The sequence below is a fragment of the Enoplosus armatus genome, chromosome 15 (genome assembly GCF_043641665.1).
Source record: "Enoplosus armatus isolate fEnoArm2 chromosome 15, fEnoArm2.hap1, whole genome shotgun sequence".
Lineage (NCBI taxonomy): Eukaryota > Metazoa > Chordata > Actinopteri > Centrarchiformes > Enoplosidae > Enoplosus > Enoplosus armatus.
The window spans coordinates 9896043-9956990 of NC_092194.1; the positions used below are offsets into that span (position 1 = coordinate 9896043).

The following is a 60948-nucleotide window of genomic DNA, read 5'->3' on the forward strand; positions in this document are numbered from 1 at the left end:
CATCCGTCCTTCAGTCAGCAGGCTGCTGTTTTGTTACCTTGTCCGCCAGCAGGGGTCCAGCTCTCCCCAGGCACCTTACAAATGAAGCCTGAGTTTTAAGCACACACACAGAGGATTGCTTATTTTCCCCTGAGCCCCGGGAGGTTAACGACCTGCCAACGACATGCCAGTGGAGTACAAGACCTCCGCCTCACTCCCCTCCTCCCTTGGCCAAGCCCCTTACCAGCACACATGCACTGGAGTTTTGTGGTTGTTCTGCACCAGCACAAACCCATCTAAAACCTTCAAGCCCTGGAAATTCCATCTCAAACAGAGCTCATTTCTTGGTAGTGTCTGGTAGCAGCAGCACCCCCCACCACCACCACCATCACCACCACTACCTCCTCTATTTTTACCAAGCTCCATGAAGCTCTCACCTTTTACTCCCAGGCAATCCGATCCTATTTGGAGTGTGTGACGAGGGCCATTCTCCATCACCTCACTGATCAAGAGCCCCCCTGTAAAGTGGGCCCAGGGATGAGCAGGTAGAGATTTGGGGAGAAGAGGGAGTGGGGCATGTAGTGAAAGAATCTGCAGTGAGCCAAGGAGAAGATTAAACGGCAGCTAACCGTCAGTACTGCTCTAGCCACCCCCCCCCCCCTTCCTTCAACACTCCCTTCTACTTCACTGGTGTCCTGAGGGGGAGTACCAGGGGGAGGGAGGGGAGGAAGAAAGCAAGGGGAGGCCAGTGGCACAGTGGTGGCTGAGCCATCTTGTCATCATAGCAGGACAAGCACATTCAACCGTGTCCTCTGTACCCTCCCATCTTATTCCAGACACTGTATTGCCCTCTGCTGAAATCCATCAAAACCCCTCTCTCGGCCCCTGCCCCTGCCACCCCCCCTCTTGTTGGAAGAGTGCTCTCCACTGGTGTCTTTTCTTTTTTAAAGGGCAGAGATGAGTCCTGGGCTCTGCAGTCTTTCCAGGCGTCCAAATTAATTTGCGTCTGGGCAGCAACATAAGCAGCACGGGGCTATTTGATGAGAGTGTAGGGCAATGACATGCACTGGCAGTCACGCCTTGATCTCTTGCTTTCTTTCCTTGTCACTTTCAACCTCACCTTAGTGCCAGACTCATGCCAGCCTCGTCCACATGGGTGGCACATAGACCAAACCTTGTGTTTCTAAGAGGGGTAATAACTGGAGCGGCCGAGAACATACTTCAAATCTCTGCTCAAGTGTTTGTGGTTTTCTGTGCAAGTATCAAATATCCTTCTTAATGCAATCTTAAATTACCAAACCACTAAAACCACCAGCGCCCCCCCCCCCCCAATAAAAACCCACACCAATCATAAACTGTATTGTCCTAACAGCGAATAAAATGAGGATGTACTGCAGTGAGCAATTTCTGAAAATCCCCCTGCTAATTTTCTGATCAATACCTCAAGAACAGATCAGTTTCATAATAATAAACACACTAAGGACATCTACAAAACAGCATTCCTTTAGTTTGATAAATGGATGTCAAAGTGAACTTAATGCAATTTGACATGCATTTGAAGTTGTGATCCAAAAAGGGGACCACAGTTAATGCCTAATTAGCGTCCCTAAATAATAAAGCAACTTAGACTAATAATTATTGCATGTACCCATTCTACCAGTTGCACTGACAATTAACCTTTCTCAACTGGTGATTCACAATTTGAGTAAATCCTGTTATCAGCAAATATAACACATGGCATACACACACATCCGCGTTTCAAACACCACTCAAGGAAATCTAGGCAGTGTTTACGGTCGGAAAGCAGAACAACAAAACAAACAGCAGATATCCACTTTCAGTAAACACCACCCAACCACTTATACAGTATCTTCCCAGTGGCTTAGAGTGGGTGGGGAATCAACTTTAGGTGGCTGCTGTGGATGTCATTGAACTACTTGTGTTTACGCAGGCTTAATATTGCCACGACAAGGTCTCTTTAAACACACAACGAATGCTTCAGAATGTATCAGGTCAATTCTGTTTTAGAAATGCCTGGCGTTGCTGTCAAGAAATTGACAATTCAAATTTTAGAGCCTAAAGAGAGGTGGAGGAATTGACGCAATATGGAGCAGTGGTGGAGAACCTCACAAAAGAAAGTGTGGTGGTCTCTGCTGCTGACCACTGTTCCAATAACAAATGCAGTCCAAGTCTCTGATATTAGATCACTGGAGCCAAAAACACGATTACCCACAGACAAAATAAAGGTGAAGAGACTCAGGATTGAGCATTCTCCCAAAATGTCTCTCCCTCATCCCAATTTGGCAGCACTTGGCTTGTTGCCCACTCACATTGTGTGGACGGCCCTGCCACTGTTGCCATGGGGATGTGTGGACCTGCGCAGGCCCTGAAGGCAGAATGGCCTGGTGGTGAGGTGGGGGTTATCATCAGCAGCAGACTCCGCTGGGCCCCCATCCAGAGGCCTGGGTGCAGGAGTAGCTGTGAGGCAGCATAGGCACCCCCCCCCACCACCCACCCACCCCCCGCCCCCCCTTCCCTCCCTCCATCTCTGCAGGGCTGGTGGATGCTGCCGCTGTTTCAAACCCAGCAGAGGCTCCGAGATGGGACTCAGTAGTGTAGGGCTCCGGCCTGTCCACTGGGGGTCGGCTGCCTGACTCCCGTAAGCCTGGGCCAGACGGGGTGGGCTGGGGTGGGAAGGGGCCAGGCGAGGCGAGCTGGACTGTGGCCCAGTGCGGTGACTGCCTGTCTGCCCAGGCGCTGGGCCACGCTGCCACTCCTCCCTGGGCTCGTGCCCCTGCACTTGGATTTCAAAGGGATGTGACAGGGGGACTGGCTCTCCCTCTCCATTGCAGGATCCCTGCCCCACCAACTTCTCCAAGCCCCCCCTCAAACAGCTTTCAGGCCCCCACTCTCTCCCAGCCCCCAAATGCCCCTCCAACAGCTTTTCTGTTTCAGCCATGAACCCAGGCTCCCTCTCACACTGTGCCATTCCCACCACTGCTGCCTCACATTTGGGAGGAGAAGGGGGAGGTTGTGCTGCTACACTGCACCCATCTGCCCCATGTCTTTCCATGCTGTGGACCATGATGCTGCAGCATGGCTCTCTGGGCGCCGTAAAGACTTTGGCAAGTACACTGGGCCTTCAAGCACCCCTCCCTTTGTACTCTCCCTGTCCGCCACATGCACACAGTGATGCACACCATCTGATTTAAAATGTACTTACACAAAAACTAGTGCATGTGATCATGCTCATGTGTTGGAGAGACAGATGGTGGTTAATACAGATGGATGATTTACACCGAAACTGTAAAACAATAGTGTGTTTAAAGTCTTTACTTCAAGCTACCTCAGTTACGCCCACTGAACGCCAAGCCATCTGAGAAAGATCTGAGTCAGATGCGGTGCCACTGTGTCTGTGTGGCAACCGGCTCATTCAGCAACTGGCCCATCATCAGTAAGCATCCTACAAAACCAAAATGACACTGACAGGCTGCGTTTCAATTGGCTGAGATCTCCTTTTCTCCCTCTCCCTCTCTCTCCATCTATCTAGGTTTCTCTCTTCATCGCTCCCCGCATGGCATTTCTCTGGCAGGTCCTCCAGTGAAATTCCTCCCCTCCTGGTCTCGGCATTCCCGCGGCCAGCCTCCCTGCCTGGGCAGAGCGGAGTGGCTGGGGTTGGGTGGGATGGCGCTCCCCCCGAGCTGGTCCCAAGCTACGGCTACAACTCCAGCCCACAACACATTCCTCCAGCCACTGACCAGTCCCCCCAGCAACCAGGAGAGAGGTGAAGAGAGGAGGCTTAGTGGAGGTTTGTTTTATATTATCTGTTGGGGTTCGACTTGGGCAAAATACTGGTAAAAAAAAATGTCCATCAGGAAAACACTTTTAATCGTCATCATGTTCTGATCACTTTTGTGACTAGCTCATCTTGAGTGATCAATTTTTTTATATTTTCTCTACAAAAGGTTCAGTTCAATGAAAAGCTTCCTGAACAAGGTACAAATGGAAATCTGATGTTTCTCAGTATGTCAACAGACTGCACTCCGCTCCACATCTCAGTCCTTCAGAGATGGGATGGGGTCTGTCAGTCCAAAGTTGCTCCTGGACAGCTCAAGTAGCAGTAGGACAGGAGCCGGACGGTCCCCTCCTCCGCTCCCTCCTACTTCTCCCCCAAGCCGAGCCAGGCGCTGTGTTTACTCTCCTAATTACAGGGGAGGGGCCGGCTGACAGGCGAGCCATCACAGATTCCCCACAGGCCTGGGGCTGGGAACGCTACAAACACCCGCCGCTGTCTCCCAAATGTGACGGCAATGTCCAACTGTCACGGGGGAGCCTTCACTGGCAAAACCCAAGGGCCCAAAGAGAGATATTAAAGACATGAGAGGAATTGGCAGAGTTGGCACTAACAGGGGGTACGCTTGAGAAGTCGAAGTGGGGAGCTGGGGGCATCGCCAAAGTGTCATTCAAAGCAAAGTGGGGTTTGGACAGGGCACAAACACTGATTTACACACACACACACACACACACACGCGCACACACACCATTGCTCTCGCTCTTATCGAACTAAGGCGGGAGAGTTTCATGCACCAGACAAGAAATCCAAGCAGTGGAGCCACCAAACCATGTGATGGACGATGTTCGTAAAGAAAGTTAATCCAGTGGATAACATTATTCACTCCTTCTGGACTATCTAAAACACCAGGCTGCGTTGTGACTCTCTCTGCTATTTCAATAAAGCACCTGGCAAAAAAACTATTTGAGGGTTTTGCAAACACCACACCACTCATTTTCCCACTCAAAAATATGTTTTGCTTATTGTTTTTTCACTTGGATGTTTCACCTTCACTGAGCAGAGTGACGTATGTGCAGTTTGACACTAGAAAGCTGAGGAAACGTTTCTCTGTGCTCACTGGTAGGACTAGAAGGCTAGCATGGTCCACGATGCAGCTTACACAAGTGTGATGTGAAAACCTGAAACCTCCAGTGCAAAAACACTGTGAATGGACTTTTCAGTGAAGTAGGAGACATCTTATGTTCATCAGTTCAACTTTTGAAATTGACAACATCTGCATATTCAGAGATTCTGGATATTTCAATGCGGGAGAAGGAGTGGATGTAATTTTAACAATTTATAACGAGGAAATTGAACTTTTTTTGAGGAAACATCACATCATTATTATTCAAAGCTGAGTATTATATATGTTGTATAACATGTCTGGATGGGGAGCTTTAAAATTGAACTCATTAGACCTTCATATTATCTAATACTTTGCAACAAGTGGAAATGATACAGCTGCACAGTTTTCTACTTAACTCTATTAATGCAAAGTATGACGCACTTCACAAGGCGCATGATAAGAGACAAGAAAGCAGCTTATTAATCTATGACTGTGGCTTTGATAAAATATACAGAGTTTAATAAACTGTACCTACAGTATGTGTGTGTGTGTATGTGTGTGTGTGTGTGTGTGTGTGTGTGTGTGTGTACACTAACCCTCCTCTCAGGGAGGTATAATCCACTAGAAGTTGTAATGCTCCGGTGCTGTTGGGGGGTCTGAGAGAATCCCTCTGGAAGCTCGGTGGCTGACCCTATCACATATTCAGGTCAAATAAACAAAACAGTGTTGAGAGAAAGGTTAAAATCGTCTCCTCGCCGGCTCTCCCAACCAGCGGCCGAGATCGTCCCGCTCCCTGCCGGCAACACACACCTCACCCCCGAGAGGCAAGACAAGAAAACCATTTGATAAATCATGAATAGTCACAGTTGTGCAAGTGCTGTGACCATTTCTAAAATTTATTATGGGGATTACACACAAAATCACACAATGTAACATTTTCAAATGTGTTATGAATGCCTCCCAGAATCCAATTCAAATCCTAGGTTACCAAATAAGCCTGAACAAATCCCCCACATTGAGTTCTTCCTCCTTTGAAGACTTGAGAGGTCCGGTCTGCAGGGCAGGTTTTACCACGCCATGCAGACACCTCAGCACACAGAGGTGAAGCCTACTGACGGAGAGGTGGAGAGAGAGAGCCAGAGAGCAGGGTGGTGGTTGGACAGTGATTGTCTTTATTTGCAAATTATCTTTTGACTTCCAAGATGGTGTGGAGGCAGAGAAGAAACAGGAATATGGTAATAAATTAACTTTGTTTAATTCTTCAGCTATGATACCAAAATATAGCATCAAGTAAGAGTTATATCAAGTTGTAAAATGAGGACATTTAATATAAAAAAAACAGTCACTTTGAAGAGGACTATCCAGATTGTGTGAAGACGAGCTCTTTTACACAGTTTAACCTTGAGGCAGCAGAGTCTTCTCCCGTCTTATGTTTGTCCTTGTTGGGTTTTTTTTCACCAGTCTTGACTTTGCCTCCTCATTGATGATCTGAAGGCGAGTGTGTTTAATTGCATCCGTTTGTTTGTTGGCGAACTCCTGCACAAACACAACACAAACAATTATGGCACTAATTAAAAGGCATGTCATATTAATGGAAAGAGCAAACTTGGCAAACACACACACACACACACACAGCCGCGGCATTATCGAGGCACCACATTTGAAATTCACGGAGAGAAAATGTGTGTGGAAAAATAAACCCGTAATTTTATGATCAGCAACACCTTTTCATTACAGAAGCACAAGCCCTTAAAAACTAGAATACAGACTCATTCAACAGCATAAGCATTTCCTGTAATCATTTTAAGCAGAACTTTGAACCAAAACTAAATTTGTAGCATTGTGAATAATTGTGGAGATAAAATCCCAGATGCAGAGAGCTGCCTGGTGGATCTGCCTGTGTGCCTCTGTGTCAGTAAACTCTTCCCCAAACTGACACTGAATGGGGTTTGTCCCCCTTTAATCCCTGGGGAGGAGACTGAATGTGTTTTGATGACCTCTAGGGTCAGTTACATGTTACATTACACAAAGGTTTAGCTCCTTTGTGATAAGGGGACAGCGTGGGGAAAGCCCTCAGTTTAGACACCTTGCTCACTACGCAGTGCACCTTTTTTTTTTTTTTTGCAAAGCAGCAGCAGCAGCAGCAGCAACATATCCATCAAACCTGCCAGGCTAATTAAAATACAGCTTGTGATTATCCTACTTCAGCTCATCTCTCTCTCTCTCTCCTCTCTTTCTGTCACCCACACACTCACACACCGTATCTACAGTAATTACCTTCTATATCCAGGTTAAAAAAAGGACTGGAACATCAGTGGTTTTATCAGCTTTGCTTAGTGATATACATATACATGACCTTAAATAAATTAATAAACTATTTAAAAAAAGAACATTATTACTACATTTATATGACAGCTTCAATTTTTCAGTCAAAATAACGACTGAGATGTACGATTCTGTAAACTGAGATTAGATTAAAAGTGGTTGCCAGTAGTTCAGCTCTAAAGAATGTTTTTCATCTAATAATAATAACTTTTTGTGTTTAATAACAAAAAAGAAAATGAGGGGAAAATATAGCCAAGGTTGATAAAAGTAACTCCAAAGTAAATTCTTGTTTTATAATCAAAAGGTACTATAGACTTAGATCCCCAATGCAGAGGGAAAAGCTTTTCTTGACATTAAAGACTATCAGCATTTCTATATGAATTGGATTTATTGGATTTTATTCCCCTTTTTTTCTGGCTCTTTTTTTTTAAAGCTCAGAATGAATTCCACCAACACATTCCTCATCTTCAGCCATGCGAATATCAAACAAGGAGGGAAGGAGGCAGAGGAGAGGAGAGGAAAGCTGCCTATAGTAAGAAGATGTATATACTTGTGGTAAATACGCAGCTTTAAATTCAAACAACTCACAATCATTTTGTACAAAAAACAACAACAATTAAAACCTTGGGCTGCTGTGTTTTTATTTGTTCTATTTAATGTTAAAACCACACATTTACCCATTCTGTAATTTGTTGATTATTTCTTTTAATGCCTGGATAAGGAGCAGAGCAGGGGGAGAACGGGGCTGCCTGCAATAATTAACATTTTTCTTTTTAAGGCCATCAAACAAAGGTCAAACACCCAGGCCTGTCCAATGTATTAGTACAGATGTATAGGCTTCGCATTAACTGGTAGAAATCACAGGTTGGAGCAGGCCTGGTGATATCCTCACCCTCAGGTTGAGTGTAGCTGAGGCGGAGATAAAAGCCGTCGTCGTCAATTAGCCGGGAGTCAGTGGGAGCGCTGCTCGCCAGAGGCGTTTAACTCCTTCTCCCTTTAAACGTCCTTTTAAGATACAAAGTCCCTGCGGAGGGCCTGGCTTTACAGTTTAATAAATTATTTAGCAATTTAAACGGTGAGATCCAGCAGATAAACAGCATCACGCGTCATGATTTTCCACGCAGCAGTTTGAAAGTCTCGCGTTAGGGTGCATTACCATGCAGCTGTTAAATATGAGGAAATATTTGCATATTCTTAAAAATCTAATTTTTAGCTGCAAGCTGATTATTCCTTATGTTGCACTGAGAGACTTTAAAAGTTCGCCTTGTGGGCTGGACGTGTTAAGGCGTGAGAGTAAAAGAATACAGAACATTTTTAAAAGGAGCTGTAAGTCTCTGTTAATTTAAGCTTTACATGCTGCGCAAAACATGATGCTTTTTGGCTGGAGTCTGGTGGAGTCTGTTGTAGTAAAAATGTGGGAAGGCTAAACCGTGACCTTTGTGATGGTCATAAAGCAAACATAATTAAAAATACACTAACCAAGAATTAATCTTTACTCCAGTCTGAAGCGATACCCTCTATGATACATGACACACAAAAATAAATCAAAATAAACAGGTGAGTTTATGTGATTTTACTCCACTTTTCCTTTCCATTAGATGACAAAATATGTGTTTTATCCGGCAGTAAAAACATAAATAAACATAAAAAATAAACAGGGATACCTGAATGTGCTGCAGGTCCTCTCCTCCAAACGGGCTGACTCACAGCAAAACTTTTCCTCTGCTGAGATCAAATCTCACGTTTGGTCGTTAAAAGAAATCCAGGGTTATGATCCATTCAGCCGCTCCCTTTGATCGAAATCTGTCAAAAGAGTTGTCACTGAGTTTTGAGTAAAGTTGATATAGTGTACCAGTTTGTGTGAGGCTGCAGCTCGGAGTGAAAACCAGTTCCCCCAGCAGCTGTCACTGCACCTTTGACTCTGGCCTTTCCACACGAGCCACAGAGAGAGGCAAACGACGATTCATAAAACCCACGGTCTGCCTGTGTTTATAAATCTAAATCAATATTCAAATCTGTTTGAAGTGAGCGGGTGTGTCCGTGCAAGCGCGCAGTGTGTGTGACTATGTGTGTGTGTGTGTGTGTGTGTGTGTGTGTGTATGTGTGTGTGTGTGTGTGTGTAGGTGTTCCACAAAGCCTCTTAAGATGATACATTTACCAAGCCGTGACAAAAACCCTCGGCATATTATTTTGAGATGGGCACGCAGGTTCAAAATTCAAGTGACATAGAGGAGGCTTATTTGTCCCGTGCAGCGTGTAGGTCCTCCAGTGAATATGAAATAAGAGGAATCCTGGACTATTATATCAACAACATCAAATAAAAAATAACGACACCATACTGTTATTAGGCTATCATCATCATTATTATTATTATTATTATTATTATTACATGGTTTCACAACACAAAACTTTCCTGTAAATCAAATCTAAAATAAAACAGGCCTACCTTCAGATTTGTCGTTTATCTTATTTCCCATCTTCCTCTCGGAGAAACCGTTTCAAGTGAAATAAAAGTCGCCTCCACCTGCACAGCCGGCCTGTATCTGGCTTTTCTTCCCCCTGTCATGTGTCCTCATCTCTGGGTGTCTGCTCTCTGCAGGCTCCGGTGCCCGAGAGTCCTCGGCTGCTCGGTGTCTCTCGGTGGGAACCCCCCTGTAAATATTCTGGGTGTATTTTGGTGCAGGCCTGTACGAGGCTGATGGGAGCAGACTGGCTGGCTCTGTGGACGGGAGGACAGTTTTAAGAAAATAAGTCGCTCTAAATCCCCTTTTTTTGCGACGCGCTGGAATGTGAGAGGACGGTGCAGCCTTCACATGGAGAGCCCTGCTTCAGATTTTTTCCCCCTCTGTCTTTTTGTCACAGATTTATTTTTATTTCAATTTTGTCAACCTTTCATACAGCATACAGATTTATAAACACTAGAAGCTCACGTTTTTTCCCCCTCATAGAGTCTGTGTTAAGATGCTTTAATATTCCTCGAGTGTCTGGAACTTTTTAAACCTAATGATTTTAAAAACAGAAATAACATTTTTGGATGACTTTTATACGCACTCAATGAAGATAAGTGATGCACTGGAAAATAATTGTATTAAGTATGAGTATGTATTCACACTGTACATAAATATTTTCAGAAAACTCTTTATTTCCGCATATATTTCCCCTCCTCACCCACCAGTCTTCATGTAACTTTCCTCAGTTTAACGCATCCACTGGATAACAGCGATGTCAAATATAAAATGTAATTTCAAAAAAAAGGTGACTAAAGTGACTTTTCCTCGGTTTAAACTCCACTTCTCGTCATCCAAAAGGCATATACCGTTTATTTATTATCAATGCACCCTCTCTGCGGTGGGATGGGGATGTTGTCAGTCGCCCTCTCGCTGCCATTGGCTGAGGACTGTGCGTCAAAAAAAAGTAGCTGGAGACATTTGTTTCCCAGAAAGAAAAAAAAAAGGAAAAAAAAAACCCTCATCCTCCCCACCGGTGTGAGAGACGGAGACAGAGACAGACCTCAGCTCAGTCCTGCGGCTCCCATTGGCTGGCAGTTTGTACAAAATCCAACTCAAACCACTTCACTCACAACACACCAACAAATCCTAAAGGCGTACATGCAGCCTCCTCCATCACTCCGCCGCCGCACCGCTTCTAAACCCGATGCCGGCGCTCAACGTTGAACTTTTATCCGCACTGTGTTTCTGCCTCTGAAGACGGCTGCTCCTGCTTCTTCTTCTGCTTTTGGTTGGTTTTGTGTTTTTTTATCCGCCAGGACGTCGTTTATCTGCGCTGAGTTTTATTATTTCTCCTGGAGGAAACCGAGCAGACAAAGAACTTTACAGTCGTCGATACCAGGGTAAGTTCAACTTTTATTACTATTATTAATAATATAATTTATACCATCTTTACTAGTATTATTTTTATCATTATTATTATTATTATTATTATTATTATTATCATTATTAGCCTATATTGAAATAAGGAGTCGCGGTGGAGTCAAAGTAAAAAATAATTAGAAGCTGCAGGAAACCCCACCTGTTATAAAACCACATTTAAAAGGCTTACACAATCATTTTCTTTCAAAGAGGGAATACAACGTTTACAGATTGGTGCTGGTGCTAAAATAAAACCCACTGAGACTCTGGAAGAAATGCCAGAGAGAAGGCTTCAGGCGGTTTAGTGGCATCAAACTGCAGATGAAGGCTGAACCCTCTCAAACTCAGCCTGTTATTTATTTAGCAGAGTACAGAGACAGTCAAGTGTGTGTGAACAGCAATCTGAACGACGTAAATGATGTAAATGCACGCAGAGCGTCCGATAATTACAGCAGCAAGCTGATGGGAGTTACGTTATGATGGTCTCTGCTAATGGAAACACAGATTCAAAGGTAAATTAAAGCTGTTCCGATGTCAGATTTTTCGTTATTGTATGATTCGTGGAGGTCATGTTTTACAAATCTCACACTCTCGCTGACTGACGCTCTCACCGAGGACACCGAGTCCACATTCAGTGAGTGAAGTTTCCACTCGAAACGAAGCTCTCATTTATTCCATAATGCACACTGAGTCCTCGCCATACATTTACAGACGGAAATAATGCGACAGGAAGGATAACTGTGGAGGGGCGAGGCTGAAAGAGAAAGAACATTTAGGCCTTCTGTTGAAAAAAAATGTGTCGGGGCCTTTTCTGCCTCCAGAGATGAATAATGCAGAGGACAATAAACCAGCACGTCACTTTTAATATATTTCACCTCGTGTTTTCGAGGTTCTTGTGACAGATTGTTTTTATGCGTCTAAATTGGGAGTTTTGCTCAATTAAATGAACATTTATACTAATTAAATTTCTCCCCTGTCGTTTAAAATATTTTTTTCTGTGTGTGCTGCGTCAGAATAATAAATATAATATGATCACAATTCAGAAGACACGCAGAAGACATGATTGAAGATTAAAGAGATTTTTAGGAGCCTGAAGCTCTTTGGACTGTATTGATCCAGTAAGATGCCACTCGGATTATCTCGTTAATTCATCAACAGGAAAAACATTTATCATAATTAATTATTGGACAGGGTGATTATTATTGAGCGGGTGTGTGTGTGCAACTGGTAGACGGGTCTGTTTTAAGTGCGACAGATTGGGATGAGGGGGTTAAAACCGTTGGATATTGAAAAAAAAATGCAACTAATCAAGACGCGCAGTGGGGATGACGGGTGAGGGTCACTGAAGTTGAAGTGACAGCAATCACACGTTTACCAATCAACATCGCAGAGCACTTTGGTTTCTGGTTAAAGATCTGCAACCGTGATGTGTTCAATGTGTCTTTTTTTAAAAACTGAAATAAAGCTTCTCGGCATCAAATCATCTCGTGGTTTAAAATAAAAAAATATCTAAATAGTTTCCACTCGAAATTGCCTTGAAAATTCATGCCAATCTTAAAATAAAATAAAAGGGCACTAGACGCCATTTAAAAAAAAAAAATTCTTAACAACAGCGAAAATGAATGAAAAGGTAGATGTTAAATCAGGAATTCGGCGTGAAAGGTGATTATTTGTGTTGCCTGTAGAATCGGTTTCCATAACATCAAATCAGTTTCTTCTTTCACATCCCACTGGTCTTCTGTCTCCATTTATGAACAAAACTTTACATAAAATAGAGAAAAAATAGAGAGAAAAACAGAGTATAAAGTAGAGCCAAAGACACAGAAACACTTTGGCAATGTGGGTTTATTGAGGTGTTTTTTTTTAGTGTTAGTTTAAACAGCCCGGGCAGTTAAAAGTTCTAATTTTATTATACTTCATATAATACCAGTACCAGTGGCTTTAATTGAACTTTAAGGGACTTGTTGCAGTTACAGAGCCGGTGTGTTGCTTTGTGTTTGTGGGAGGGGGTGGGGGGTTGCAGAGATGGGGACAGCTGGAGATGTGGTTGGTGCTTTTTGAGCAGCGCCGTGCGTTTTGGAGAGGGCTTATTATTTCGCGACAGCGCCATGTCAACAGAGCTTCATCGATGCCTTCTTCTCTTGTCGTTTTTTTTTGGAACAGGTGCCCGGCATAACACGGACCACACGGCGGACAGAGGACACCAAGTACATCTCCGGAGCTCCATCCAATTTTCAAAATTTTCTCCAACTTCAGCCCTCAGACAAACATTAGCATGATGTCGTATCTAAAGCAACCACCTTACACAGTCAATGGCCTCAGCTTAACTACTTCCGGAATGGATCTTTTGCATCCATCAGTGGGCTATCCAGGTGGGTTTGAACTTTTTGAAGAATAAATAAGGCGTAAGGAAAGAACATGAAAGGCTTGAGGCTGCAAACTTAATGGACTGGGAATGTTACAGAGCGTAATTCAAAACTTCTAAATCGAATAATGACTTCTAAAATTTGGGAGATACAATGAAGTCGAGTAATGACTGTCAATATATGAATTGGTCAAGAAATCAAACACATTATATTTCGTCGGCCAAACTTCTTGCAAACGCACACAGCTGGGAGGGAACAGAAGTCTCCTCTTGTGTGATTTTATTTTTAGATGGGCCTCAGAATTCATTATTTGCTAATTGCTTTGATTTTTGCTCAAACTGCATCATTTTTGGCACATTAGACTAAAGTACGTCAAGTGGTACAATTTGCCACCGGCGTCTAAGTCTCACAGGACTCTGTTACAGATCTGCCTTTGATCTTTTTTACTTGCGTTTATGTTTTATTTTAAAATGATACATAAAAAAAACCCCATAATTTAACTGATCTACATTTCCCTTTTACTTGCAGCAACGCCACGGAAGCAGAGGCGAGAGAGGACTACTTTTACGCGCGCACAGCTCGACGTTTTGGAGGCGTTGTTCGCCAAAACTCGGTACCCGGACATATTCATGCGCGAAGAGGTGGCGCTGAAAATCAATCTACCTGAGTCCCGAGTACAGGTGGGTTAACCGCAACATCTGCCATATTTGGAAATTGGTCGATGTTGACAAATATTTTAGGTGTGAAAAGAAAAATCTTGGCTGTTATTTGTGAAACATCGAAGCAAAAGCGCCTTTTTGAGTGATTCAATTGTCTCGATTTAACAATGTGAAACCATGTTTATGTAGGCAACACCTACATCTCATTTACGGAGGCATAAATATGAAACCAAACACGCTCGAACTAAATAGTTTAAAAAAAATGAATTTTATATCTGAAGAAACACTCGTCTCAACCCGTGACTGACAGTATATCTGAAGCTTAGCATTTTGTCTGATCAAGTGGAAAACTTTTGCCAGTGGGGTGAGATAATTCCACTTAACGACAGAGTCCTGTTCCGAGAATTTGAGCAATGAAATGAGACCGATCAGTCCATTGGTACCAAGTCTAGAAACATCTTGATTTGGGTTGGAAACAAATTAAATAAATCTATTTTTCCCACATGGATTGATAAAAAACAGGGGCTATTACTTGCAGTGGGGAAATATTATACTGTTTGCGCTCTACATGTTCCAGAAACGTAAATGATGGGTTGTATTTGAACTATAATTAAGGGATTTTGAAAATAACATGTACCAATATGTGACTCTTCCAGGTCTGGTTTAAGAACCGGCGGGCAAAGTGTCGCCAGCAGCAGCAGCAGCAGCAGAACGGGGGCCAGAACAAGGTGCGACCTGCCAAAAAGAAAAGTTCCCCAACCAGAGAAGTGAGCTCAGAGAGCGGGGCCAGCGGCCAGTTCACGCCCCCCACCAGCACCACCACAGTCCCCGCCATCCCAACCAGCACCGCCCCGGTGTCCATCTGGAGCCCGGCGTCCATCTCTCCGCTCTCAGACCCCCTGTCTACCTCCTCCTCCTGCATGCAGAGGTCCTACCCCATGACCTACACCCAGGCCTCGAGCTACAGCCAGGGCTACGCCGGCTCGACGTCCTACTTCGGCGGCATGGACTGCGGCTCTTACCTCACTCCCATGCACCACCAGTTGTCAGGCCCGGGCTCAACCCTCAGTCCGATGAGCACAAACGCGGTCACAAGCCATCTGAACCAGTCCCCGGCGTCCCTCTCCACCCAGGGCTACGGGACGTCCGGCCTGGGCTTCAACTCCACAGCAGACTGCTTGGATTATAAGGACCAAGCGGCGTCGTGGAAGCTGAACTTCAATGCCGATTGCTTGGATTATAAGGATCAAACTTCCTCGTGGAAATTCCAGGTCCTGTGAACAGAGCAATCAGCTGTCAAAAAAAAAAGTGCACAAACAGTGACGATCACATCAGACACAGCGCTGCCATCCCTTAATAAAACACATCGGACTGGTTCAAACGTCAGCCGGGCTCGGCGAGGAAGGGCTCTCAGGGGCCTCGGGGTTTTTTTGACATGACGGTCTTTGGTCCTCCTAGAGGAGAGGTTTAATTTATTTTAGCACTGGCAAAGAGATTTTTCATTTCTCGTTCATTCACAGGTTGTAGCCCCTCATCCATGTCTGTCAGTGTGTGCCTCTATGCGTAAAAAAAACACCTGTTGAGGACAACACAGAGAAAAGTCCACCACAGCCACGGAACTAATGCTTATCCAAGAACAAAAACTCTTCATTCTCCTGGTGAAGTGCTCGGGATGGACAGACCACCTTTAAGCTTCTTACACAACTTTGCCGACGTGCTTGGCAGAGAGACACGAGGATGGTGTGTGGACATGGATGCACTACTTTATTTAAGAAAAAAAAGTGTTTATAAGGAATCAATATGTAGTTTCTAAGAGACAATCAGTGTGTGTCTTATATAAATGGTACATATGTGTTTTTTTTATCTGTGCTAGCCTTCGAAACTGTGATCTGTTGTATTGTATGCAATTTGTGAGCCCCCCTCTCGCATCAGACTCTCTGCTGTGATTTTAATAGATTTCTAACTTTTTTTGAACAACGAAAGATGCTAATGGTTAAAAATGACCGGCGTCACAAAGAGATGAGACTTTCCAAGCACATGGTAGTAATAATCAAGGGTTAGCCACACTGGAAATGACTCTCGGCTGCTGAGAGCTCCACACTTGCCCCCCCACCCCCCCACCCCCACCCCTCCCTCCATTGATCTCAACACACGGTGATTGTGGATCCTTTACTGGCTCCAAAGATGGTGTGACCTCACCGCTGAAAAGACATGAATAAAGGTCCTGTGAGCTTACTCTTTCATCAAGACACGATCTCTGTGTGCATGCGTGTGTGTGTGTGTGTGTGTGTGTGTGTGTGTGTGTGTGTGTGTGTGTGTGTGTGTGTGTGTGTGGGTGGGTGGGTGGGTGTGTGTGTGTGTGTGTGTGTGTGTGGGTGGGTGGGTGGAGAGGGGGACATGGAGAATGAACAAAGTGACAGTCAGATAATGCGTGCAAAACTGATCGTGGGTATGGGATGGTTTCTTTCAGTTACAGGAATATTATCAAACACAAGTCTTATAAATTAATTATGGAAAAATAAAATCATAAAGGCACACTTTACCTTTTACCAGGCGAAATAATAGTGAGTATAAAAAAAAACAACAATTTATGATAATGACTCTATTTGTTTTAGTTTAGATAGGCCTAACTTTAAAAATTACACTCAATATTTGGGAATAAATGAATGAAAAAAGTATTTTCAAAAAGTGGAAGAAGGCAGTTTTGCAGGTAATTAGGCCAATAATCTCCAATAGTCTCATACTTTCCTTATGCATCATTACTCCAACATATGTGATATTATGAAAACGCCTACATTAACACAACATGGAAATAAATCGTATCGTATTGTAATTTAGTTTTTAGAGCCGCACGATCCTCACTGAATTGAGGGAGGATACATCCAAAAAATTCTGTTTAGGGTCTGTTAACGAAAAATAGTCGAATTAGACAAAAAAAAAATGAATATGGAGTTATAGTTTATCCTGATTCTGCTCAGGTGGCGACATTAACGGTTTTTTTCTTAGTTTACAGCAGTTCAATTCAGACAGTCTCTCAACAAAGAGAGTGTGCGGTGTTGAGAAAGCAGTGTTAAATCCCGGCCTCCAAGAGATGTTAATCCCAATATTTGACCGGCGGGGGTTTCTGTGGGGCGCAGGGGCAACAGTGGACCCGTTCACAGCCCACCGAGTGGCTTTTACACGCCTGATCCCCAAATGAGCGCTCTAACACGAAGTATCTCATCTAACACAAGGTTGATGTTTAATTTATCTATCAAGAAACTGCACTAATGTGCTTTAATGTACGTGTAGGCCTAAAATGCAGCAACGCTTTAAATCCACAGGGATATTAAAGGAGAAAAAAGAACCATAAACCACTGCTGAGTATCTTTTTGCTGATGATTTTTGGATGTTGGCAGTGGAGGTGATCATTTCCGTAAATATGATGCTGGGAATAAAAAAAAAAAGTCATCCAGGGGATAAACATGCGGGTACTAACTAAAACCTACAACGTTTATTTTTGAACCTGAAAGTCACCATAATATTCCTGTTAAAGTATTTTAAGGGCTATGAAGTGTGTATGCTGCATGAGGCGAATGGGTTTATTTGCATAAAGCACCCATCTGAAAATCCGTTACTTCTCTTTACGTTCATTAAATCGTTCTGTAACTGCAGTGAAGTGCGCAGGGGAGGCCACAGCTTCTTAAAATACATCTGAGGAGTCAGGAGGTAAAGGCTCCGCGTGTATTTACTTTCTGTTGCTCCGACTCTCAAGTCTCAACGTTCCTGTCTGGCTCGGACAGACAGCAGACAATAAAGTCAGAGCGGCTCTGGGATCTGTAATGAGTCGACATGGCTCTGCAGTGGACTAATTGTTAGAAGTCCAACATTCAATTAGCATCCTTGACATTGCCAATAATCTCTCTTTCATTGGAGTCTCCGCTAAAAGGAGCGCACTAATTAAAAGCGTTGCTTGAAATAATCGAAGCGTTAAAGAGAAGAGCGACTTTGATTCCGCTCCTGCGTGGACAGAAAAATAGGTGTGTGTGTGTGTGTGTGTGTGTGTGTGTGTGTGTGTGTGTGTGTGTGTTTTAGGGGGTTGGATTGTAGTTTTGAAAGACTTAATAATTCAATAGCCCGTATCCATAACTTATTCAAGGGTGAAGCAGAAATAGCTGTTTATATCCGGGTCCTGCTGGTTCTTTTACTTTATCGCGCAGGCCGAGTTTAGCGTTACACTATTCAAGAATCAATTATAACATCGCCGCAATGCAACGCCAAGTTTAGCAACACGCATATAGGCCTACATCGTTATGGCGATAAACAATGCAACAATTGAACTTGGAGACAATAGCTCAGGCTGACAGAAGCATGAATATTCATGAGATGCGTCTCCTCCGAGTGTCAACAACAACTCCTCCAGCCAGACTGCTGCAGCGAACAAAACAAAAAAAAAGAGGAAAAAGGTCACTTTCAAATGTCAGCTGTGGAAGAAACTGCTGTTTCTAACGACTGAGAGGGACGGAAGAGGAGGAAGAAGCCCGAGAGGAGTGTGAAGACAAGAGAGGGATCGGCCTGGTCTCGATTGAACTTCATTATCAAAAACATCATGAATGATTCCCTCAGAGCTCAGACAAACTCTCACCACAGGTGAGCTCAGTGTAACCTGTTTAAAGAGGAGGGGCCCATAGCTGAATGATTCAGACACAAAGAGTCCCCCTCCCTGCCACTTTAAATGTCTCGTCTAAACAATGCACATACTTGTTCCCAAATCAATGCTCACTGATACATCCAATATCAACTGACGCACAATGGCTTCACCCCGCTTGTTATTGTAACCTCGGAGCCTCGAGTCTTCAAAGTGCACAAGTCATGAGGAGGATTAGACATCCGGCCTCCACAATACTTCATACGTACAATGAGTTTTAATCAAGAGCAGAGCAGTGCTGAGGAGCATATGGGACCAACAGACGCTGCATTAATCCCTCCTGGTTTTTTTGTCTAACAGCGGGCTGCGCAGCGCCCCTCGTCCCCTGGTCTGGTGGCTGTCCGGTCGGTCACAAACACGAGTCGTCCTTCGCAAACATCGGCCTGTTCAGAACCGGTGGTTGAAGGCCGCGACGCCTGCAGGGGAGGGGGCGGGCGAGTATTCACCGAGTATGTGGTCCGACCACCACTTTTTATGAATGCATGTTGATGAAGGGATAATCAAAAATAAATTCACCAGTTGGGATATGGTGATTATCAGTCTGCAGGTGTTTCCCCCCTAAACCAAGTAATCCAAGTCAAACTACAATCTACAATCTCTTGCCGTGGAACTTGCATGTGAATGTAACGCGTAAGTAGTGGTGGTGAAAAGGCAAAGGAAGCTAGTTTATTATTGAGAAAAAGAGGAAGACAGACGGAGAGAGATAATAAAAACTGCCCAGGAATGTGGGACAGTTTGTTACAACTGTAAAAAAAATATTTATGGCTCTAAATTTAAAAATTGCCACATTAGTTTTAGATCTTACAACTTGTTTGATATATACAGTATATGTGTATTTATTGTAATGAAAATAAAAATAAAAGCGATAACATAATGATGTGGAAAATTGTGCCAACTAATAAAAAAAACACAACAAAAATAAATAATATTTTTTAAGCTAATCCAGCAGTATCCCTTGAAAGTGCTTATCCAGGCTTAGTCGACATTTTCTGAAATTATTTAAGTTTGTGACATCATCAATGAATTTGATAATCTTGTCAAAGATTAAATTAAAAAAGGGTTTTGTATAGCCTACATAATAACAGATTTAGATGTTTTAAAAAATGAAGTCTAAAGAGATTTGAAGTAAGCGCAGTAAAAAGCATGTTATTTTAATTTCTCAGACTGCTCACACAAATCCATGGATTTACAGAGATCCACAACTGATAATGATACTAGCAGCTTGACTAGCTGGAGGTCTGATGAAGCAAAAGGGGCCACACATTCTTTCTACACAAGCAAGCATCGCCGAAACTGTGAGATAACCTCAAAAATACTCCAAAATATAATATGTGAAAATATGTGAACGTGCTTTCATGTGAAAAAGCACGTTCTGTCCTCTCACACTGTCCCTGCAACTGTAGGGACTTTATTTCTTTCCCCACATTAAGTGCTCTTTTAAAAAATGGTCTCACCAAATATGCCTAAACATTTGGCTTATGATGTTCATAAGCCCCACAGGACACAGAGGGCTTATCAGTTCATTAGCCACTTGATGGCCTATTTCAAGTTATAGTAGGTGGGAGGAGGGCGATGGATGAGGATACAACCATCCATTACTGAGGCATATTTTGTTAAGCTATTCAGGGGCGCAGAAAAAAACCCTCAAACCCATAAGAAGATTACCAGATCTCAGCATATGGTAAAAAACACATTATTACGATGCTTATGGGTCAAGTTAATACCTAGTTAGTTAAAGCTCACCTAGTTAGTACTAAAGAGGCAGCCCATTCAGAAGGAATTTATGTTTTATTTTGATAGTTTAGGAGAATGCATTTAGTATAAATCAACGCTAAAAACACAAATAACAGAAGTTATTAAATGTACGTTTGGTGACAATAACAACATATTTTGAAATTTAGTGGTAGTGTACTCTAAGCTTATAGGTCTTTCAAACTCCTTGGATTAAATATTCCCCGACCATTAATAAAAATCTCCTTACGAGACAAATGGAAATATTTTCATAGTGGATTATGCATCGTCCTAATGATGATGTCCCCACACACAGCGGGATGGTAAAGAGTAAAGGGCTGACATATTACAAGTATAATCGCCCCTAACTGATGACTAATGGTCATTAATAATGCCGAAGAGCTCAAACAGACAATTTGGCCACTCAATATTAAACTGAGCCACATTAAGCTTCAAAGCAAAGGACAGTTCCTGTTGTTGTTATGCTGGTTTCCGTCATAAAAAAAATAGCATGTTACTACTCAAAATGTGCTTCAACGTTGACAAAGACATCGTCAACAAACGGTTCAGCTTACTTTAGGTTTCTGAAATGTTCAACCACATCTCATGGCTTTCCTCAGTGGATGGAGTTACTCAGTTGTCATGCAGATGTCGTGTCAGTTGTTCTTGCTATTCCCCCCAAATTCAGTGGAAGGAAGGCCCCGAGATGCATGGTTCAGTACATGAAATGCACAAGATCAGGGTGTGTGGTCTGAGCCAAAGAACTGATGGACATAACCCTCTTGTAATCCCAAAGAGTCGAGGCAAAGTGAGGATTGTGGGCATCAAATGTGAGTCAGAAACAATACAGTATATAGCAAACTTCAGTAGTGGTATTTAACACCATTTACATAACACGCTTTTGATTTTCTCTTCTGGCTTAATACTTACTTTCAACTGAAATTGGGGGGAAATAGCAGGAACAACTGACATTTGACATTGCATGTAAGCCATGATCAAACTCCATAGTTAATGGCCTCAAACGCACCTTTTGATCACAAATAGCTTACAAATTTAATGACTTCATGGTGAACGGAGCCAATTTCTCTCCATTCTGCCAGTATTCTCACCACAGGCTACACGGTATATCAAAAAACAGCCACAGTACATCTCAAAAGAAAAAAAGTAACAATAAAAGTCACTAATTTCACATTAATCCCTGGCTGAATGAATTCACCAAAGTCAATGAACAAATTAAAAGGCAAGCTTTCTCCATGTGATTCACAATTACCAGCAACATAATACAACAATATCTAATTTTTAACATGCGTTCAGACTATATAAGTACATGTGGGTCTCCTGTTTCTACTAAGCCACATAACACTGCAGTTACCTGTGAAAGACCCACTTCTCTCCTCCTCACCAGCCGCTGAGCCCACGAGACTCCTCATTATAACAATTAACACAGGTGCATGTGATGAGGCCTCACTAACAATTTACACCTTTCCAACAAACACTCTATCTCTTAATCTCCTGCAAACACTGTTCTCTTGTGAGACAGTGGGCCTATAGGAGGAACCAAAAATTAATTAGCTGCATCCAACAGATTAGAGCCTGGAGACCGACCCCCCACCCCCTAAATGGACAGTAGTTAGACTACAAAGAGGGTGGAAAGGGAAATCAGCCCAAAGGCAGAATCTCCTCTTTGCTTATTTCAATATTTCATTGAGTGTTATACATCAATGAACTGTTTCAGGGTGTCATCGCGCAGAAGCTAAGCCTTTTGAATTTTCGTGGCCCGCAAGTATATGCCTTCATCCAACGTGCCTTGAATACATGAAAGCAGGCGTCTCCATCACACAAGTTCAAAACACACTTCAACTTCGAGAAACACCAACGCAACAAGGCTGAGCCACTTTCCTACCAGAAACTTCACTATTCATTGAGATTAAATACATTAAACTAAACATCTGAGATTATATGTGTCATATCCCACTGTCTCTCCCCTGGTTTTCTCTGTCTCTACTATCTACTGTATAGGAAAGGCAAACAATGCCCAAACAAAATCCTTTTACAAAAGAAGTTAGGAGTTGCAGCTGCAAGTAGCTCCTCCATTTCTGTTGGGTATTAAATAGTGGGACAACAACTCTAAACTCAAAGTCAAAAATATTTAGCATTCATACTGACATCTTTGAATATAGTTAATTTTGACACATTTCTTGTGTGACCGTACAAAATAAAATATGCAATGTAAATGTAATTACTGCACTCAAAACCTAGTTAGAATAAGAGTCCCTTTTCATGGCAGACATTTTGACTTGTAATGGCAGGAAAAGCACAGTTAATAACGTCAATGACGGCTGCAGGGTCCAGGTATTGTGCATGTAACTGAGCCTTGTCTGTAATGTTATTAATTACACCTGTGCACATCCAGTTATGACGAGCCAAAATGTCTTCTGTGAAAAAAGGTCTATAGCCATTTTCAGTATGCACACTTGATGTCTTGATTGGAGCTCAGAGGATCTTGATTACTGATGATTTATTTTACACAGTGGGCAGCGCAAGTTCCTATGTTTACACCTGCGACCCGTCAGACTCAATAGACTTTTTCACAGCAGACATTTTGTCATGTCATAGCAGGAAAAGCATGCGTTAATAAAATGTGTTTCACCTGCTCTTTTCCTGCTATTACAATCAAAATGTCTGCAGGGAAAAGGTCTGTGATGTTTCTGCTTCCCCTGAATGCTGAAAAAGTATCTTTACCCTCTTCTGCTTCAACTGTTTTAATATGGATTGAGCAGGTAATGTTCTCCTATCCTCATGTACATTTGTCTTAAGGGTAGTGGTTTAATAAAAGAGGAAATGGCCTGAAACTATGTCAGCAGATACCGACCCAGCTAAGTATTTGATGAAAATGATTGAAAGGCATGTAAAGAGGCTTAGTTCACAGTGCATAGCATGGAGTCTACTCATATTGAGGGGTCTGTAGAGCTGCCTCATTCCTCCAGTACCATATGTGAGAGCTGGTTTACCGTTAATCTACTCACAAAGACGATTCACTGGTGTTTTTTGCCTCCCTTGAAGATCCCAGAAAACCACTCTTTTTGCTACAGATGAAAGAGATACAACAAATGGAGAAAGTGCATAAATCACAACTTAATATGAGGCTATTAAGAAAGCATCACATTTTACAGTGCAAATGAGTTTTTGACTTGAAAAAGGAGCCAACTGCATGAACACACAAACACAGCAACAGTTGCCTGTTGAAAGAGAAGATGCTTCAGGGCCTGAGAGCCAATATGGCCGTTGGGCAGAGACAAAAAGTGCCACTCATAATGCGGCCCAAACATTTAATATTGGCTTAAGGGTTAAGGATCTCCACTAAGTGAAACCTTCCAGGGATAGTCAAATCTCTCTCCTTCTTCTTATACAGCTAATTTGACAGTTTCAAAATCCCTCTATCCGTCTCTGATCAATATTACCTCTCTTAATCCCCCCCTCTCCCCCCTCCACCTGTTAGTCTGGGTTTGCATGCGTGCCTCCGTCTCTCTCCTGAGAGCATATGGAGCAGTGGCTGACCCAGGGAGTCGTTGAGTGTGGGGACAGATGCAGCCTCTTCTCTACCCCTCCCCCCTCCTCCTCCTCACCCCCCCCCTCTTCATCCACCCGCCATGACCAGCCCTTCCCTCCTATCCACCTGTTTAGGTCACAGACCAGGGGGATGAGTGGCTGTGCGCGTGCCACACCAGCGGCTTGGCCACTGCTTTATTATCCCACCCAAGACAAAAGGGTATTTAGGGAGGCCGGCTGCCTGCCCAAGGGGAACACAATGCCATGAGGCTGGCAGGCCGGCGGACTCAGGGCCGTCGATCACGTGCCCGCTTTATGTGACTGAGCGTCAGGGGGCATCTGTTGTGTGTGTGTGTGTGTGTGTGTGTGTGTGTGTGTGTGTGTGTATGTGTGTGTGCGTGTGTCTAACCTGAGGTATTATGCCAGACGAAGGGGCAGGAGACAAAGAATATGACGTGTGTGTGCATTTTTGTGTGTGTGTGTGAGAGGCGAAGGGGGGGAAACTTAAAAACAATTGCATCTATTATAATTAAATGAGGTCTACACTTGAATACATTGTGGTCTAACTAATAACAGGTCAACTTCTGCTGCTAATGAAATTCATATTGGCGTACTTACAAACTTCATAATGTATGCTTTTAACTGATTTTAACGTGCAAGAAAAATGCTACTCAGTATTCAAAATATCTAAGCTGAACCTTAAAGTGAACAATAGTGCACTTGAGAGTAATTGTAATGTGTCAGAGTTCAAATAAAAGCCTAAAACTCATTCAGAATTCAGGACTCCATTGAATATTTACTATTTTTAGAAAGCAGGTCAAAACTTCCTTTTACAGTGCCGTCTGTAATGGACTTTAATGGATACCAATTTCAACTTCCACTGTTTCACAAAAAAACCAAAGGCACTAAATGTACTACTGTATAATTAATGTGTTCTGACAATTTGTCTCGTTCAGCTACAGTGGTTGCTCACTCATATCGCTTCACAGATCAATAAAATCGAACAGCTCAAACAAGCAATGATTAGCTTCACCCACCAGTTCCCCGGTGACTGTGCTGCTGTGTGGTTCATGAACTCCACTGGAGCGCAACGTTTTAATCAACCCTATTTGACCTCTTCGGATCTCTGTTAGATGCCTGATGTTGCTTTGAAATCTTTCTTATAAAACTGTTCATGATCAGACCTCTTTTAATCTGACACATGTTACCAGCAGTCAGTTGAGGCAGAATTGTCTTAAAAGCTGCATTTGCAACTGTTTAAGTCTTTTATAATGTTGTGTTCCTGTTATTTTGTCCGCTCTCTGTACGCCTGCTCTAAAAGCTCAGTTATTCACGCGTGTGTTTTTGTTTAGTCTAGACAATGTTACATCATTCTGGCAGGGGTGTTTGTATGTTATTGTGTCTATTGTGGCTTACTACATCGTGTCATGCTCTCTTGTCAGGCACGGTTACACATGGCTTGTGGCGCCCTGACCTACAACTCCCCCTCTTGTTTGTCAGCGGTTGTTTGGCCTACTTTCATAAAGACAAACACAGCCATTTGTTTTGTTTAGCATTTCCATGAAAATGGAATAAACAAATGGCAGGGAGGGGGACAGTTGGAGCAGGTTTTTTTTTGTTTTTTAAATAGGGAGCGGAATACATAACTGAGTACAGCAACTTGTGAACACTCTATTAAATGATCATTCCTGGAAGATTTTACACACAAAAAAAACGCAAAAGAATAAGCCAACAACAAGGCAACATCCTGCCTGCTAAATGTTTACTGTAAAGAATGAAAAGCTGGTTAATGTTGAATACAATTAAAAAAGTCAAACTAATTAAAGACTGTCCCTCTGGGCACCTCTTCACAAAAATGCTACAGTCACAATTACCCAACATGTTTTTAACAATCAACAGGAAAAATTTCATCTCAGTGGGTCTTCCCGGACCTTCTGGACACCAACTGAACCACGGGCCACGAGACCAGCAGACCCTCAAACTGAATCACTACCCCCCCAGCCCCCCCCTCACTCCGTGGACAGTAAGGATGCTACAGTTCATTAATGAGTATGCTCCATAGCTCTTAGAGTCCTTAATTAGTGGCACACTGACACTGGTCAGCCATGCACCAGGAGGGGCATGCTGGGAAGATGGGGAGGCACACTGGGGGAGGGGAGTTTCTAAGCCCACTGCTGGCTTCACTGTCATAAAAATATATCTTGTTAAAAAAATCAAATAGGACATCTAACCTATTCGGAATTATCAGTCCACCAATTGGATCTCTAAAGAAAATCAATTGTTTTGATACGAGCAACTTGATCAAACAAAATTGATTAGGTCTTTGAAAGGGTGTGACACGGATAGCACTCCAAGGCTAGGCAATGGACTGTAGCAAACACATGTGATTGAAAAGCTTTAAATGGGTGTCAAACAAGCGGGGACATAATGTTTGACTTAAATTATCAGCAGTCCCACAGGAGGCTTCTGGGACCGCTCCCCAGAGCCGGGGGTGTGTGTGGAATACAAACAGGGGATTCACCAGTGACCAGTGGGTCAGCGCTGGAAGAGGGACGGGTGCTGGTTGCCCCTGTGGGACTTGGCGACATTCCTACAGCAGCTTTTTTAATTTGCTGGACATGACCCCCCCCTAGCAGGCGCTAACAGGACAGATGACACGACAGCTACAGTCACTTTTGAGTGTGTGTGTGTGTGTGTGTGTGTGTGTGTATGTTTGAGAGGCAGGTGGGGGGGTGGGCTGTTGTAGGGTCCCAGATGGGTTAATGGGGAGTTTAGCATCAGGATTACAATGCAACAGTGTGGCTTCGGATTGAGTAGTTATTACCCCAAGCTCACACTGGCTACCCCTTTCTACTGCTCACCAACACCACCACTGGGCCGACCAGACAGATAAATAAATAAGATATCAACATTATGCTGACCAAAGTTATCACAAAATACAATATTCTAATTGCACAGGCCAATATAAAACATTTTTAACCTATTGATTTAACCAAAATAGACAACAATGTTTCTCCACAACAACAAAAGGTATCATGTTTTTTGAAGAAATAAGCAATACTAAAATCTCAATTTTAGCAATAATCATCAGTCGCTGAGTCTATGTAAGTGATAAAAAACAAGATGTGCTCCCTCTCATGGCCATAGCTGGTTATTACGATTTCTAAAAGTTAATATGTATAGTTATAATAATGTTCCTAATCCTAGCTGCGTTATTCAGCCCTTCCCTTCTCCATCACCTCCCCCCACCAGGAACACTCCATCAGGGTGCTAGACTAATCTGTTTGTCAAAACGTGTCTTGCCTCTGCACCCTACATCCCCCCCTGCCTCCCTCCCTCCCCAGCTGCTGGCCATCACAGGTCCAGCTCCAGCATGGCCAGCCAGCCAGCCCAGGGAGATTGAAATGTTAAGGGCAGGGACGACAGCTCCACTAATTAAATTCCCCAGGTTAATCCCCGCCGATCCCCTCATCGCACTCTCCCACCAGGCCCTGCAAGGAGACAGGGGGTAGAGACCGAGGGAACAACAAACAAACACTCAACACTAACAATGGGCACGAAAAAATTCAAAAACAAACAAAAAAAGAGGCTGAATGTGAAAATGAAAAGACTGGGGGGGGGGGGCAAACAAACATGTGCACATATAATGAATCCCAAACTATAACCTGATGGTGCATCCTGATAATTCATCTTCATCCTATGTCTTCCTTATAGATGATGTGAAAACATTTCTTGAATAAATGTAAAGTAAAACAATGCTTCTGCTGCCCAATTATTAAAGCTACCCAACAACTGCTGAATTGCTCCTTGATAGTGAATAGATGTAGTGGGTACAGGAAAGTAGATTTAAAACGACATGAATAGAGCAGGTGCTTTTGTAGAGGGTGGGTGTGGTGTTGGGGAAGACGTGGCTGTATTACACAGTGTGGGCGTGCTGCGTCACAGACACCACGCGCCTGCGTTGTGGCTTCGCTCAGAGGTGTAATGCCTGATTAGGGGATTACAGGAAAGTGCTTCTTTGCAGTTCTGTGAGAAACAATTATTAACATGTTGGTGTCTCTAATCCTGGATAAACACAGCTTTTCAAGAACAACAGCGAGTCTTTCTTCCCCCCCTTTTTTCTTTTAAAAATCCGTGTTTAAACCCCGTAGTCACTTGAACTCCAAAGCCTAACTAATACCAGCGGAGGAGACAGGCCAGTCGCGTGGAACACTGTCATTACAGAGGTTGTGCTCTTGGTGGAAGACATAGCTGGCCAGCAGGCCTTCACATCAGAGGGGAAATCCAAATTTAGCTTGGGGAGAGAAAAGCATTGTGCTGAGCACTGCTTGTTGAAAGGGCATTAGACTGAAACATGTTCACAGCCTGTAATCTTTTATTTGTTTGTACACTTTACTCATGTAATCTGCTTTCTACTAATACAGAGACGATTTTCTAAGTCATGCCGGGGAACCCGTGGACAACAGATCCAGGTGGGGTAGTATCACAAAGACTTCTGGCAGGTTGACGCTGCATACTACTAAACTTTAACATGTACACGTCCAATAGGCCTGCTAGCAAGAGTGTGGAACTCTAAGCATGGAAATGTTGATGGGTTAGTTTAAACCATTTCATTTTACGAATGAGAAGGAGCACAGCCTCTATAGGATGCTATAGGGCTTTTAGACCGGTTGTTTACTTATTACAAAATTTATAACCAGTAGAAAGCTAACAAGAAACAGTATATGGCAACAGGTTGCCATGGTGACTATCAGACCTTCTCACAACCATAAAATCCCAGTTAATGCCCCAGTGGTAGCAAATGAAGTGTGATTGAAGAAGATGAGTGTCTTCCAGAGATCATAAAAGGATGTGAAAATAAACTAAGAAATAAATACACAAATCTAGTTATTCCTGAACAAGTGGAGACAATTTAGAGCCAGTTGTGTGTGATAAAAGTCAAGCAGAGAGCAATCAACACACTGCTGATTCCTGAGCCACCAATCTACCCGCACACACACCTACCTGCACATACACACTCACACTTTATCATTTCAGTGTTGCCTGTGGCTCTGAAATACAGCACATCAAAACAACCTGTAAGTTTCATTTCCGATACCCTTGAACCTGCTGACTGGCCATACTGTCCACTAGCTGACACTTTGAAGAGTACCTCATCTCAGTCGTCTCTCCTGCCGCCAGTCTGTGTGGTCCTGAGAAGAGATGATTTATGACATATTCACTAACATGGCTGCTATGAACAAACATGTCTCACTTAGTTAACCAATCCATATCAATATTGAGCCGAGGAATATTAATCTTAAGCTTTAATGGAGGAAGGGATATTCTTTAAATACAACAATAAAGGGTTTACATCAAATGTGTAAGGCCGGGCAGATTTCATATAGAAATTATTATGATCGTGTCAGTACACTTTTATTGACCTCTAAGTGCGTTGTGAAGCGTACCAGGGAGTATCACCATGTTCCCAGTCGCCTAGTTTCCACAGAAGAAGGGGGCAGGGTGAGCATGGTCCTAAAAGGTGCTGGTGCTGGTGTGAGATGTTAGGGATGTGTTGTGCCCATCTGGCAGGGCAGGGTTTAGCCCTAATCCCAGAGCCCCTCGGCAGGGGAGCCCCAGGCTGTTGATCACTGCCCCCCTGCTGGCTCCTCCACACTCCTGACCTCCTCAGCGTACAAACACACAAGAAAACACGTCTACGCACAACATCAGCACATTTAAACTGCATGGCGCTAGATTAGTTTGTGAGACCTTCATATTCCATAAACCTTCTCTCATCTTTCTAGGCATGTGTCAATGATGGGTGAAGTGTTTTGATACCCAGTAGAGACATACAGGCTCAGGTACACAAGCACAAACAGACACTATGAAAGACAAGAAGGACATATGACCCCGGCCGACAGGAAAACACAGAAACATTTCCACACACATGCAGAGGGCGCAGAGACTTGTTTATGGGAGGCAATGTAGAATAACACATTTATCACACACACAAGTAGAGACTGAGTAAATATACACACACATAATTACAAAAACATACGGATAGGCAAACACACAAAGACACCCAGAAGCAGTCACCCAGCCATACACACCACACACCTAACCACTGATAATCCCCTAGACACAGGAACACACTCACTCTCACACACACACATACATACAGAGCATCATTATGTTTATCACTGTGAACCAGCCCACCGACACCCATCACTCTAATTCCATTTGTCTGTTTAGATTCGTTTTGCTTTAATCCTCCCTTGTTTGTGCACATCTGCAAGCACTGCAATAGTACAGACACAGCGAGACCGGGAACGAGAGGGAGAGAGACAGACAGAGAGAGAGAGAGAGAGAGAGAGAGAGAGAGAGAGAGACAGAGAGACAGAGAGAGAGAGAGAGAGCTCACAGGGAGCACTCTCCCTCCTGACATCCTGGTCCCTGTAGCTCCAGTAGAAGGGGCAGACAGGCGTATCTCCTTGCCCAGGGAGAAGCTCCCTGTCCCAGCCACGGAGCTGCCGCCAGGCCCGCAGGCCCCTGTAATCACTGCAAACAGTCAAACATCCAGTCACACAGGCTCTTACACCAACACAACATTACAGGCTTTTTACACAGTATTACACCACATCTTATTATCCCATTCAAGTCCCTCTATTAGCTCAATTGGATGGTGGGATTTTCATTTGTAAATTGGGGGATTTTAGATTAGCTTGTCTGTCAGCGATGAAATGCCCCCTGAGACTGTGAATTATGTGACCAATCACATATGAATCAATGCTTACGCATGCTGTAACGCATGAATGGATGGTGTCAGCAAGAGGAAATGAAACAACTTTAACCTAGATGATGTACTGTATGTATACTACATCACAGATTTGATCAATATACAGCTGCATGGCTGCATGGTCACAGATTAGATCCACTATCGTCTTTAACTCTTCTCAAAATACAAAATACAGGCGTATGAATTAGCCTTAATGTGTCAACAATACGTGAATGACACCATTTTTGTACAGCTGACAATAAGCAGTGTTAGCTTTTATACGGCATATAATATTCGGGTCTAATAGAGAATTATTAAAGAGATAAATATTAGCTGCTATACACACCTAGCAGCAACATTATGCAGAACTGAAGCCGGTTGGTTGAAAGGAGGCGAATGAATTACCCCTCTTCCTCCCCAGGCCTTCCATTCAGACACGGAGTGAGAGAGAGAGGGAGGAGAGAGAGGAAAAAAGGCACCCCGAGCTAGTCGAGAGACCCGGCAAATTATGAAAATGCCTCTCTGTGTCCTAAATGGAGGCCGAGCTCTTTAATGTGGCACAAAATTAGAACCTGGGGGAGGAAGTGTGGCCCGCTTGATTGGCGAAACCCCTCCTGGTCCACTACCCCCCCTCCACTCCCCCCTCTCAAAGCACAGAGAGATATTATCCTGTGGCTGGTGGCACTCTCTTGTATTGGGGAAACTGAAGGACCCCAGAGAGAGCCCAGGGGTGTCCATAAAGGTGCCTAATTTGTCAGTTTACTCCTCAATTATTTAAATAGATCTAAGAAGGGAGCGGAGAATGGGGCTTTTTCTGCCTCTTCGCAGTCAAAGCAGAGAGAGACCTTTCTCCACGGTAGCCATTTTCAATTGCGCTGTGCACTGCTGTCTTTGATATACAGAAGTGCAGTAGTGGAGAGGGGCTGTATCAAATAAACAAATGTGTGTACACAAGATAACAACGGGAACTTGGGGATAATATTCAGTTTGCTCTGAAGAACTCAAAGTTATTTCATATTTACAAATTTACAGATTAAAACAAACTTTACGAACGTGTGCACGCAAAGTACACAGACACACGTTAACATTGTGTCTGTGTCATACATGGGCAAACACACACACGCATTTACACATCTATCAGTTAGGATTTAGGAGGGGTTTGGATATAAAGCGAGGACCTTTTGTTACTCATCCCTCTGCTCTTCCATCCATCCACGCTATCAGGTTATAACCCCACCCCCCCACTATTCTATCAGCACCCCACACCCAGCAGGAGTACCAGCTCACACAGCCTGGCAATGCCAGCTCTCAGCCAGAGAGATCGCTGGAGGTATGTGGGGCCGGGGGCCAGAGATTACCAAGCGGTTGAAGATTGATCCTGGAAATGGAGATGTCGCATTCCCCAACCCTCTGACCTATAATCCTTCACATATCTGCCTCTATTGTTTGGTTTGTTTTACTAGAGGGGTGAGGTTGTGCGGGCTGAGGAGGATGAGGATGCTGTGTAGGTGGAGGGGGTACAGACAGGGTCCTAAGGTGACCTTATCTCTCACATGCGTCTGGCAGAGGCAGGTAAAGGACCCTCTCTATGTCTGAATGCTTTGCCGCAGACGCCTATTGAGACGAATTCTCATCTGTGACAACAACAATCACCTTCAATCAGCAGCGACACCAGCAATGGGTCCAGTGGCAGTACAATAGTCTGCGTGCGCCTACACAAAGACGTGAGCACCAAGACAATGGCATAGTCCTTTAAATTCAGGAAAGACACTTACAAACAGCGAAAACACTTTGTGATAGAATAGACGCAAAAGCAGCCAAATACAGACAGGAACACAATGGAGAGAACTACAAACACCTGGACAAATAAACTCAGTAAACCTGCAAACATACTGCACCTGACATACAGTGGCTACCACACACTGAGAAACACACACATCAAGAGTGAGAGCAAACGAAAACCTGAGACAAGTCAATCAAGACATCATGTCAACACAGACTGATGTTAATGGGCATAATTCTACCCAATACACATCATTGAGTTTATAGGAAAACATTTACTTTAGCCAAAATAACAATTGTGTTAAATATGTTAAGAGATTTTTAAAGTTAAGGTTCCACTGTGAGAATCTACAGTTACCTACGACATTACAGTCAACCAACTGACAAGAGTTGCCATTTCGGATAAACCTGCAACTTCAAACACTAGAATAACAACAATCCCAAGCTAAAAATATGTGTGGAGTTTGGTAGCAGGCATTGGCAACCTGCACAAAGATGGGTGGCACCTCGTAAACATCCTTGAAACAGGTTTCTCATGCTTAGGAAAGGGATCTGCAGGCAAAGTTTTTCACAGTGTGAGATTCTGCAAAATCTGCGGCCAGCTCAGTATATCATGCCTCTCACACCCTCTATTCTCTTCCCAAACACTAACCAACACACCCCGGCCCTCCGCCTCCCTCCACTCCAAGCTCCCATCCAGCCAGAGAGAGGAGAGGAGAGGAGATAGGCCCAGTTGCTAAAGCTGTCTTTTCAGCCCCTGCTCCCGCTCGGTCTATCTGAGATACACAGCAAGCGGAGGTGTCGCTTTTCCGCTGGCATTTCGGACAGTATCTACTTATAGACGGGAGAAAAAGAGAAAAGAAAAACAGAAGGGGTATTATCAGGGAGGGATGAGAGCAGCAAAGGCATTTTGTCTTTTTATTCCCCTCCTAAGCCCTGGGCTTTGCTCCCAATCCGATTGGTCGATACGGCCAGGGATGTAAATGAAATGCAAAGAGGAATAAGGCTGGCTTCCCATCTCCAGTGTGTGCCCCCCTAAGTCCTCCGCCCCTCTTTCTCTGTCTCACTCTGTCTTGCTCTCTGGGCTGTTTATGGTGTTGTGTTTCTGTTTCCCCATTCACAGACTTGCTGCTCTCCCTGTTTCCGTCTCACCCTCCTCACTCTGCCCCCCCCCCCCCTCGCTCCTCTCTCGCTGCATCCCTCCCCTCTCCCTGGCTAGGCTCACAGCTCTTATCTCCTCAGACGCCCCACATTCCAGCGTTGCCGTGGCTCCCTGCCTGCATCCCTGGTCACGGCGATTCCATGGGTTCCCACAATCCTCGGCAGCTTGCTGATTTAGGGTGGGCAACTGACTCTCAGAGACAGGGGAGAGGAGAGGAACAGTGGGGTTAGGGAAAGACAGGGTGAGAGGGGATGAGAGGGTGGGAGACAAGAGAGGGATGACAGAGGGGAGAACAGGAAGAAAGTAAAGTCAAAATAACAAGAGGGCATGAGGCAAGCGACGGCAAATGATTGTGATGTAAACAAGGTTAAAAATGGTTGAACAAATATGATCAATATTAGTGTACTGTGGGAAAAAAGGGTCAAAAATGTATTAAAATAAACAGAATCTTTATTGAAATATTTTAATCTGTAGAAAGCAGAGTGACAGTTTTCCCCTTTTTTTGAGAAACCAAACCATCTGTGCTACAGCAGGTCGAATCTCATCATCCAGCCAGCTGACAGCCGCTAACCAGGCCTGCGAACAGAGAGGGCAGATTACATTCTGAGAAAACTACACATGCACTCACTGTCCTTCGCTTTCTAGCGGTATCTCAAACAGCAGGCTCCTTCAGCAGTGTTTCATAAAGCTCATGGCAATACACTGGTTTGACCTTTGAGTGACAAATTACAAGGTTCATTAACATCAGCCCTAGGATTTACAAAAACAGAGTGTAACTGAGGTGTCGGACCCCGAGAACACGTCTAAGTCAAGTGACTCTGGTCTACGCACAGTGTTTGCATGTTACATTGTCTTTCCAGCAACCCACAGGGCTAAAAGTCCATTTTCCTGGGAGCTTGAAGGCTGGTGGTGTCTTTGTGTGTCCCTGGAGTCTGCGTGACTTTGTGCTTCTCTCTCTTTTCAGTGTGCCGATCTGTTTATTGACTACGTTTATATGCAGCTCCGGTAGGAAAAAAAGGGCTTGGGTGGAGATTTAAGCATGTTCACACATGTCGACATGCAAACACACAAATCAACACACATGCACACTGAAACGCACCTCTAAAAGGGTCCCTGGCATTGTGACATTTCACATTTCATTTAAATCCATGAGGGATTACAGCCCTCCCGTTAGGAAGGAAGAGAGAGAGAAAAACACTCATCGAATCCATTAGTTTTAAACATTTAAAGGACCATCTAAGATAGACTGATGGAAGGATAGAGGGGTGGGTGGGTAGTGCCGGTTATGTGGAGTGAGGACTGTGTGGCACAGCACAAGTCTGTCCTAGATTAAACAGCCGCTCTAATCCCCCATTTCTGCCCCCAAATTGGTTTTCCCTCAATCTCGGCCTTGCCATCCTAATGTGAGAAAAAGAGAAGTGGAGCAGTGGCTGAGGCAAAATAATCAGCACGTTAAAAACTGTGAGAGCAGAAGAGGAGAGAAAAAAAAAAGAACGAGATGTAACGATAAAGCAATCGAATGGGTGAGTTTAAGGGGGGCACGCACAGCTTGATTGGGGTCAACCAAGGCTTCCTGAAGTCAAGCTCTGTCCCTGGTCAACTGTAAACATTCATCAAATGAAGCATGGCTGAGTGGTAGTTTTCTGTCCTTTGTGCAGAGTTCTATTTGATAACTAGAGACCAGTACTTCTGCATCAGCATTCCTCTTAACTCCCAACTCATTAGTCCAATTTGACCAAGTCCATTTAGCCTAAACCTTAACTAAACACCACTACATCATTCTATCCTTCTGGAGCACCACCTATAAACCATGAGAATAGGCACATTCAGGGTTCGTCCCCAGTTCCTTGCACTTCGGCTGGGCTTGAGGAACACTCTCAGTGAGCCAGCTCCATGTTGGCCTCTCTGGATCTTGTCATGGGTTTTGCCTCCGGCTCTGGCGGAGCCCGTCTCTCTCTTTGAGCAGGTGAGTAATGGCCGAGCGTATGGCGGGCTCCTGGGGATCCGTGGGTTCCTTCTCTAAGTAGAGACTAAAGTGCTGGGTGCTGCAGGTCAGCAGGCTGTCTGGACTGTAGCCCCGGTGACCTGAGCGGAGCAGCCTCTCGCAGGCCAGTGCCAAGTTCTTGTCCCAGTTTGGTGGGTAGTCTGAGTGGGCCTCCACAATCTCCTTATACAGCTGCCCAGCAAACACAAACACATATACACACACAGAGACACACACATAAAAACAGATGTTACGGCAAATAACAAAAAAAAAAAGCCCCTGAATATGTCATACTTTGCCTTGTGTGGCTCTTAAATCTGCCCCATTATGGTAACAGTATTGTTGCTTGTTTGTTGAGGTCAGACTCACAGTGTAAGACAGCTCAAAGAGGCGAGCTTTCCCCTCTCCCTGCATCCTTTCTGCCAGGTCAAACAGAAAGAAAGCCGTCTTCATCCTGAAACAAAGCACGCAGGCTCAGGGCTAAGTGCTGGATGGATGAGCCATGCAGATCCACACTCACAGACGCACCACTCCAATGGAGTGATTTATGTAGATGCCGATACCAAATAGAATGTACATGTAGATGCTCTACCACACAAGACTGGTTTATGGAGATGTTCTAGCGGGCTAGTATGAATTGTGACGCAGCTTTTTATCTGCACACTAAAGTATACGACCACTGCAAAGAGGAAGCCAGTGTCTTTTGTAAGAAGTTTACTGTACCTGGCTTGCCACATCTCCTCATTAGCGATGTGTTCCCAGGACGCAGGATGGAAACTGTTCACACATGAAAAAAAGAAAAAAAGCAGCATTTCTTTATCTAAACAGCTTCAGGCATTGGCTTGTGCACAGTTCCACTAACTATAAATGATTATATATGTGAATATATTGTTCCACTCAACTGTGCAGGTTTTGATACACTAAACATCAATGTTTGCTGCATAAACATTAAATGACTGAGCAACAATACCAGCTAGCACATTAGACATGGAGTAGAACCACATCTCCCTTTTTTCACTTTGTTGACTGTAAACACTTGACCTCTTCTTCAAAAGAATATTTTAGCAGGGCTCCCGAGCTAATATTTGGCTTGCGGGCATCGGCGGACACGCTTGTCGTGAGGGTGCGGGAAATAATGTCACAGTATTCAGCCGTGGATATCTGAGTGAATGAAGGGCTGCTGGCAATGGCAACAGAATATGGAGCTTTGACTAATTCCACTTTTGACACAGTTATTGACAAAATGCAATAAGAAACTCATTATTTTTCATCTTCAGTCTCATTTTAAATGGCTGAGGGCCTAATGTCTTGCTCTGGTTGAATTCACAAAGAGCTGGATCACAGCATGAAGAACAGAGGACAACCTCACCGAGGGAAGCTCTGTGGAGTCTGCAGAAGGAGGACTGAAGACCACAGAGAGACGAGGGGGCGAGGAGATGCTGGCGATGAAATACGTGGTGAGGATTCATCAGTTTGATCTTTCTGAGTGAATATTTCTAGTTTCATCTAAAGATCATGAGTTGTTTTAAACTATATCCAGAAGGATTTTTCCAGTGGGACTCCTGGAAATTAGATCCTGCTAATTTAACTCCTGAAACCTCACTGGGCCGGTCTTTACAAACTCATACTGTGGAGATAAACATTGTTCAAACCCACAGAACTTTATTTTAAATTCTAGTCGAGCTCCCAAAGTTTCCAAAGATAACAAGTATGTCAAGCTGAACTGTGGGGAAATGTGTATAAATTTGATAGAATGGTGCTGCCGTAAAAAACATGGACTCTGGAGTTTGAATATTTCTCAGTGTAAACATCATACAGCTTCAATGAAGAGCTGGAACAAGCTGATACAGAGTTATTTTTGTCAAACAGTGTGGAATCATTTCTTCAACCTTCAAGCTACGTAAGAGGATACATACCTGTCCAGAGACATTAATGATTCTGTATGTTTGTGTACGCACCTGTTGTGTGGCTCAGTCCAGTTGTAGATGTTGCGAGTTCGAAGGGCCCACTCTTTAGGGTGAAACTGCCTCTTAACTGGCACCAAGTAGTCACACACACCCAGGGGCCAGCGAGAGAAACTACGCTCCCAGCTTGGGTCTCCGTCAGACAGCCCAATACAGGCAAACACCTCCCTCCTGCAGAAAAAGAAAGAGGCGGATGATGAGACACACAGGAACGCCACGTAGACAAACACTTGCTCACATCCAACCACCTTGTAGCTTCCCTCCAGCCCCGTGCTGCTCACCAAAGGCTCGGGCCCTGAGGGTTAATCCCACAGGTCAGTTTTGCCCCACTGAGAGGACTGGCATGTTGGCCTGGCAAACACTGCCCCCTGGTGGGCTTGGTATTAACAGGTCTCCAGCCAGTTTCTGGGTCTCAATTCCTTCCTGGAGGAGTGAGTGATGAGAGCAGGGAGCAGCAATGAGTCCGCCAGAGACTGTTTAACCAAATCAAGTAGATTAGTCGACTTCTGTAGTTCATCAAACTCCTTTTATGGCCTCAACAGTTCCATGGGCTTATCTCCTCCCTGCACTCACCGCCATGTCGACCATCCCACTGATCTCTGCCTCATTAGATCGCCCACTTGTTCATTTGGCCCATTGTTGGCCTCCCAATTCACTCTCTCTCCATTTCTCAGCCTTCTATTTATCGGTTCAGACCATCCTTTTATTCTGTCTCTGCTCTCTCCCTGTGTCTCTGTGACTCACTGTGTGTTGTGGGACAGAAACTGCTCCAGACTGAAGGTGTCTTTCCCCTCAGGGTGGACCGGGTCCCACCAGCGTCCCGGAAAGTGGACCCCGGGGTGGTGCTGCGCTAGCTTGGCCACATACCACGTGTATGTCATCATCTAGAAAGAAGAAAGAGTACCACCAACTCTGTTCAATTCTTTGTATCCAGTGTGATTAGCAGTTAAATTACCACTCAGTGTACAATTCACTTAAAGAAAGGGATTCATTGACTATTTCAGTGGCTTTTGCTCCAACTTATCATAGGGGCTTTTCTTTCCTTAAGTCTAAATTTGGAGGCTTGCTTTCTTATTTATATTACATTACTGTCTTCAAGCCCTTTATGATTATGATGTTGAAGAGATATGCAAACGTATGATGTACATAATGACTACGCACCCAACTCAGAAAGCCTGCAAGAGAATTCCGGACGTCAGGCTGTAATTTATGTATTTTATATGAATTTCAGTCAGTTATCAATTTGCTAGACAAATCTTCCTTTCTTTTTTTCTTTCCTTTTTTATTTTTGAAAATAAAGAAATCCTCCTTTTCTAAATACTATCTTTCTTACATGACAACCAAAAGAAACTGAAGCAATATTCCATGTCCCAGCTTATAACATGAAGGACAAAGAACAGAACATTTCAATACAATAATGTTTAACTCTGTGTTCTTCTGGTTGGACACCAAGTATTCCTATTTTTATACCGATGTTTGAAAGACTACTTGAACTTAACTTCTGTTTAGAGGGAACTTGAGTTGGTTTTTGTTTCTGAAAATGGTTCTTAATAATACTATATTCTTACTTTTGATTTGAATCAAATCAAAACATCAAAATTTCAGTGAGAACAATTTGAGACTCAACAAAGACAAGACAGTGGAGATATCAAAGCTCTGACCTCCTGGTCGACCAGCCGTACATCAGGCCGTACACCCTGGCAGTAGTATACGTAGCGCAGGGAGTTTCCAGGCAGATCTCCTCTGGTCAGGATGATTGAGTCTGTTGGGACAGAGGCCAGAAGCTCCCTGCCAAACCTTTCGACCACACTGTTTCTGCTCTGATCACACTCCCTAGGATCATCAGGACATACAAAATCATACTGTATAATATCATCAAAACACAAGTTGTGTTTACTTGAATTTAAAAAGGGCTTGAGTGCATCCTTACCCCTGCTTAGAACTGTGTGAGTATGTGTGTGTGTGACTGAGTCCCTGTTTGTAGGTACGCTTTCAAGGTGCTCTGAGGGTAAGTTGTCAGTGCCCCCGCCCCTTCCCCTCTGCAGAGCGCTCTGGCTGCCTATCTAATCGTGGGGAGACAGGTGTGATGGGTCTGACAGCACAGGCCATGCTCTCCCCTTGATCAAAGCCGCTCAGTGATGGCTGTCTGGCACTCCCCAGCACTACGCTGGTGTAATCTGCCTTCTCGGACAGCTAACATCTCAGACTGAGCTCTGTGAGTGGAATCTATGTGCTAACCGTGCCTCTCTTTAGCCCCTACCATGGGGTGAGCAGAGAAAAACCTGACATGTGGAGTTCAGACCTACGGTATGAAGCGCAGAGGAGAAACAAATCAGGTTGACTCAGGGAAAACTTATGCATGGGGATTTTAGAAGGAACTAGAATGAGAGGGGATTTTTACTTTACTTTTTTACTAAAAAGAAGTATTTAAAAGTAACTTAGGACATAGTTACTGCAACAGGAATGTTATAAAGCCAAACTAATTCCACAGATAAATGCACACAGATTGTACAGAATCAGAATGCTTTTTTAGATTAGGACAACCAAAAGAAACTCTAAAACAAGTGCTGCTTGACACAAAAATACTATTAGAGCTTGGAACGACTAATCACCTCCGGAAGTACAATACATTGCAGCTATAATTATTATGGAAGAAAATAATGTACTCCAGAGCATTGGATTTCAAATGAAACAATGAGAATAAGGTTAAAATGCTGACTCTTAGTTTTATTTTGAGGGTGTTTCATTCACATGCGATGAAATGCTCACCCGAGGGCAAAAAGGACTACGTGTCCCGCAATGTATGTTAACACCAACATAAATCTGAAAACTTAAAAGTCAGCATTTTAAAAGTCATTGTTATTTGTTATCATCATTTGAAACACAAACAATGACAAACATATACAATATTTATGGACTGCATTGTATGTTTTCATCAAAACCCAACAGGAAGTTTGTTACTGTAACTGAGTGTAATGCTCACCTGTGATTGGTGTGCACCATATGTGCCAGCAGAGCCATGGTGAGGACCCAGCCTGCGGTCTTCCACACCCCCCCACGGCCAAGCCTCCTCTCCAGCTCAGTGTGTGTCCGGCTCAAGCCGAGGCCTGCCAGCACACACACTGCAGCATCACTCTGGAGCCAGAAACGCTCAACCTACAGGAAGTGAGAGTACACATGTACACAACCAAAAAACACTACAGGAGACACTGGTGTGTGTGTGTGTGTTTGTCTCTCAGTCGAGTCCTCTGTTTACTTATAGACAAATCACATATACTGCTGTTTCAGTGCTTTTATTTCAAGATGTGTGTACTGCCTATATAGACTTCTCATGTATTGAAAACTGAATTGCAGTTGTAACTCCATGTATAAACACTTTTTAGGCCTCTGCAGGTAAACTGAAACAATAAAAACACTTTGGCTTGGAGAGAGGATGTCAAAATTAATTGAAGTCTCATAGCTCACCACTCCAAGCAATAGGGGTCTGCTGATGTCCAGGTTGGCTCTCCAAGCAAAAAACAGTGAGTAGACCACCAGCATGGCGGTCAACAGCCAGGGCACTGAGCGACACGTTCTAGGATAGGAAAGGCCACCAGTTATTCAGTATACAAATCTTGTTCTCATTTTAATTATCACTTCATGAATATTGTTCTATATACACCTGGACTGCCAATTCCATATAGTCTAATGTATCATTTTGTCTGTTTATTCTGTAAAAATATACTTTTTTTGAATAAGTCCGTAAAAAATATTAATGCAGGGATGGAGATCACAAGCCCAGGAGCAAATGTATACGCCAGCCAGCTAAGAGGTGCATGATTGATTTTCTAATGCAGACTGAGTCATAATGAGCTGCTGCCAACCGCTGAATCACAAACTCATTACAGTACAGCTGTAAAATGTACTTATACACTAAAAAGAAAACATGTTACCCTTATGGCAATAACAAATCATCATCTGAACCTGATGAGACACTTTCAAGCCAGAAAAAATGACTTTTGGTTTCCCTGCCAACAAATTGATCTGATGGGTCCCACTGACCCAACACAGACTGTCTGTTTATGTCTTCTAATTTTGTACAACGGGTAAAAAATAAATGCTGATTTTTTTTGTAATAAAATGTTCTGGTGTTTTTTTACATACAAACAGCTCCACTCAACATTTTAACATTAGGTAAAATAGCATTTCCATGGCTTCCCTTTGGCATCCAATGAAATGACCTTGCTCTTTTTCATCTGTGTGTGTATGCAGCCAAGTTTATCAAAGTGCACCCCAGGAGAGGGGGGAAGCAGGGGGTGGCCGGTGCCCTACAGAGCCCCGGGGCTTCACTCGGCTTTATCAGCTCCACCCCACAGACCCCAGAAAAGGCACTGCTGTAATGAATAACTGGATCACACCGCCACTCTGCCACGTACAGATACATACAAGCTGTGATTTACTTGTACACACAAACATGTTTTTGAAAATCCAAAAATACACATCAGCCTCTCTTGATTTGAATGTGGAGCGTCGCGACAGCTTGACAGTTAGGTGCCTCAGTGTTTTTTTGTATTCTTTTTTTCGAAGATCAGCATTTTGTCAGTGGTTTTGTTCCCTGTCTTTTACTCCGGGGGATTAGATTTTTGGTTGAAGCGGCTGCTGAGATGTGCGTCTGACAGAGTTTGAGAGTTTGGTGTTTTGTGTGCCGGCGTCTCGCTCATCCTACCTGTCCCATGAGGAGAGGAGAAGGCCTATTCCTGCCAGCACCAGAACAGGAAGTGAAAGGTCTGCTAGGCAGTGGTCCAGCTGGGCCCTGCACGCACACACACGTACACACACGTACACACACACACACACACACACACACACACACACACACACACACACACACACACACAACATATATGATGGACACCAAAGACAAGCTCAATTACCCTCCCTGCTACTGAACTCAAGGACAGCAATTATTAAATGCCCTCCATCCCCTATCAAAACAAACTCCTTGGACTGTGCGCTCCTCCTTTCAATCGGATTGACAGATACGAATGACTGTGTCATCCACCCCCCGCTGCCCCATCCTCTCCTCACAGCGCCTGTCAGTCACCGAGCGCTTGCTCAGAGCAGAGAGATAGTTTCCTGCCTCTTCCTTAATACCCATCTCTATTTGACAGCTTATTGAGTCTCTATATCTCCCAATGTACACTATGTGTGAATGTGCTCACGAGCGTGTGTTTGTGGGTGTGTGTGTCAGCTTCTCCAGTGGGTTTACGTCTCCAGTGCGACATGCCTGTCATGTTCGCCTCTCTTCCCCATCTTGAAGGTGTGCTTGTCCATCAAGCAGCAGGGGCGATGGGAAGGGGTGGGTGCCTGGCAGAGGGGGGGCTGGTAGTGGGGGGTCTTAAGACGCACATGCACCCCCATCCCGTCAGTTGGAGAAAGATACCAAGAGTGGAATGACTGCGGTGGTGGTGGTGGTAGCGGGGAGAAAGGGAGGGAATCGGGTGGAGGAGGTGGGGGTTGCTGGAGTGGAAAAATACAATTTCTCCAGCTCTATTGCAGTGTCTGTCATCACAGCTTGTCACGCTTAAACACCAGAGCTGAGTGATCATTTCAAACTGCTGGAGAAACAGAACACAGCGATTTGGCCCTCTAAGCAGGTTCAGTTCTGCTTTGATGGGAGAGAGTGGAATGGGAAGAACAAAAGCTGCTGGGGAGAAGAGAGGGAGAGAGAGATGGGTTGCAGAAATGACTCTGGGCTCTCAGAACAGATTGGAGTGTCTGTGGTTAAACCTGTGTAAAACACCAGAGCCAGCGCAAAAAAAGTGGTTGGGTCCTCCATCTCTAGAACCACATGTGCCCTCACTATGCCTCAGATCAAACACCTACATACCTACTACCTACTCTATCATTTCTTTCCTACTCCATCTTAGAATCTACTGTCTGAGTAGAAACAGAACTATACACACACAGTAAAAGGGGCCAGTGCACACTGTCAGAACTGATGGTAATGGATGGATGAATAGCATTGGAAACCCCATTCACCCACACTTTTCCGATTCTGTCAGATTGGGGGGGGGGGGTATCTGACCATTTCTGTAACTAAACCGACGACCCAACATTCACACACACACTCCCCCAATATATCATGATATCATTGTAAATTTAATATCTTTGGGTTTTGGACTGTTGGTGAGACAAAACAAGCACTTTGAGAATGTCACCTTGGGCTCTGGAGCACTATGATCAGCATTTTTCACTATGTTTTGACATTTCTATAGACTACATAATTAATTAAAAATTACTAATTAAATAGTCAATAGAATAGTCAGTATATTAATCCACAATAAAAGTAATCATTAGCTGCTATCTTAAAAGACAATTACACTAAAATGCAATGTGGCATACACAGACGATGCATACGCCACATAGGTTGTCATGTAATTTTGAAGAGCTGTGATTAACCAATTGATACTGTAAATATGTATGAGCTCAGTACATACAGTAAACCAGTTCACTTCAATTCAAAATACTAATTATTTCGTTTTTGTGTGTGAACAATTTAGTCAAAAAGGAAAGAGAAAAGCTGAAAAAAAGGCCAAGCAGACTCACTTTAGCATTGTGGTCAGGTTTACAGAGCTCTCTGTCTTTGCCTACAAACAGAAAAAGAACATACAACGTAAAAATGTCAACAGAGCACATATACTGACTAATGGCACACGATAAAAAGAATCTAGACGAGTGTGTTTATAGCGGGGCAAGCAACACGTACCAGACTGAAGGTGCCATATTCAGCCCTCAGCAGGTGGGTCAGCAGGCCTGACAGGGTGGTCTGATCCCCCCAGCTCCAGCGGGCTGTGTTGAGGTAGGAGGAGATGGGCAGATAGATGTACGGCAGGAAGCCAGCGAGGAAACACACGCCCAGAGACACAAGGCCGCGCAAAGACAACTCCTGTTGAGATTATTTAGAAAGATTTCATGTTCTCCAAAGGGATGTAAAACACATTCAAAAAAGCAGCATCCAAAGAAACTCAAATTTAGATTTTAGTTATTACACACAATTTGACATTTAATATGCAGTACATTAAGTGCCTACACTGTAGATGGAATGGCAACAAGACCGGGGAGACTAATCTGAAGTTTGTTGGGAACCTGCTGAAGCATCTCAGATCTCTCTGGGAAAAACGAGTGGATTCCTGACCCCACTTTGGTTGACAAAGAGTGTTTCTACTTTACTATCTGTGAAGTCAAAATTCAAGTATGGGATCAATAATTGTTGACTGCACACAGCTGTGCATACAACTAACATACACCAATTTTCTTGCCTGTCTTGAGGTTTCTTAAACACATGTTTAGAATCTGTTCTACATGAGTTTTTATAAATAAGATCCCAGAACTTACCCTGTGAGAGTAAAGTCGGTGAAGGACCCAGGGAATGATGACCAGTACATACAGCACCAGGGTGTGCTGGTTACAAAGCCCCAAGCCACAGCATAGCGCTCCCCAATGTGCAATCTGACAAGTTGAGTATTTTAGTACAGCACTGTGAGTTCAATTTGAAGCTACCTTAACATGGCATCTGGGGAATGATCAGAGGAAACTGAAAGAAACCAATGTGTCTCAGTGTGCCGCACTGAGTTACCTTCCTCCTCTGGGTGGTGTTTTCAGCACAGTGGAAGCTGGCAGTCAAGAAGAAGAGCAGACCAACGAAAAGGTTGTTGAGGGTGAAGACCTCTGCCACCACGGACCACTGCCAGCTCAGCCTGGACACAGCAAACAGCCCTCCAGCCAGTATTGCTCCGGGACCAGGACCTGCCAACCTGACAGTGAGGGAGGAGAGGCCTTTATCATTATTATACACACAACTTTAGAAAGATCTGTGGTCCACACAAACCCAGGAATATAACCTATGTTTATTCTAAATCACATATAGCACATGGTTCTAACCAAACAGAGTAATCAGCCGCAATCATCAACATCTTTTGGACTAAAATGAATCTGAAAACATATTCTAAATTATTCAAATGTACCAATCCTAGCCTTACTTTTCGTTCTTAGTCAGTTTTAAAGGCTACAGAACTTTAAGTATTTTATTTGACCTAAGTTACACTGCACTGACACAAAAAAGGCAAAACAACAAAGTCAGCAACTTCACACAAAATTAAAATTTTGCCGTCAAAAAAGCCACCACTTCCCCCAGACTAATTTGGGGACCCATTATAATCTTCCTTCGACCCAAGTTTGCTTCTCGGACAAGACCTTGAAAAACACTCACAGTAAATTGGGCCATTCACATATCATGAGAACTCCCTCCCCAGCAGCCGGTTGATCTCGAGCAAACTGGCACAGAAACCACCGTGGTAGAGATAGCACTTTATCCTCAGCTTCTTAAATATAATGTGTGCACAAAAGTTTCCCCTTCCTCCTCTCCTGTACTGTCTCCATCTCCTTTGCGGTAATTGAAGCAAACTTGGGATAATCTGTCATACGCTAAGACCCACCACTTACTAAAATGAGAGACAGAGGGGGAGAGAGAGAGAGGCGACGAATGATGGGGAGAGGGGAAAGAAAAGAAAAATAGTGTAGAGAAGTGTGCGTTAAAGGGGTGAGACAGCGTGCGGGATAAAGGATGAAATAAAGAAAAAGGAAGAAAAAAGTTCAAGAAGAGAGAGGGGAAAAAAGAGAAAAGAAAAAAAAACGCAGCCCGGTCCCCGGCATGCTGGCTCTGAAATATGAGCAGGCTCGACAATTAGGGAAGTCAGGCAGTATGGCCCTTTCCGCCATTGTGTGGAGTGGCTTAGAGTCCTCATCAGCCTATCAGCTAACTGACAGGCAGAGAGCTGCTCTATTCAGCACCGCAGATACAAGCTGCAGGCCAAACGGCTGCCAGGTCCCTTATGACCCCACAATCCCTTGCCGGTGACAGCTTCAAGCTCCATAGCAAATTAGGCGCTCTCACATTACAATCGCAGAAGACAGATTCCATTAACGGTATCTGAAATTGAGTAGAGAGCAGGCCCGTTATCAGACCTGACTCATAAGCACCGCCATTAATCACAAGGCATGATACCATTTATACATTTCCAGCTCTCTGCCTGCCGCTGTGATAGTCAGCCACAAAAGGCCTGATGAGACTTAGGCTAGGGGAACAATGGAGCTTTCTGAGGAAAGCGCGGTAAATCAGGAAAAAAAGGAGAGGGAGAGCGAGAGGATGGTAGAAAAAAAAACTCTTGCTTGCTGACTACTTCCCCTTTTTTTCTTGGGTTTTCTCTCTCCTTCTCTCCACTATTTTCCCTCTGTGTTCACTGTAAGGCGAGCTTGGTGAATGAGTATGAGCTATGTATGTGTGTGTGCGTGTGCACTTAAAGGGGGGGGGCGTGGACTGTGTTGATGGGGCGTCTAGGAGTGGGTCTTAATAAGAGATAGCAGCGTCTTTCTTGCTGCACCGCTCCAGGAATTAGTTGTAACTTGAAGGAAGGATGAAGAAGAGGGGGGTGGGGGGGCAGATGGGGACTTTTGTTGAGGTGCAGAGACCCCCCGCACCCATAATTTTACCTCCCTGCATGACAATTAACCCATAGCTCTTACACCTAGCAGGGGGGCTGATTTTGGGGTAGTACTGGGTGCCGAACAGTCGTGGGGGTCCACGGACGAGGTTATTACATCAAGTATGTTCCTGCTCGTCTGATAGCCAGGCAGCACTCGTCACATATTCAGAGACACACACACACACACACACACACACACACACACACACACACACACACACACACACACACACACACATTCCTGTTCCTCGACTTCTTTATTCTCCCTGAGTGCCTGACAAATCTCTCTGTTAGAGCTTGTCAGTCCGTAAGAGCCCAGTGATGTGTGTACAGTGCGGGCTGTAAATGACCTGTCTGTCTGCGCGGGACCACCTGGGTCCCAGTCAGCCTCTCAGCCTCTCCACAGCTCATTCTCCGGGCTGGCTGCTCCCAGGGCGTGCAGATAAAGCAGGACACATTCTGACACCAGTGTGGCCGTGTTCCCTGTTATCACGACTCAATGCGGTGCAGGATGCTGCTGTGCTGAAATGTTGTGGCTCAGTGACAATGGCCTGGTTGAGACGTGGCAGGAGAATAACACGGCTGACAACGAGACTATTCTACCCTGAACTGATCCACCCTGCCAAAATGTCTGTGTCATCACTTGGGTAATTAACTGAATGACAAATATTCTGCATAAAGCCTGGAATGAAGCACAAACTTGGAAATAATGTAAGAGGTTAGGAAAAAAAATCTATAATTTTTGCTAAAAATTCTACATAAGGAATGAAAATGATGAAATAGGAAAATTGAGAAAATACAAAACAATTCCGAGCACAGGTTCAAACAGAAAGATCAAAGGTAAATAAAAAATGAAGAACTGACAATGGCAATGTCCCCTTCAAGGACACAACAAAAGCGCAGTAAAATCACTTTGAAGTGTCAAAATGGGACCTGCCTCATTCACCCCCTCAGTTCTACAGTATGGGCCAGAGACGTGCCAGCACCAGTCGTCTGTGCTAAATAACAGCACACAAAAAGCCTACACCAGCACTCTGCACTGAATGAGGCTTCACAATGGAGCTGGCCAAGGGAGCCACTGTCACACACCACCGCGGGGGAACAGACAATAACACAGCTGTGCCATCGCGGATCAGCGCCGCACTGTTCTCTAACCGAGTGGTGGTTTGGGGAAGCAGCGCTGGAAAAGAATCACACATTCCTGAAGAGGGTAGAGAGCCCGAGAGAGGAGGTGGCCTGCTCGGGCTGAGGCGGAGGTTTCCAGCTGGCCCTCGCTGACACCCCAGGGCTCTCCTCTGGCCAGGACACCAGGCAGGGTACTTAGTAGCTATTATATGACAGTGGTAAGTGTCTGATGCACTGCTTTGAAATTTCAAGGCCAAGCAGCAATTGATATACGAATATAAGCTTTTAAATGATACGTTACGTATATGTGTCAGAAAGTTAAATACTACAAAGTCTTTTAAAGTCAGTCAATGTATGGATTAGGGCTGAGCTATATTTCAGTATTAAAGTTTACTAGTCAAACAGAGAACTAGTCAGCCTGTGAAAACAGACGTATAATGTTTTCTGTGGCTTTGGAGGAGCTTTCAGATGTTAAAAAAAAAAATAACACTGATGACATCATCAGGCTTGGGATTGGAGGCTACAAATTTGTAGAAAGACAAAAGATGCTATTGAGTTGCATTATGGGAAATGTAGGATACAGTGTTTTGCCATCTTGACCTACACTTGCCAGGATGTTAATGTCAGGATGTTTCGGCCTCTGTAGCTTTTATTTGTACTAATTAATGATTTCAAGCAAATTGCAATTAAAGTTAAGCTTTTCATTTTACTTGTGAAGAGAATAACATATGTATGTATGGCGTAATCTTTAAATTCCCCATACTGTGATACCTATTGATATCCAATACAATTTCTTACTAATATAGTGATAGATTATATTATAGATAAATTATTGATATCATAATATGATATTCTGAACTTGTTAGACTCCTCTATGTGAGTGAAATACCCAATGAATGCGTCCACTTGTTAATTTTTTGAAATGATTTGGTGTGAAATTATCTTCCAAAAGCACAAACAGTCATCATCAAAATATCACATTATTAATATTGAGGTAAAAAATATATATCATTTGATTCTTTCAGTATTTCTCAGCCCAGATCCTTTTTTCTAACTGACTTTCAAAATAGTATATTTGAACCTGGGATGCTGCAGCCTAATTTTCAGTCTCCAAACCAGGCACTTCCCTGTCTTTCCTGCCTCATCCGGTGTGCGAAGAGGAGGGTGTCTGCTCGAACAGAGAGGAGGGTAAATAAGGGTCCCGGCTCTGCCGCTCAGACACCCCTCCTCCAGGAGAGCGCTCCAGTGCTCCAAGTGCGTGTAAAATTAATCACCACAATTCTGCTCAAACAATACAGCCACTGACATGACAATTTCTCCCAGAATGCCATCTTAATCTCCACCCAACACACAAAAAATTACAGGAAGAGGGAAAAAAACAATTTACAAAAATCCTGTGTTTATGCAATTCACTGAATGCCATTTCATATTGCTGCTTTTTCCAACAAAGTCATTAGGCACACACCAGTGATACATAAATGTTGCTGTACAGATTCCATTAACTAATTCTGGGTGAATTGTAATTGCCGAGTCTGATCCGTCTCCGTGCCTGGTGCCTTATTAAGACCGCCTGTGGTGGGTGAGGAATGTAATATTGACGTCCGAGGCAGACACAATCTCGGGCCCACGGGCGAAAGGAATATTAAACTGGTACTGTATTCTGCTGTCTATCTAGCCCTCCTCCCTCCTCCTCTCTATCCCCATCCCATAGCCAGTAATGAGGAAATAACATCTTCATTAGACATCTGTTTAACTGTATTAGAGGATGAGTCCTGGGGGAACCATTGGTCATGCTGAGGATGGGGGGAGTAAAGGAGGTCTGTTGGACTACAATATGACGGATGAGATACTGCAGAAATGGAACAAAAGGTCCAGAGATTGGGGCCTTTTAAATAGACGAAACTAAAATTGTCTTGCATATTCAGAAGAAAACAGGAATGGGTGTATTCTCTTTTGCTACTTGGGAAGAAGATTTTATCCGACCATAGCAGATGTGAGAGGGAGGGGCAGCCATGCCACCTGCAGGGAGAGGTGAGAACACTGTCCAACAAAACAACTCTACTCAGCTGTTTCTGAGACACCACAACTCACACTCAAGATGTCAAAACAAAACAAAACTACACAAATGGCTGCAAATCAAGTATACCCACACACATTGATCCTGACATGACCCCAAAATGATACACACAACCCCACCCCTGTGGAAAAACAACCCACCTGAGCAAGGAGGGAAAGCGCCATCAGGACCATATGGTGGAGGTCCTTATAAGGAGCTCGGGACGCAGCACAAGGCAGGGGATGGCACCACGCCCACCCTACGGTCCACTGAGGTATCAGCTGTGCCACATGGGCCAGATCTTGGTGGGGGAGCTTCTCGCAGGTGTGCATTTTGTTTCGAGGGCCGCCAGGGAAAGGCGAGGCCAGACACGTTTGGTGTGCCTCAACAGTCTTGTTATGTAATCATGCGATCAAACAAAAAGTGCTGATGACTGAGCGTTGCGAGGTTGTTTTTCTGCTCTGATGGCTGTCAGCGCGCTAACGTGTCTGCTCCTGGTTTCTCCGGATAAGCTCGGGAATGGAGAGAGATTCCTCCCAGGTAGCAGAGATTCAGAGAAGCTTTAGCAGATAAACTGTGAAACGAGAGAGCACAGAATACCGAGCTGTCTGGATTATCCCGCTATGAAGGGTGCATTCCTCTAGAGACTCATGGCTGAGGCCTTTAGCATTCCACGGGCCAAACGTTTCTTTCTGTGAACCTCCAAGTGCAATCGATAGCAATTATCATTACGTCCACCATCCTCAAAGGCTTGTCAGGCCATGGTGTGAAAACATAACAAGACGTGCAATTTGGCCATCAAACCATATGATCAAGCCAAGAGAAGTGTAATTGACAAATCAAAGGGAGGCTAAGTGCAACATTTAAACTTATGCAAGAGAGAGAAGTGGCTTCCAAGCCTATCAACTTACATTCCCCCACATTAAACACGGCAATCTGGCCGACTAATTTAAATTGATACATCAAAGGCTTGCCATGTTGGGTATACTCCAGATGAATTTCAAGGTCTTACAATTTACTATTTGAGAGAAACTGCCTTCAAGTACCCGTATTAACTTCAATATATTTTGCCATTTGAATATAATCACACAAAGCGATGATTTGTTTGGGGGGAAAAAGTCTACTTCTCAGCTGATGCAAACCTAAAAATAAGAAGTAGTGAAAAAGTTTATGAGGGCCTCAAAGGGACAAAAACAACAAAAGACATTTCAGAACTTAATTATGTTGGGAAAAGACACAGCAAACTGGTGTCACTGCAAGGACAGAGCAGGTATGAACGGGTGTCAACTGGTCAGTTTTGGCATTTCATCTGAGGGAAAGGCCTGGCCAGAGAATCCCCGCAGGGATGTGGCATGACATCTATGCCAATCTTCGTGGTATGGTCAAAGCACCCAATGCCCTCCGTGCCAGAACCGAGAGGGAGGTCTTGACCATCCAGAATCCCTCTCCCCGCCTTTCACCCTCCTCATCTTTTGCCCTCTCCAGTAACCCCTCACCAGGCAGAGTGTGCCAGCTGATCCACAGCCACAAGCTCATCCCAAACTAGGCCCTGAGCAGATAATGACTAAAACCTTTTATGCTTATTTTTCAAATTGAAAGCGTAGATTATACGTTCATACTTAAGAGCTTATATGGTGTGACTGTGTGCTCTGGCTGAGGTCCTCACCACCCATCATCCCTTGTTGGGGGGTGGGTGGGGTTGGAGGTCCTCATAATGACTTTTTACTTGACCATAATCCAAAATTGGATCTAAATCCCCAGAGATTACAAACAAGGCTACAGTTAACATGCACACTGTGAGCCAAATATCACCCAGACTGCATGGATATTTTCTGGCCTCAAAATAACTGTCTGTAAATGTCTGGCCAAGAGTCCAATAGTCCAATTGACTGGTAACTCATCAAATGCATTAAAACTAGGGGGGCAGTAAGGACACAAAGCCATAAAGGCCCAAAGAAGCACAGTGTTCCTTCCCTTTCTTTTCTTTTTGTCCTCTCTTTATACTTTTCCTCTCCCCTGTCCTGTCCTGGGCAGGAGAGAAGCTGGCAGGTTTTGATTCACCTCTGAGAAGCAGTAAGGCGGGGCAGGGTCTAAGGCTGATGCAGTCTGGGCTTAGGGCCAGTCCCCTGAGGAGCACTTCCTCCCCAGCCCGTGCCCTACTGCAGCAGGGCTGACCCTGTACCCTGACCTACTCCAGACCACCTGCCACCTAGCACACACTGGCCAAGCACACAGGAAGTAGGCCCAGTACTGAGCACCTGGGAATGCACACAACTTCATTTTCACCTGCTTTCCCCCACTATCACTGGACCCCCACAGCCTGCCAAGGTGTACAGCAGGAAGAAATTACATCATATTCAACAATTCCTATTCTGGAAGAGTAAATTAGAAGTATATGACATGCTTGGAAATGCCCCAGTATGCATAAACAGTGACAAAAAGGAAAAATGTTGACACTAAGCTGCCACCAACAATGCAATGTGGAAAATTACTAAGATCAGCAAAAGAGTGATGTAAGGTAGTCCGGCCAACCATGGGAGATAATCACACACAAAGAGGGAAGGGGTAAAATACTTCTTACATGATGGGGTCAGCAGCAGGCAAAACTGCAGGGTGGTAGATGGCAATGAAGAGACCATAAACTGTGCTCATGACTGAGCGGGGGGAGAGATGGTTGAAGAGAGGGGAGAGGGAGGAGCGGAGTTAGTGATCCTGTCCCTCTCAGACCCAGGAGGCAAGAAGGGGAAGATAAGAAATCGTGCCATGTCAGGATTGGGAGCATGCTGGGCAGTGGGGGGGACACGAGAACAGGGACGTCGGGGTGGGGGTTGGAGGGCGCGATAATTGTGATATACATACACACGCACGGTCACAACGGGTGGCTGATGGGTAAACAGGCAGGGCAGGGTGGTGGGAGGGAGGAGGGCGGCTGGGCTCTGCTCCTGAATACTGAACAGAGGATCAGGGACGACACTGCCAGTTTGCCAGAACCCAAAAATACCACTCTCTGTGCAGGCGGCATCAAGATGCAAAAAGTCAGTAGGGGAATGTTTGAAGACCCCCTCCACTCCAAAAATGTCTTCTTTTTATTCTTACTCCCCTCAGATGTTTGACTTGACTTGATGATTGCATAAGAAACTTATATTTCGTGTGCTTACCTGCAAACAGAAATGCAGAGGGCACCACAAGCTGCAGCCCCCAGCACACTACTCATCAGGTTGACGCTGTGGGCTGGAGACAGTGAGGGCAGAAGACACATAGCCAGACGAGCTAGTAGGGTGAAGATAGGGTAACCTGGAGGATGGGCCACCTAAGAACACAACGAGAGACAAAGTATGGAGACGCAATGAGAGATCAATTCACAGCTTCAAGAGAACAGCACATAAACATAGTAATGCTTCACTCAAGATGTGCTTGAGCAGACAGCAGGCTAAGATGGTGAAAACGCAGATAGTACTTTGTTTTAGAAAGATACAGGAGAAGTAAAACGAACTGGAGAAAAAAGCAAGAATGGGAATATAGGAGGTGACCACTAAGCAAGAGTGAAGCAGATGGTTTTAAGGAACAGGAAGGGCGGGTTGTTTTTTCTAGCCACTTCTGACTGAGTGGTAAATCTAGTTGCTCTTCTGCCCTGAGTAGATGCCAGAAGTGGTCTGCTATAGAGCTGCAGTAATGAAAGAAGCAGACACATCCCGCTTGGCATGACCGCAAACTGACTCTTCTATGATACCAGAGCCCCCCTCTCCCTCTCTTCCTCCTTCTTCTCACTTCTTTTCCTCTGGCCTCTTCCCAAGGACAGTGCAGCCCTCTAGAGCCCGTGGTGGAGCACGTGGTGCTCGCCAGCCCCAGCCCCCAAACCACCTCCGAGCCGCAGTCATTCTCGCCTGGGGGATCTCGGCAATCACAGCAATTAGCCGCTAAGTCTCCTCCACCCAGATAAGGGCTCAGTCATTAAACACAGACTCATTCCCTGGCACTGATAACACAAGCCATGCAGGCAGGGAGAAGGGGCAGCTCTTCAAATGAGCACAGAGCTGAAAGGTGATAGTTTGACTACCTCGCAGGTCACCTCATACACACTAAAGGCTGCTTGGTTACGTTCAAAAACATAGAAACAACTCAACATAAATAAGAGGGGTGGGTTGGGGATACAGCATAAAGGTCAGGAGAAGTCAAGGAGCAAAAGAGAAGAAGTAGCGTAGAGAATAAAAAAATATAGCAACTCAGCAGACAGCTTGGTGAACTAAGTGTTAGCGTCAGACAGGTGGGTAACTCCACCAAAACGAGCATCAGTTAAGAGCATGTGGAGGAAGGGCTGTGTGGCAAACTGGCGTGGACAGACGTGCAGCAAAAGGACAGCTGAGGGACAAAGGCCACAGGGAGCATGGGGAAGCAGAACTCTGGAGCTCTGGGGATCAGAAGGGGGGGCCAGCAGCCTGGGGCCCAGGGACGGCCTGCGAGGCCCTGGGGAGGCCTGAAAGGCAGACAGGCAGGCCACACGGACTGCAGCACTAACGGCAGGATTACTGGCATAGTGACACCGACACAGCCTCCCTAAAAGGATCACAGCGGCGTAATAAACTTTATTAAATAATAAAACTTATTATAACTGTTAACCCGATTTAGTTCATTCTTCGCGGCTTACACACACACAAAAAAAAGAGGGGTGGATATAATAAGCCTTATACCGTACATAAGGCAAAGCCTACAAAAGCCATCGCCTTACCATTGACTTTAATTGGATTTGAAGAACGGGTTGCAAATTATAGCATTCTCTACTTGCAACTTAGTAAAATAAGTGTATAGAAAAGAAGGGGGAAAACCTGTGGACTGAAAGTAAATTAATCTGCTTTCTGCCCATGCTTAATTAAACTTCCTTAATGCTTATAAGAGTTAATGAGTGAATTGATTAAACAATACAGCTAATACTTACCCCCAGCTCACAAGCAGTGGTGATCAGCTCTCCTGTGGAAGAGAATAGGGGAGGAAATTAATGTAAACCCAATAATTATTATTAAGAGACAAGTCTGCTCCCAAAGTTTTCCCAAATCAAATACTTGCACTGGGGTTTTGCATTAATTTGCCAGGATCAAAACCTACAAATCTTCCCAGTGTGACATTTCCTAAGCGGCACGCTCATTCTCTTCATCTCTCGCTTCTCCCCTGATACCTCCCTCCCCTTCTCCAGCACATACACACAGATATAAACACACACACACAGAAACCATTAGACTCCCTCTCCCTCTCCAATGCACTGTCACACAAAGACACACATATGCTGATCTGAGAATAATGCTTCCAGTCCCATCCTCCCCATGCATCAGGGTCCTTTCCCTTCCTCTTTCTTCTGCTGCTCTACGTGCCTCTCTCCTGCTCCCACACTCCCAATGTCTCAATGTCTCCTTTAGTCCGTTGGGCACAAACAGAAAGGCAACGTTGGTGACAGTCACAGAATGAGGTAAGCTGTAAAAATAAGAGCCGGTTGCACAATTTTTTGACAAGCTCTGTGTGAGGCGCAGCACAAAGTGAAAAGAAAAACCCTAAAAGCTATTTGAGGAAGCTTTAATGTATCTGGGCACAAACCCATTTGTGCCAGAATACACCCAGAGCGTTTCAAATTATACTGATTTCTCACCCAATGTTTGCATCTCCCACTCATGAAAATTGAAATTTGGTTCAGATTAAATGACATTGATAAATGTTTGGGTTCAAGACAGCTCCCTCTACTGGTACCAGATGGGTAGTCATCTCCTCCATCCAAAACAGCCAATAAAACAGTGGCTTTGTTTCCTGCATCAGCACTGACAGAATAATCAGTGTATTACTTCACCTGCATACCAGCTATGTAGGATGCCTGGTAGATTCATACATATAGCCTAGGCGACAAATTACATTAAAAAAGTAAAAGGTTTTAAAATAACCAATAAACATTAAAAACAGCAACAGAGTATAGCTGGTTATTTTCAATCAACGCATCTGTAAGTATTTTTACATATTCAAAAAAAAAACATTTGAACAGCAACAACATGGGCCCCGACGCAGCACCAACCATTATAGAACAGAACGGCTGAATTTCAGATGTCATTGCCTACATCACGAATTTTGCAACCTTGCCGATACAGTGAATTATTATGCGTAAATTTCTGCCACACGAGGAGCCCCAACTCTTATCAGTTTAATGGACCATGAAGTCAGAACTCCTCCACCTGCACAGCTTAAATGTTTTCATAGCTCCATTTCACCTGGCATGAGCCGCCAGCTACCTGCCATCATTTTACATCACACTTTCTCATCCCTCATCGGTTTCTCAATTTCACTCATTTTCCCTCAGTAGTGGCACACTTTTACACCATTCAACGCAGAAAAACTCAAACTAATATTGAGCCAAAACATCCATCTCAGTGGCACAGAGATACAGTTCTGCAGCCCCAATACTAAAAAGGGAAAATATTGACTCAACGGGGTAGCAGCATGGGTGCCAAGAGTCTTTGTGATAGTGGAGCATGGGCACCCACACCAGTCTTCCCATAATCCCCATCATTTCCACACTCCACATTCCTAGACAACAGCATACCCGCGGGGCTGTGCTCAAGCCTCTCCAGGGCACATCACACCTAAAGAGATTAGGACACAGAGACGGAGACCTGGAGAATTCGGAAGGGTGTTCAGCTGGCACTATCAGAGCGGGCATCCTGCACCGTCCCTAAACACTGTGGAGAAGGGGCTGGCCATTTTTTCAAAGGCCCCGTTCGCTAGACAGCAGCACAACCAGCAGGGCTACTCAGCGCTCCAATTGCCTGCTCTCTCCTCGTCTCTGCTCGCTCATATCTGGCCGAGCTTTTCATATGCTTTCATTTTGCAAAATGTGCATTCCCCTCCACAGCAGCTTGTATGCCAGAGTAGTGCAAACCTAACAAGCAGAGCCTTCATGCCCTGAAGTGCACATTTACAAGTTTGTAACCTAGCTATCACTTCTAAACACTGTTTGTAATTGTGCAAGGCAGTCCTTCATAAACTGCATTACAGCAATGTTGGAAAACACATTGGCCTACAACATAGGAGTGAAGTACAGTGGGGTCCACTGATAAGCCTTGTTAGAGAAGAGTGCAAATTAAATTTATGCATGCACACATAATACTCAATTTAAACAAACAACCCATATTATTTTACAAGTCAAGGGCTGTCAACGATACTTTGTCATTACAAATGGTGTCTATATTACCTGCCATGGTGGTGCAGTCAATAAAGAAAATAATGTTCTGCTATTGTTTCTCCTTGTGGCTTCTGACGAAAGGAGAATGATTGCAGATATGTAAACCAGTGAACATTTTCATAAAGTACATAACTTTCCAATAACTTTATGAATAACTAATGTTTTGTTTCAGTGCAGGTGACTGATATTAGGGGCGGTGAAGTTAATATTGTGATAATTTTCATAGCTTAAACTCATATCAATCCATTGGGCCAAATTTAATTTTGATCCTGATACCAAAGTATCATTAAAACATTTATGAATTTAAAAGAAACCTTCTTCTCAAAGCCTTCCTAGTGTCAAAAGTACCACTTACTTCCTTCTAAAAGCATCGACATATAAATAAAATCAAATGCACTGCTGTCAACTTTCAAAACCATTTTCAAAGGTCATTTATAGAGTAGAATATATAAATTTAGGCATTAGCATTGGGTAGACCGTGAAAAACGGTGCTGGAGTGTGAACTGTATATAGTTCAGGCACATGCAGGTTATTTTAAAGCTAAGCTCACTAAGAAGATGTCTTACATTTTTAAGTCAATTAGTATGTGTATTTCAAAATCAATGTATTAGTGTTTAGGTATTTTGTTTTCAAAGTTTGTGTTTTTCAAGCTGATGCACCTGTACCTGCAGTACCACGGACAGCACCCGTTCAACTGCAGCAGCTACACTAACAAGGCGCCACATGATTGGCTGCTCGGAAGCACAACAAAACCACATGACCAGAGGAGCATTAGCTAGCTTGCTAGCACCAACCTGAGTCTCCACCGGGAACAGTCCTCTGCACACAGGGCACATACAGTGCGGTGACACAAGCAACCGTAGCGCCTGTCAGTATCCAGCTTGTCCTCTCCCCCGCAGACATTTTCTTTCTGGATAAATAGCGATAGTTTTCAAACAACGGCTAATGTCGACTCACTAGCGAGCTAGCTAACGTTAGCATCCATACATTTCGGTCGCTGGGGGCTGTGAATAGAACTGTAAGCTACCAGTTACCTGAAAACCGATGGTAGTCTAGAGCTGAACCTAACTTAATATGACACCAAGTAAATACTTAACGGTTTTATTTTCGCAGGCTCGACAGTTAGCTAGGTTAAATTGAAACGTTTCTGTTCCCGGGAAGTAGCAACCTGATTCTCGCCAACAACCTAAACTCGCGAGACTACCGACGCGCCATTCCTAAAAGTTACAGCAGTCATCAAAATAGTTGAGATTCATACTGTCGCTGGATAATAAAATAATTTACGTTCGTCGCGTCGGTGGAAGACGAGTGTATTTTCCGTGTTGCCTGTGAATACCTCATGTCAATACTTCCTGGTTCACTGTGACTCAAGCTCAGACTGAAGAGCTCTCTCATCACTTTTGTTCACACGACTGAGGGAGGGTCTGCACCTATTGTCCACACAAGCACAACGGCTGCGGTGTGTACACTCACCTGAAAAGAACTAAAATAACACATAAGATTTATTTGTTTGTATAAGTTTGTGTTTCAAGTACAATATGGATGTGTGCTAGAGTTCAAAGTGTGTCTATAGACACATGAAATTATTATCACATTTTAATAACTGGGCAACTCCATCTGCTGAAGATGAAGATCATGTGATACAATCAAAAGACAGGAACAGCTACTGAATGGAGTAGTAGGATTATGAGTCATTGTTATGTCTTTGTGCATACCTTATCTGCAAATACAACTATGACAGTGGTTTGCAGTGTTTGACCATTGCACAATATGTCCCACTCAAGTTAGCAAACCTGACTCAATGGCACACTTCCTCTCACATTTGGCTGCAACCAACTTGTGCTTCATTCCATTCACTATTGTTCTGTTGTTGCAGATGCCGCCGAAACCTGTTTTCTCAGTGGACTGTGCTGCGGAAGAATCGGGTGAGTGATGCTCGATGCATTACAAGGGGGTTCAATGCAGAGGGCTAGCTTAAGAGTGTTGACATTCCAGGTAAACCCAAACTCAAACATAGCTGCCTGTCTTATCCGATTTGGAGCTTTAAAAAAAAAAGAAAAAAAGCTCCACGCCATAGTCACCGTAGCCCTCTTTAAACACCCGGGAGTTGAAGTATGATGGATGGATTTGTCTGAAATTCCTAATAGATGTTTTATTGTGACCAGCCTTTTCTAAAAACAAAGAAAAGGCAAGTTTTTTGTTGCGGCGCACTGTCAGCAAACAGACACTCTGGGTCTTGTAGTAAGAGTAATACTACTTAATTTATACATTATCATCCTAGTTTTGGCTGCTAATACACAATTAAGTTAGCAGAAAAGCACTAGATTATAACTGAAACAAGATACATGCACCCATAGATGTCTCACAAGTGTCCATATTTCACAGGTTGAAGGGTGACTGTAATAAAGAAATTGCCCTATTGAACTGATAATAATCCCAGCCCACCGTAAATGAGTCTGATCCCTCAGTAAATTGAGCCCTTGGTGAGGTGGAGTGGTGTCAGCACCTAGCCAACTCTCAGATGGCTCTCTAATCCTCGCTTCCCTCTCACCACCACCCTCATCGTCTAATCAGTCTTGAACACACACATAACGCTCACACCCATCTGACACACACACACACACACACACACACACACACACCCAAGTACTCACCCTTCCTCACACTCGGGCTCAGCCATCTCTTCAGTGTGATGTCACTGCTAATCCACGCTCGGTTATCCGCTGGGCTGCAGTGCTGCCAGAGGGATACGGGGAGGAGATGGAGTGAATTTGGGGAGGTGGAGGAGGGGAGGGGGGGGTAATCAGGCACGTCATAAAGTCTCTAAAACCACCACTTCCATTAGCCCCAGCCACATAGAAAACCAAAGTCTTGCACCCAGCCAAACTGAGCAGCCTATGCACAAATGCTCAATGGAGACTTAGTATGAACACATATTTCAGCTCTGATAGAAAGATAAAACACAGCGGCGAGTACATTCACAGAGGCCTGTCGCTCCTATTCCAGGCACTGAGGAATCATTAGAGAGTCTGCTGGATTAAGCACCCCCCCCCCCCCCCCCCCCCTGCATCCAGAAAATGCAAGGCCTTTTTATTGACAGCTTGTCCAAACAGAGGAATTATTAACCACATGGTTGAGGCCCTCGTTCCATATGGCACCAAGCTATTAACAAACATTAGTTGACTGTAATAGCAGTGGTATTAAATTCATTATCTTTTCAGATTGTATGTGAGGTGTGTGATTTTGTGTATGTTTGTGTGTGAGAGTGGTGCTAGAGTGGTGCATGTACACACAGTCAATGTGTGCCAGTGTGTGTGA

General features: G+C 44.1%; 2 protein-coding genes across 3 annotated transcripts; one reads left to right on the plus strand and one right to left on the minus strand.

The window, feature by feature from the left end:
* Positions 1–13346: 13346 nt before the first annotated feature.
* On the plus strand, positions 13347–15376 carry otx2b (orthodenticle homeobox 2b). Of its 2 annotated transcripts, XM_070920204.1 has the most exons (4): positions 13347–13447; positions 13727–13735; positions 13955–14117; positions 14753–15376. In XM_070920204.1, exons 1-4 carry the CDS (start codon positions 13347–13349, stop codon positions 15374–15376), a joined length of 897 nt encoding a protein of 298 aa, XP_070776305.1. The 2 variants fall into 2 exon arrangements, with proteins under 2 accessions (XP_070776305.1, XP_070776306.1); XM_070920205.1 differs by lacking the exon at positions 13727–13735 and having other exon boundaries at positions 13347–13443; positions 13966–14117.
* Positions 15377–35679: 20303 nt separating this feature from the next.
* On the minus strand, positions 35680–58533 carry tmem260 (transmembrane protein 260). Its single transcript, XM_070920857.1, has 16 exons — positions 58425–58533; positions 55351–55382; positions 53576–53727; positions 45331–45508; positions 45090–45203; positions 44461–44640; positions 44301–44341; positions 42418–42504; positions 41178–41286; positions 40696–40868; positions 39374–39545; positions 38457–38596; positions 37707–37883; positions 36472–36525; positions 36118–36202; positions 35680–35940 (listed from the first exon to the last, which is right to left on the minus strand). Exons 1-16 carry the CDS (start codon positions 58531–58533, stop codon positions 35680–35682), a joined length of 2064 nt encoding a protein of 687 aa, XP_070776958.1.
* Positions 58534–60948: the final 2415 nt, after the last annotated feature.

Bases quoted from the DNA above. Each gene is read 5' to 3' on its own strand.
- otx2b (XM_070920204.1), top strand. From the start codon at position 13,347: ATGATGTCGTATCTAAAGCAACCACCTTACACAGTCAATGGCCTCAGC. The intron at 14,118-14,752 runs GTGGGTTAACCG...TGACTCTTCCAG, and splicing joins TACCTGAGTCCCGAGTACAG to GTCTGGTTTAAGAACCGGCG.
- tmem260 (XM_070920857.1), bottom strand. From the start codon at position 58,533: ATGTCTGCGGGGGAGAGGACAAGCTGGATACTGACAGGCGCTACGGTT. The intron at 44,641-45,089 runs GTAAGTTCTGGG...TAATCTCAACAG, and splicing joins ACCGACTTTACTCTCACAGG to GAGTTGTCTTTGCGCGGCCT. The intron at 44,342-44,460 runs GTACGTGTTGCT...TTCTGTTTGTAG, and splicing joins AATATGGCACCTTCAGTCTG to GCAAAGACAGAGAGCTCTGT.